General features: G+C 42.6%; 1 protein-coding gene and 1 pseudogene across 2 annotated transcripts; both read left to right on the top strand.

The window, feature by feature from the left end:
* Positions 1–24,645: 24,645 nt before the first annotated feature.
* On the top strand, positions 24,646–25,464 carry HAPSTR2 (HUWE1 associated protein modifying stress responses 2; the record flags this gene model as incomplete). The annotated part of the gene is made up of 1 exon (XM_079765459.1): positions 24,646–25,464. One exon carries the CDS (start codon positions 24,646–24,648, stop codon positions 25,462–25,464), a length of 819 nt encoding a protein of 272 aa, XP_079621585.1.
* An 8,113-nt stretch (positions 25,465–33,577) lies between these two features.
* LOC307095394 (small ribosomal subunit protein eS4-like) lies at positions 33,578–49,615 on the top strand (annotated as a pseudogene). Its single transcript has 2 exons — positions 33,578–33,791; positions 48,865–49,615. The product of its transcript is annotated as a small ribosomal subunit protein eS4-like (transcript).
* Positions 49,616–72,089: the final 22,474 nt, after the last annotated feature.

The following is a 72,089-nucleotide window of genomic DNA, read 5'->3' as shown; positions in this document are numbered from 1 at the left end:
GGAGATGAAGAACGACATAGCTGCAATAAAGAACACAATGGAAGGCTTAAAGAGTAGAGTAGAATAGGCTGAGGACCACATCAGCAAATTAGAAGACAAGGTAGGAAAAAACACACAAACACAGCAGCAACTGGAAAGAAGACTTAAAAAGCAAGAGGAGAGCCTAAGGGAGCTTGGGGACAACACAAAACGAAACAACCTTCGAATAATAGGGCTAAAAGAAGGAGAGGAAGAGAAGCAAGGAATAGAAAACCTGTTAGAAGAAATAATGACCGAAAACTTCCCTGATGTTGGCAAGAAAAAAACTACCCAAGTCCAAGAAGTACACAGAGTCCCAAACAAGTTGAACCCCAAAAGACCGACACCAAGACACATCATAATTAAATTGACGAACACCAACGACAAAGCAAGAATCTTAAGGGCTGCCAGAGAGAAACAGAAAGTTACCTACAAGGGATCTCCTATCAGAATATCAACTGATTTCTCAACAGAAACACACCAGGCCAGAAGGGAATGGAATGAAATATACAAAGTGATGCAAAACAAGGGACTGAATCCAAGAATACTATACCCAGCAAGGCTATCATTCAAAATTGAAGGTAGAATCAGAAGCTTCACAGACAAAAAATGGATAAGAGAGTTAATCACTACCAAACCAGCAATGCAAGAAATGCTAAAGGGGCTGTTGTAAAAAGAAGAAAGAAAAAGGCAAGAAGAAACACAAACACTAAGGAAAAATATGTCAACAAACAGGTACTTATCAATAATAACAGTAAACGTAAATGGATTAAATGCACCAATCAAAAGACATAGGATAGCTGAATGGATAAGAAAACATGACCCATATATTTGCTGTCTACAAGAGACCCACCTTAGAGCAAAAGACTCACACAGACTGAGAGTGAAGGGATGGAAAAACATTTTTCAGGTAAACGGAAATGAGAAAAAAGCTGGGTTTGCAATACTTATATCAGATAAAATAGACCTCAAAGTAAAGGCTATAATAAGAGATAAGGAAGGCCACTACATAATACTAAAGGGAGCAATCCAGCAAGAAGATATAACTCTGGTAAACGTATATGCACCCAACACAGGAGCGCCCAAATACATAAAAAATCTGCTGGAAGATATCAAGGGAGAGATCAACATCAATACAATCATAGTAGGGGACTTTAATACACCACTGACATCAATGGATAAATCCTCTGGACAAAAAATCAGCAAAGAAACAGCAATTCTAAATGACACACTAGATCAGATGGACCTAATTGACATCTTCAGAGTATTTCACCCCAAAGCCATGGAATATATGTTCTTCTCAAGTGCACATGGGACATTCTCAAAAATAGACCATATATTGGGTAACAAGCAAAGTCTCCCCAAATTCAAAAAGATTGAAATCATATCAAGCATTTTCTCAGACCACAATGGCATAATATTAGAAATAAACTACAATAAAAACATTCCAAAAAATTCAAACACTTGGAAACTGAATAGCATGCTACTAAACAATGATTGGGTTATCAATGAGATCAAAGAAGAAATTAAAAACATCCTGGAGACTAATGACAATAAAAACACAACATTGCAAATCCTATGGGACACAATGAAAGCAATCCTGAGAGGGAAATGTATGGCTCTACAGGCCTACCTCAAAAAACAAGAAAAAATGGTAATAGATCATCTAACTCAACAACTCAAAAAATTAGAAAGGGAGCAACAAGAAAAGCCCACAGTGAGCAGAAGAAAGGAAATAATAAAGATCAGAGCAGAAATGAATGACATAGAGATGAAAAAAAGAATACACAAGATCAACAAAACCAAGAGCTGGTTCTTTGAAAGGATAAACAAGATTGATGAACCTCTAGGCAGGCTCACCAAGAAGCAAAGAGAGAGTACCCAAAGAAACAAAATCAGAAATGAAAGAGGTGAAATAACAACAGACCCCACAGAAATACAAAGGATTGTCAAAAAATACTATGAACAACTCTACTCCAACAAACTAGACAACCTGGAGGAAATGGACACATTCTTAGAAAAACACAACCTTCTAAAACTTACTCAGGAAGAGACTAAAAATCTCAATAGGCTGATAACTATTGAAGAAATTGAAGCAGTTATCAAATAGCTTCCAGCAAACAAAAGCCCAGGGCCAGACGGCTTCATAGGGGAGTTTTCTAAAACATTCAAGGAAGAGCTAAAACCTATCCTCCTCAGACTATTCCAGAAAATTCAAGAGGAAGGAACACTTCCAAGCGCCTTCGATGAAGCCAGGATCACACTAATACCAAAACCAGATGAAGATAACACAATGAAAGAGAATTACAGGACAATATCCCTAATGAACATAGATGCCAAAATCCTCAACAAAATTCTAGCAAATCGAATCCAGCAGTACATCAGAAAGATCATACACCACGACGAAGTAGGATTTATCCCTGGGAAGCTAGGATGGTACAATATTCGCAAATCAATAAATGTGATACATCACATAAACAAATTGAGAGATAAAAACCATATAGTCATATCAATTGATGCAGAAAAAGCATTTGACAAAATCCAACACCCTTTCTTGATAAAAACTCTCAGCAAGCTGGGAATAGAAGGATCATACCTCAACATAATAAAAGCCATATATGACAAACCCACAGCCAACATCGTACTCAATGGGCAAAAACTAAAACCATTTCCCCTAAGAACAGGAACAAGACAGGGATGCCCACTCTCACCACTCCTGTTCAACATAGTGTTGGAAATACTAGCCATTGCAATCAGACAAGAAGAAGAAATAAAAGGCATCCAAATTGGAAAAGAAGAAGTAAAACTGTCCTTATTTGCAGATGACATGATAATGTACATAGAAAACCCTAAAGACTCCATAAAAAAATTACTAGACTTAATAAATGAATTCTGCAGAGTAGCAGGATACAAAATAAATGCTAAGAAATCTATGGTATTTCTATACACCAATAATGAACTTACAGAAAGAGAGACTAAAAAAGCAATCCCATTTACCATCACAACAAAAAATTAAGATACCTAGGAATAAACGTAACTAAGGAGGTACAAGACCTATACGTGGAAAACTACACAACATTGATAAAAGAGATAGAGGAAGACAAAAACAGATGGAAGAACATACCATGTTCATGGATTGGTAGAATCAACATCATCAAAATGTCCATACTACCCAAAGCAATCTATAATTTCAATGCACTTCCCATTAAAATACCAACGACATACTTCACAGACCTGGAAGAACTTTCCAAAAATTCATCTGGAATAAAAAAAGACCCCGAATAGCCACAGCAATCCTGAGAAAGAAGAATAAAGTAGGTGGGATCTCCATACTAGATTTCAAGCTGTATTACAAAGCCACTGTTCTCAAAACAGCCTGGTATTGGCACAAGAACAGACATATAGATCAATGGAATAGAATAGAGAACCCAAAAATCGATCCAAATTACTATGCTCAATTAATATTTGACAAAGGAGGCATGAACATACAATGGAGTCAAGACAATCTCTTCAACAAATGGTGTTGGGAAAATTGGACAGATACATGCAAAAAAAAAATGAAACTAGATCACCAACTTACACCATACACAAAAATAAACTCAAAATGGATCAAGGACTTAAACATAAGACAGGAAACCACAAAAATACTAGAGGAATTTACAGGCAGAAAATCTCTGACATATGCGAAAAGAACCTCTTCGCTGATACTGCTCCTAGGGTAATGGAAGCTAAAGAGAAAATAAACAAATGGGAATACATCAAAATAAAAAGCTTTTGCACAGCAAAGGAAACCATCAATAAAACAACAAGAAAGCCCACTACATGGGAGAATATATTTGCCAATGATGTCAACGATAAGGGTTTAATCTCCAACATTTACAGGGAACTCATGCAGCTTAACAAAAAGAAGATAAACAACCCAATCAAAAAATGGGCAACTGAACTAAATAGACACTTTTAGGAAGAAGACAGAAGGAAGGCCAAGAAACATATGAAAACCTGCTCTAAATCACTAATCATTAGAGAGATGCAAATCAAAACAACAATGAAGTACCATCTCACACCTGTCAGAATGGCCATTATCAACAAGTCAACAAATGACAAGTGCTGGCTAGGATGTGGAGAAAAAGGAACCCTCGTGCACTGCTGGTGGGAATGCAGACTGGTGCAGCCACTGTGGAGAACAGTATGGAGTTTCCTTAAAAAACTAAAAATAGAACTCCCATTTGACCCAGTGATACCACTTCTAGGAATATATCCCAAGAAACTGGAAACATCAATCAAAATGGATATATGCACCCCTATGTTCATAGCAGCACAATTCAACATAGCTAAGATTTGGAAACAGCCTAAGTGCCCATCAGCAGATGAGTGGATTAAAAAACTGTGGTACATCTACACAATGGAATACTACACCGCGGTATAAAAGAAGGAGCTCTTACCATTTGCAACAATATGGATGGAGATGGAGAACATTATGCTTAGTGAAATAAGCCAGGCAGAGAAAGATAAATATCACATGATCTCACTCATTTGTGGAATATAATGAACAACATAAACGGATGGGGGGAAAAATAGATCCAGAAACAGAGAAATATCAATCAGAACGTCAAACCTCAAGGAAGAAATTGTGAGGTAACCAGAAACCCAAGAATTCCTGAGAACGCCTTTCTAGCCACGCTAGCAATCATCAGATGTACGGTAATTTTACCTGGGACAAGAGGGTAAGTATTTTGGTCTTATGCTCCTGACCCTTCATGGGTAAGACCCCTTACGTGGGCTGATCCCCTGACTAATGTAGTTACCAATAATACCAAACACCATGGACATCCAGGAGGTCCCTGGTTGGGGCAAGAAAGTATCAATACACAGGGGTCTCCACCCAGCTTCCCTTTTGTATGACACGAAATCAAAACAATGCCCCTTTGTGTGTACAATTAAAGAGAGGTTTCTGGCTTGTGTGGACACCAAAGAAAGGGTGTCACTACTATCACTACGTGCCCCCGGTAGAGGTGCAGAAAATATAACTAAGACCTTGTCTATATAAAAAGAAATGGACAGCCAATTTGAAAGGGAATTGCCATGGACTAGAACAAAGAATATCCTTACATGTTATTATTCTACACTATCATTAAAATTTTTCCCAGTTTTGGATCACCCCCAGTACTTATAATAGTTTGTCGCACCCTTGGGGATTAAAAAAAAAAAAGTCATCTGTTTGGTGCTTGGAGACAAACTTAACACATCTCTTGATACTTTAGAATTACTACAGCATAATATACAATTATCCCAAGCAAACGTACAAACTAATTCTTTGAATGTCTGGCAGCAAATTCAAAAGGACATGTAAGGATTTAATCCTTTTCATTGTGTAGAGGGCCTCCTGGGAAGACACCTGAGCATTCTATATTGATCCCTCTTACTCTTTAGGCCAAGAGAGACCCTCTTCTCACAATTCAATTGCTCACAGCTGTTGCATGAGCTCTCTGTTTATGTCGAGGTTGAAGTCTCATGATGACTGGTGCCATGGATCTGTCTCTCACCCAGTGGGGCGAACTGAGCCCTCCCTGGAGAAGAAACCCAGGTTCAAAAAGATATGTGATCAGTGCTGGGTCCCCGCCAGCAGGCGAGGGGATCCCAAGGCAGGTGCTGGGCATGGAGGACACGGGGGCATAGGCTACCAAGGAGACAAAACTGAACCTCACGTCACCCTGCTTGGCCCCAGAGGATGGCTGGTTAGCCAGAGATGGGTAAGATTCCTCAAGGAAGGAACAACCTAAGACAGGCACAGTCGCAGAGGGGCCATCAGGAGAGAATTTGGGGATCAACAGAGGTGGGGCACAGACCCTCACCCCCCAACATTGCAGGGGCCTGAACCCTAGCCCCTTCTGAGGGACGTCTCCAGCCCCCATGGCTGCTTTGTGCTTCCCATGCCCAGCTCAGATCAGGACCCAGGTGACCGACAGAGACTTGGCCGACAGCAGCTGCCCTCTCACTCCAACAAGAATTGTTTGAGTTGTCTTGTACCCATGGTGTGGGGAAGTAGGTTTACGATATCTAAATCCAGCCTACCACCAGGAATGCTCAGGACCTACTCAAGAAGGCAAATAATCCCTTCCACCAATATTTACAGGGTAAAATAAGATTGTTGTTAGAGTAATAAATTTGACAGTAAAATAGTAGTCAAGTTTTCAGACAAATTTAAATTGGCTAGTTGAAACAAGCGAATATTCTAGAAAAATTAATTGTACTGGACAAAAAGGTGTTCCTAAAGTGTTAACTAAATTTTTTATTGGTACTTCATCTCATGATAAAATTGGGCACCATGTAATGAACCTAAAACAGTAATATTATAGTGCAAAAAATTAAAATTTAAAAGCCATCAAGACTACATTATAAAATTTTCAAAAGCCTCCTAACATTTAAATCAAAAAAGGAGGGGATAGTAGAGGAATATCATGTAAGGAAAAATATCCTGTAAGTAAATTACATCTAGAAAATTAATACCTTAGAAAATTAATTGTAAGGCTAAAAGCAAGACACCCATGAAAAACACACAAGGTGACAAAACAAGCCAGAAGAAAATCATTTGGGCAAAAAATGAAAAAGGATCCCCAGTCAAATTTATAGAAAATATTCCTTTCTTAACTTTTGGTCGAGAATACGTTTGTATATTTTCAGAAAACAACTCCGAGACCATGTGGATTCCAGCAACAGAGAGGAATCAACAGGACTACTCCAGCCATGAAGACAGAGAGAAGCAGTCCAGAGACAGAAGACGCTGATGTGGCCTTCCCATACTAGCAGTTAGCAGCTGTGCATCACTGCAGGTTGCCCAGGACCAAACCAGAGACAGTCGGACCTGCATTACCACCATTTGTCCACCATCCAGAACTGAAATGTCAGTGCTGACATGTACACATAAAGAACTGTTGGACATTGAAATTGGGTCTCAAAAGAACTGTTGGCCCAGAAAGAAATTCACTACAGACTGATTCATTTGCCTGTCACCATAACCATTATTGCTTGTCTCATTTTCGGTTCTTATAAGTGTATTTCTAATAGCACATGATCTCACTCATCTAGGGGAAATAATGAACAACATAGACTGATGAACAAGAACAGACCCAGAAACAAGGAGGCATGGATCAGACTGTCGGGCCTCAGGGGGAGGGTAGAGAAGGGTGGGGTAAAGGGAGAGATCAACCAAAGGACTTGTGTGCAAGCATATGAGTCTAACCAATGGGTTAGGACAACAGGAGGGTGGGGACATGTCTGGGGAGGGGTGTGGGATGGGAATGGGGGGATGAGGACAAATATGTGATACCTTAATCAATAAAGAAATTAAAAAAAAAATAAAAAAACCTGCACAACTAAGGAAACCATCAACAAAATGAAAAGAGAACCTACTGTATGGGAGAACATATTTACCAATGGTACATTTGATAAAAGGTTAATACCCAAAATATATAAGGAACTCATACAACTTAACAAAAAAGAAGACAAAAAATCCAATTTAAAAATGGGCAAAGAACCTAAATAGACATTTTAAAAAAAATTTCTTTATTGATTAAGGTATGACATATGTGTCCTTATCCCCCCATCCCCCCCCCTCATCCCCCCCACTCATGCCCTCACCCCCCCCTGTTGTCTGTGTCCATTGGTTAGGCCTGTATGCATGCATAAAAGTCCTTTGGTTGATCTCTCCCCCTGAACCCCCCTCCCCTACCTTCCCTCTGAGGTTTGATGGTCTGATCGATGTTTCTCTTTCTCTGGATCTATTTTTATTCATCAGTTCATTATATTTCATAAATAAGTGAGATCATGTGATATTTATTTTTATCTGACTGGCTTATTTCACTTAGCATAATGCTCTCCAGTTCCATGCATGCTGTTGCAAATGGTAAGAATTCCTTCTTTTTTACCGCAGTGTAGTATTCATTGTGTAGATGTACCACAGTTTTATTTATTTATTTATTTATTTATTATTTTTTTCCATTTTTTATTAAGGTATTATATGTGTACATATCTTACCATTGCCCCCCATCCCACTCCCATACATGCCCTCGCCGCCCCCCCCCAGTGTTTTGTGTCCATTACTTATGCTTATATGCATGCATACAAGTCCTTCGGTTGATCTCTTATCTCCCCCACCTCTCCTTAACATTCCCACTGTAATTTGACAGTCTATTTGATGCTTTACTGCCTCTGTATCTATCTTTTTGTTCACCAGTTTATAATATTCTTTATTATCCACAAATGAGTGAGACATTGTGGTATTTTTCTATCATTGGCTGGCTAATTTCACTTAGCGTAATGCTCTCCAGTTCTATCCAGGTTGCTGCAAATGGTAAGAATTCCTTTTTTATATGGCAGCATAGTATTCCATTGTGTAGATGTACCATAGTTTTCTGATCCAGACATCAGCTGACGGGCACCTAGGCTGTTTCCAAATCTTAGCTATTGTAAATTGTGCTGCTATGAACGTAGTGGTGCATATATCTTTTCTGATTGGTGTTTCTAGTTTCTTAGGATATATTCCCAGGAGTGGGATTACTGGGTCAAATGGGAGTTCCATTTTTAGTTTTTTGAGGATACTCCATACTGTTCTCAACAGGGGCTGCACTAGTCTGCATTCCCACCAGCAGTGCACGAGGGTTCTTTTTTCTGCGCATCCTTGCCAGCACTTGTCCTTTGTTGATTTGTTGATGATAGCCATTCTGACAGGTGTGAGATGGTACCGCATTGTCATTTTGATTTGCATCTCTTAAATAATTAGTGTCTTTGAGCATGTTTTCATATGTCTCTTGGCTTTCCTTCTGTCTTCTCTCAAAAACTATCTATTTAAGTCTATTGCCAATTTTTTGATTGGGAGTTTATCTTCCTTTTGGTAAGTTGTATGAGTTCCCTGTAAATGTTGGAAATTAAACCTTTATTGGTGATAACATTGGCAAATATGTTCTCTCATGGAATGGGTTTTCTTATTGTTTTGTTGATGGTTTATTTTGCTGTGCAAAAGCTTTTTATTTTGATGCAGTCCCATTTGTTTATTTTCTCTTTATTTTCCACTAGGGGCCCGGTGCACAAATTTCGTGCACTGGGGATCAGGGGACCCTCAGCCCAACCTGCCCCCTCTCACATACTGGGAGCCCTCAGGGGATGTCCTACTGATGGCTTAGGCCTGCGCACCACAGGGAGCGTACCTAAGCCACAGTCTGGCCTCCCTTTCTGGGAGGCAACCGGGCTGGTCAGGGGAAGGCACCAGCCCCATCACACCACTGCTGCAGCCACTGTCAGTCACCACAGCCACCAAGGTGTTTTCATCAACACGGACTCCAGTCCCCTCACCAAGAAAAAATGACAACTTTCTTTAGGCATTTTCAAGATGTGTCTTTCATAGGATATGGATTTCTTTATTTTTTATCCTCACCTGAGGGTATGTTTCCATTGACTTTTAGAGAATGTGGAAGAGAAAGGGAAAGACAGAGAGAAACACTTTGATTGGTTGCCTCCTGCATGAGCCCTGATCTGGGCCCTGGCCAGGGAGGAGCCTGCAACCTAGGTACATGCCTTTGATCAGAATCAAACCCAGACCCTGCTGTCTGCAGGCTGAGGCATTATCCACTGAGTCAAACTGGCTAGGGCAGGATATGACATTTCTTAGCCTTCCAGCAGTGGACCTTCATTTTTTTCTCCAAATGTGTGGTGGAAAAACCCTAGATCACCTTTTTGGATTCTTATTACCCAAGTTACTAAGAATATTACCAGTGGCACACAAGAAGCTTAGCCAATGTGAAGTCAGAAAAGGTGTTTCCTCTATAGTTCACACCAATGGAGGGCTGGGCCCTGCCCAGGCCTAAAGCCTCTGGCCAAAGCTTTAGGCCTGGGCAGGCCTCTCCAGCTCCCTCTGATCACCGGCTCAGCCCCTGCCCAGGCCTGCCCAAACCGAAAGCCTCTTGGGCAGGAGCAGACCCCCAGCTCCCTGCAATAAATGGCAGGGGGTCCGCTTGCCACACCCACCATCCAATCAGAGTGAGGAGCTGGGTGTCTGCCATGCCCACCATCCATCTAAAGCGGGGAGCTGGGTGTCTGCTCCAGCTCCAGGTGCCAGAGCGGACCCCAGGTCCCTGTAATCCTACACAGGGAGTCAGCTCAGGGTGCCTCTGTATGCAAATTAACTGCCATCTTGGTCGGGATTATTTGCATACTCACTCTGATTGGATGGTGGGTGTGGCTTGGCTGGTGGGCGTGGCGAAGGTACGGTCAATTTGCATATTACTGTTTTATTAGGTAGGATTGCCCGAGGAGTGGTAACAGTGAAGAAATTGCTTAGGCATATGTCTGAGATTTTGCTGCCTGTGGATTCCTCTAGTATTTTTATGGTTTCCCATCTAATATTTAAGTCCTTTATCCATTTTGAGTTTATTTTTGTGTATGGTGTAAGTTGGTGGTCTAGTCTCATTTTTTTGCATGTGTCTGTCCAATTTTCCCAACACCATTTACTGAAGAGGCTGTCTTGACTCCATTGTATGTTCATGTCTGCTTTATTGAATATTAATTGAACATAGTGTTTTGGGATGATTTCTGGGTTCTCTGTTCTATTCCACTGATCTCTATGTCTGTTCTTTTGTCAGTACCAAGCTGTTTTGAGAACAGTGGCTTTGTAATACAGCTTGATATCTGGTATTGAGATCCCACCTACTTTGTTCTTCTTTCTCAGGATTGTTGCAGCTATTTGGGGTCTTGTTTTATTCCCGGTGAATTTTTGGAAAGTTCATTCTCGGTCTGTGAAATATGCCATTGGTATTTTAATGGGGAGTGCATTGAATCTATAGATTGCTTTGGGAAGTATCGACATTTTTGATGATGTTGATTCTACCAATCCATGAACATGGTATGTTCTTCCATCTATTTATGTCTTCCTCTGTCTCTTTATTCAATGTCATGTAGTTTTCTGTGTATAGGTCTTTTACCTCGTTAGTTAAGTTTATTCCTAGGTATCTTAATTTTTTTTTGGTGCAATGGTAAATGGGATTGCTTTTTTAGTCTCTCTGTCTCTAAGTTCACTATTGGTGTATAGAAATGCCATAGATTTTTTGGCATTAATTTTGTATCCTGCTACATTGCCGAATTCATTTATTAAGTCTAATAGTTTTTGATGGAGTCTTTAGGGTTTTCTATGTACAGTATCATGTCGTCTGCGAATAAGGACAGTTTTATTTATTCTTTTCCAATTTGGATGCCTTTTATTTTTTCTTCTTGTCTGATAGCAATGGCTAGTACTTCAAGTACTGTGTTGAACAGGAGTGGTGAGAGTGGGCATCCCTGTCTTGTTCCTGTTCTTAGAGGAAATGGTTTTAGTTTTTTCCCATTGAGTATGATGTTGGCTGTGGGTTTGTCATATATGGCTGTTATTAAGTTAAGGTATGATCCTTCTATTCCCACCTTGCTGTGAGTTTTTATCAAGAAAGGGTGTTGGATTTTGTCAAATGCTTTTTCTGCATCAATTGATATGACTATGTGATTTTTATCTCTCAATTTGTTTATGTGATGTATCACGTTTATTGATTTGCAGATATTGTACCATCCTTGCATCCCTGGGATAAATCCTACTTGGTCATGGTGTATGATCTTTCTGATGTACTGTTGGATTCGATTTGCTAGAATTTTGTTGAGGATTTTGGTGTCTATGTTCATGAGGGATATTGTCCTGTAATTCTCTTTCATTGTGTTGTCTTAATCTGGTTTTGATATTAGGGTGATGCTGGCTTCATAGAAGGAGCTTGGAAGTGTTCCTTCCTCTTGATTTTTTTGGAATACTCTGAGGAGGATAGGTTTTATTTCTTCCTTGAATGTTTGGTAAAACTGCACTCTGAAGCTGTTTGGCACTGGGCTTTTGTTTTCAGGAAGCTTTTTGATGACTGCTTCAATTTCTCCCATAGTTAACGGTTTATTGAGATTTTTAGAATCTTCCTGATTGCGTTTTGGAAGGTTGTATTTTTCTAGGAATACGTCCATTTCCTCTACGTTGTCTAGTTTGTTAGAATAGAGTTGTCCATAGTATTTTTTAATAATCCTTTGTATTTCTATGGGGTCTGTTGTTATTTCTTCTCTTTCATTTCTGATTTTGTCTATTTGGGTCCTCTCTCTTTGCTTCTTGGTGAGGCTGGCTAGAGGTTCATCAATCATGCTTATCCTTTCAAGAACCAGCTCTTGGTTTCATTGATCTTTTGTATTATTTATTTGGTCTCCATGTCATTTATTTCTGCTCTGATATTTATTATCTCCTTCCTTCTGCTCACTCTTGGCTTTTCTTATTGCTCTCTTTCTAATTCTTTGAGTTGTAAAGTTATATGATTTATTACCTTTTTTTTTTAGGTAGGCTTGTAGATCTATATACTTACCTCTCAAGACTGCTTTCATTGTGTCCCATAGATTTTGCATTGTTGTGTTTTCATTTTCATTAGTTTCCAGGTTTTTGTAAATTTCTTCTTTGATCTCTTTGATCCAATCATGGTTTAATAGCATGTTTTTCAGCTTCCAAGTGTTTGGATTTTTTTGGATTGTTTTTATTGTAGTTTATTTCTAATATTATGCCATTGTGGTCTGAGAAAATGCTTGATATCATTTCAATCTTCTTCAATTTGGGGAGACTTGGCTTTTGACCAAATATGTGGTCCATTTTTGAAAATGTCCCATGTGCACTTGAGAAGAACGCATATTCTGTGAAACATTCTGAAGATGTCAATTAAGTCCATCTGATCTAATGAGTCATTTAGGATTGCTGTTTCTTTGCTGATTTTTTGTCTAGAGTATTTATTTAGTGATATCAGAGGTGTATTAAAGTCCCCTACTATAATTGTATTGTTGCCGATCTCTCCCTTGATATCTTCCAGGAGGTTTTCTATGTATCTGTGTACTCTTGCATTGGGTCCATACATGTTTATCAGGGTTATATCCTCTTGTCATATCTATCCTTTAGTAATATGAAGTGGCCTTCCTTATCTCTTGTTATGGCTTTCACTTTGAGGTATATTTTGTCAGATATAAGTATTTCTACCCCAGCTTTTTTTTCATTTCCATTTGCCTGAAATATATTTTTCCATCTCTTCACTTTCAGTCTGTGTGAGTCCCTTGTTCTGAGGTGGGTCTCTTGTGGACCATGTATATATGGGTCGTGCTTTTTTTTATCCATTCAGCCACTGATTGTCTTTTGATTGGAGCATTTAGTCCATTTACATTTAAAGTTATTATTGAAAGTTACTTGTTTGTAGCTATTTTTATTTTTTGTGCCTGTTTTCTTTCTTACGTTTTTATTTCTTCTTTTTACACCAGTCCCTTTAGCATTTATTGCATTGCTGGCTTGGTAGTTATAAACTCTCTTAGCCTTTTTTTGTCTGTGAAGTTCCTTATTTCCCCTTAAATTTGGAATGATAGCCTTGCTGGATAGAGTATTCTTGGATTCAGTCCCTTGCTTTGCATCACTTTGTAAATTTCCTTCCATTCTTTTCTGGCCTGTTGTGTTTCTGTTGAGAAATCATTTGATAATCTAATGGGAGATCCCTTGTATATAACTTTGTCTCTCTCTTACAGCCTTTAAGATTCTCTCTTTGTCCTTAACATTTGCCATTTTAATTATTTCATGTCTTTTTGTGGGTCTTTTCTGGTTCATTTTGTTTGGGACTCTCTATGGTTGTGTGACTCTTTTCTTCCCCACCTCAGGGAAGTTTTCTGACATTATTTCTTCAAATAGGTTTTCTAACCCTTGTTCCTCCTCCTGTTGTTCTGGCACCTCTATTATTCGTATATTGCTTTGTTTCATGTTGTCCCATAGCTCCCTTAGGCTCTCCTCCTGTCTTTTTATTTTTTTCTCCAATTGCAGTTCAGTTTGGGTGTGTTTTGCTTCCCTGTCTTCTAATTCGCTAATTCAGTCCTCTGCTTCTCCTAATCTACTGTTGAAATTTTCCATGGTGTTTTTTATTGCAGCTATATCATTCTTCATTTCTTCTTGATTCTTATATAAGTTTTTGATTTTTTTCTTCCATCTGTTTTATGAACTGTATGACCCTTATTCTGAATTCTTTTTTCTGACATAGTGCATGTCTCAGTTTCACTTAGCTGCTTTTCTGGCGATTCCTCCTTTTCTTTCCTTTGGGGGTTTCTTTGTCTACCCATTTTTGGTCTCACTGACTGATCTAGATGTCGAGTCATGCAGGGGCTGCTCCTTAGGTGGCAGTGACTCCTTTGGCTGCAGTTGCTCCTCTGGCGGTCACGGCAGCAGCTGTTCCTCTGTTGGCAGCGGCTCCTCTGATTGGTGATGTTCGCAAAAGTGGTGTCTCCTCTGGCTGGTGGGGGAGGCTTCTCACACAGCTGCTGTTCCTTGGTGGGCTGATGACGAGGCTGCTGCTCCTCAGATGGGGGTGGGATGTGCATGGCTGCTGCTCCTTGGATGGGGGCAGGCTGTTCACGTGGATGCTTCTCCTTGGATGGGGGAGGACTGCTCATGTGGCTGCTGCTCCTTGGATCAGGACTGGCTGAATGCTGCTGCTGTTCCTCAGATGGTGCAGGCTGCTTGTGAGGCTGCCGCTTCTTGGACAGGGGCATATTGCTTCCAGGGCTGCTGCTCCTCATACGGGTGTGGGTTGCTCGTGCAGCTTCTCTTGCTCGGATGGGGGATGGGCTGCTTGTGCAGCTGCTGCTTCTTGGGCAGGAGTGAGCTACATGTGCTTCTGCTGTTCCTTGTATGGGGGTGTTCTGCTCGCGTGGCTGCTGCTCTTCAGATGGGGGCGGGCTGCTTGCGCCACTGCTGCTCTTTGGGTGTGAGTGAGCTGCATATGCAGCTGCTGCTCCTCGGACGGGGATAGACTGCTCACCCAGCTGCTGCTCCTCAGACAGGTTCAGGCTGCATGTGGCTGTGGCTGCATGTGGCTGCTGCTCCTCGGACCAGTGCGGACTGTGTAAGGCTGCTGCTCCTCAGATGTTGGTGGTCTGTTCATGTGGCTGCTGCTCCTCAAATAGGGGAGGGCTGCTCGCGGCGCTGCTGTTACTTGTACGGGGGCGTGCTGCTCACACTGCTGCTGCTCCTCGGATGGGGGCAGGCTGCTTGTGCAGGTGCTGCTCCTTGAATGGGGGCAGGTTGCTCATAAGGCTGCTGTTCCTCAAATGGGGCGGGCTGCTTGCATGGTTGCTGCTCCTTGGACAGGGGAGCGGGCCGCTCACACAGCTGCTGCTCCTTGGACAGGGGCAGGCCACGTGAAGCTGCCGCTCTTAGGCCTAGGGCGGGTTACTTGTGGGTATGCTGCTCCTTGGACAGGAGCAGGCTGCTCATGTGTCTGCTGCTTGTGTGGTTGTAGTGCCCTGGGCTAAAGCATTGGCCGGTTAGAGGGGATTGCACTTCAGAACTCACAGGAGCCTGCGCCCAGGGTGGCTGGAGACTCGTTGACTGTGGGACCACAGCTGAGGTAGCAGGTCCCTAGCAGGGGTGGCTGTAGGGTCCCAGGTGTTATCTGAGGGCTCCCTGGGTGGAGGTGAGGCTCAGCTCCCAGTTACAGCAGCTCTCCCCTTCAAAAAGGCTAGGCCTCTGAGGAAGAGCCATCCTCCTGGTACTGTTTACAATGGTATCAGAGGCTGCCTAGTTAGGCGAGCCTGGTTAGCCTGCCCCTGAACGTCCTGTGGGATCTAACTGTGCCTCACTCACATACACACACACGCACACACACACACACACACACACACACACACACACCACATGAACACTCACTCCTCTTTTGCTCCCTCACTCACTCATGCTCTCTCCATCACTGCCGCATTCTTCCCCTCTGTAGCTGGGTCTGGGGTGTTATTGACCCATTTGTGGATAGAGTTTCCTCTCCAGGTGTCTGGTTATGTGGCTTTCTCTTTAGCACCTTGGCCAGACAGGATAAAATTCACCTCAACAAGACACAACACAAAGGGAACAAAGCATGAATGTACTCACGACACCAATAACCCCACTATAAGTGACCACCTGAGAAGAGAGAATTAGGGGAAAGAAAAGAGAGTACAAATGATATTGAAGAGAGAGAAAAAGATAAGAGAGGGAAGAAAAAGGAGAATATATATATAGGAAAATACCACAGAACCAATAGATAAACCCAAAAAAATTACAAACACCAAACACCCAGCAAAGAGGGTGGGGGCAGAATCTGTAGAGGCTGAGCTTATATACAGAAAATAAGGTTAAGAATTTGATGAATATGGGGAGGATCTAAGTTCAGTATAGAGGAAGTAGAAAGGGGATGGGTGGATAAGAAGAGAGAACAAGAATAAAATAATAATAAATTTACAAAAAATTGATTTCAAAAATGGTATAAAAATAAAAAATAGCAAATAAAAATAAAATAAAATAGAGTGATGGAAAAATAATGTGAAATGAAATAGAAAATAAAGCAACAAACAAAAACAGGAAAACAAAAAAAAAAGAAAAAAAGAAATAACATAATAATAAAAAAATAAAAATAAAAATGAAAACGTGAAGTGTCATTCCTTTGGCTGGCTTAAGATCCCAGTCTTCTGTACTGTATTGGTTCTCAGGTTCCTGTTTCTGGGACTGAAGGTCTCTCTTTAGGCCAGTCCCTTTGGACTCTCAGGGGCTATTTAGATTTTTTTTTCATCCTTTGTACCATTCAGGGTGGAATATGGGTATGGCTGTATTGGTTGCCTGGAGACTGGAGGAAGGGGCTATCTCTTCAGGACAAAGTGGCTGCCCAGGTCCCAGTCTCAGGTATGACTCAGCGCCAGACTTGCTGCCACTTCTCCTGGACCCCCTCCTCTCTCCAGATTCCACAAGTCTGCACCTTCTTTTGCACCTCAGCCATGGGTAAGTGTCTGTATCTGAAAGGTCCTATGAACTAGGTTCAGTGAAGAAAGGCATAGGCCTCAGAGAGGGGAAAGACTGAGCCTCTGTGAGCTCCTCTCCTGTCACACTGCATGGTCTGGTCAGCCCTTCAGGCTGCACCCTCTGGGTTCAGCCTTTTGTGACTGTGGACCCATATCTAAAATCCCCTGCTATCCAGCAGTCCTGTGGACCTTCTTTCCACAGTCAGATGCTGTACTTGTCCCCAGGGATGCGACTTGGTGCTTTGCGGATTCCCTCTGACCCTCTGGGCTCAGAGGTCTGGCAGACTCTCCTGCCCAGATCCTTGATTTTACCTTTCTCCAGGGGTCCTCTGCCCTTCCTGGCTGCAAACTGTCTCACCAGCTGAGTCTCCTTTGCCAATTCGGGTTGGATGTTATTTGTTTCAGCTGCTCATTCTATTTGCTCTGGGACAGTGGTCAGCAAACTCATTAATCAACAGAGCCAAATATCAACAGTACAACGATTGAAATTTCTTTTGAGAGCCAAATTTTTTAAACTTAAACTTCTTCTAACACCACTTCTTCAAAATAGACTCGCCCAGGATGTGGTATTTTGTGGAAGAGCCACACTCAAGGGGCCAAAGAGCCGCATGTGGCTCGCGAGTTTGCCAACCACAGCTGGGACAAGGCTCCGGACAAATCCATCTATTCTGCTGCCATGTTGTGTCTCCTAAATAGACACTTTTGCAAAGTGGACATACAGGTGGCCAAAAGACATGTGAAAAAATGCTCAAAGTCACTAATCATCAGAGATATGCAAATTAAAATGACAGAATGGCTACTATCAACAAATCAACAATTGATAAATGCTGGAGAGAATGTGGAGAAAAGGGAACCCTCGTACACTGCTGGTAGGAATGCAGACTGGTGCAGCCACTATGGAAAACAATATGGTTTCCCCCAAAATTAAATATGGAACTGCCATTTGACTCAGTGATTCCACTTCTAGGAATATATCCTAACAAACCTGAAACACCAATCAGAAAGAATGTATGCACTCCTATGTTCATAGCAGCACGATTTACAATAGCTAAGATCTGGAAACAGCCCAAGTGCCCATCTGTAGATGAGTGGATACAAAAGCTGTGATACATTCACACCATGGAATACTATACAGCAGTTAAAAAGAAGAATCTCTTACCCTTTGAGACAGCATGGAGGGACCTGGAGAATATTATGCTAAGTGAAATAAGCCAGTCAGAGAAAGACAAGTATCACATGATCTCACTCATATGTGGAATCTAAAGAATAAAATAAACTGATGAACAAAATAAATCCAGAGACATAGAAACATGGAACAGACTGATGAATCTCAGAGGGAAGTGGGGGTGGGTGGGAAGTAATTAGCCAAAGAACTTATATGCATATATTCCTAACTCATGGACACAGACAATAGTGTGGTGAAGGCCTGGGGTGGAGGAGGTGGGGTCAGGTGTGGGGTAGAAGGAATCAATGAGGGGAAAAAGGGTATATCTGTAAACAATAAAGACAAATAAAAAATATCTGGTCTTTTGCTGATCAATTAGATTTGAGAACCCATCTAGCTAATCCTTATAGTCGTATAATTGATATTATTATTGTTAATTATAATACTAGGTACTCTTTTTTGAGGATTTACTATGTTCCAGGCATTGTTTTAGGAGTGAATGCATGGTCTCATTTAACCCTTATAACAAACCTATAAGATTGGTTCTATTATTATGCCCATTTTAGAGAAACCTCAAATATCAGAGAAATTACATCACAGCATTTTCCAATTCTAGAGTCAGGATTAGAACCCAGGCTTGTCTGACAATAAAATCTTAGATTTTAACTGGAAAACTATGTTAATTTAAAAATGGATATATTCAAGTGCTCCATGGAAAAGATCTAGAGGTGAAATAAGTTGTTGTGGGGAAAAAGGCAAAAAGATGGTATTGTCAACCATTTTAGAGCTAAAACCTGACTTCTTTTAATCAGTTAAGTCAATTAAGCAAGGTCATTTTTGTTAAATACCAGAAGTCTGAATAATGGACTGTGGGTCAACTGGGAAGCCTTAGTAATGTCTGTTGAACTCTGATTATTTTGGATACTAAAAAACAATTCACAAGCCTACCAATAAATACCTTAAAAGTTTTCACATGTCAGTATCTTTAACAAAGGTTGTGTCTATGGATTATCTGTGACTTTCTCTTCCACATTTTCTCTGGCTCCCATTTAGGTGGACAATTGTAGTTAGCTGTACTAGTTTATGAGTATTAGAAATGGAATGTCTAATTCAATCATAGTTAAGAGAAATAAGAATAGCCTCCAAATGGCTTGATCACTTTGGTAGCCAAATATTGGAACTATATATTTTCCCATTTTTGAACTAGAGCCTTAACTTTTAAAAATACTAAATGATACAAAATTATTCACATTTAAGAAGCATGCCCTCCTTAGTTGCTTTTAATATCCTGATATGTACTGATCTCCAAAATCTCTCAGGTAAAAAATACATTGAATGTAGTATGCTACTATTTATATAAAAAGGGGGCATACATTAAAAACTTTGAAACCAAAGAAACATGCTCTAGTAATGAGCATAAAATGTTTAAAATCTAAATTTATGTTGTTAATGAAATTTTCAAACTCACTGCACACATACATAACAGAAAAGTGAATTTTGTGCTATATTACACTACTGTATGCTTTCATACTGTATTGGTTGTTTTTCTTGTGTAATTAAAAAACCCAAACCAACTATGCTAATTAAGTTCCCGGGCCTGAAGCTCACTTGGATTCTTGACATTCCCTAGTTAAAGCCTAGTTTGTAGTTTTTGACAACAAACCAAGACCTTCTTGTTTGCTTTAGGAAAACTGGCTGGTTTTATTCCCTGACATTATTTTGAGGGTATCCTCTGCATAACATGTCACCAGCCCTCTTGACCATGACTTACATATACTTGTGCCAGACTTGCCTTGGTCATTTTTTGTTTGAGATAGGTAGTATTACTAGTGATTAAGTTACAGTTAGCTTGGTTTTAATTTATGACAAATTATCTTGGAAACAGGAAGAAGATGGTATATTGAGATGATAAAGCATATGTCTACTTTTGGCCTATGTCTAATTCTTCCATTTATTGCTTCTTAATTATTCTATAACTCAGAATATTAAAAACACCATAGACAAATGACATTTTATGAAATGTTCAAAATGTATTTGTTTTGATAATGGTAATTGATGTGAATAGTATTTAGTAATGATTTTTTTACAGTTTTACTTATTTTGTTGACATGTTTGGAAATAGGGAAAGAGGCTGAGCCAGAAACCTTCATTACATTTATTTTTAAATTCATAGTCTCCCTTAATGTGACACCTTACCAGAAAAGAATTTCTACCTGCCTGATTTAACATTTGTACAAAATCTTATAGTACATTGATTTCACAAATATGTTATTTAAAGTAACTAGTTTTTATAACTCTTGCCCTTTAAGAAGCCCCAAATTAAGCTCAAAGGGAAATCACAAACCTTGCAAAAAAATTAGAAATATTATTTCTTTCTCCTATATGGTCTACTAGTGTTACTTAACTAAAATTCCTCAGTTTCTGACCTTGAGAAACCTAGAGGAGTAAAGTAATGAAGGTCATCCATTCCACCACCACCCAAAAGGGGACCAAATATTCATCGTAACAGGTAAGTGTTTTTATGATAATGGCAGATGGTGATTGAAGCAAGGGCAATTCAAAAGGGGAGACACATGAAAGCAATAATTTTGAATGTTTGACATTTGTTTTGAAACTACCTTACTACCCTATACCCTTTACCATCTGTCTGCTATCCCTCCCAACACCAACCTCTGTCTTCCCACAGGGCTCCATTGTCTGCAGTTCCTGTTTCTCAGGGGCGGAGCTGTGGGAGGCAGCCATGGGTGCCATAATAGGCACCTGCGGTCAGCACAATGGGCTGTGGGTGCTTGTGGGAGAGACAGATTGATGTATTGTGCATGGGGGAGGAGGGCTGTCACTTGAATCCATGTGAACTCAGGCTTTAGGGGCAAGGGAGATTGACAGCTTTTGTAGGTTGCATTTCTTTTTCAAAGCTTGGCTTTAATAGACAGTAAGTTTGGGGCCCCAGGCTTTCACTCCCATAATTCTAACAGGGCAATCACAAGCATTCAGCATTTCTTTTTACCCCCCTTGTTACGCATTAAATGATTTCAGTAAAGGAATGTGCAGCATTAATTAGAATTTGTTAGCAGATACCAAGGGGAAAAGTTTCTTCACAACAACTATAGGAGGTGTCATTTGTACAAAGACGTTTTTGTTTTCTTTCCCCATTACATTATCACTGCAATATGTAAGGTAGTGATTCTTTTCATTTAAATTAAGTGGAAAGCTACTAAATCTTGTTTTATTCTCCAAAATGAATAAGGTCCTTAACACTTATCATTTAACTTCTTTCATTTCCTAAGGTTGATGTTTACTTTGCTTTCAATCCTACCCATTTACTGATCTGTGTGGTTGTGTATCCAGTTTTGTGTACCATTTAGCTTTTACAATTGCAGGGAAACCAGTGCTGGCATATAAGGATTGTTTCAGGTGAAAGTAACTATCAATAATATTGAAAATCATTGACATACTGGAGTCCTCTTTGGTAATGGTATATTGAGAAATGCTAAAAATTAGACACCTCTAGATTTGTGTAATAACTTATTTTCTAAAACTATTTTCCCTAGTTGATACATATTTAACCTTAACCATGACATATATTTATAGAAGAATGGTGCAGAGGCCAAGGAATATTTTTTCCCCACAGAAAATTTATTCCTAAACCATGTATGTATTTTTAAACATCAAAAGTCCTCTACTCAAAACACACACAGTATCATTTCCTTACAGCTAGTTAAAATTATCTTTTTTGTTTGTTTGTTTGTTTGTTTTTTGGGGGAGGGGGGAGTATTTTCTTTTTTTTTTCTATTTTTTTATTCCCAACATTTTTTTTTTAATTCTAGACTTACATAGGGACAATACTACTCTCAGATAGGATATCATGTAAACACACATTTTACCATCTCAGGAACTGAGAAAACATTAAACATTTTTTGTTTAATGTTTTCTACTCTCTCCCATATAAAATAGTTTTCTCTATGGAAGAATTTGGAGGCTAATTGAGTTAGAATTTCCCCCTTTCAATTATTTTATTTAAATGTGTTAAGGGCAACAGTGAAAAACATTGATTAAGTCCACCATTATTTCTCAGAACATATTCCCACACAGTTGTCTGGCTCTGTCTATTATAATAATTTGGTGCAATGGTTTTAAAAGTAGTGGGGTGATAATAATTAGGGTGTACGACAGAAATTTCAGTGCTAGATTCAACATTTCACCATGCAGGGCATGAAATTGCCGACCAGGGCTAGTCAGCTCTAAGTACTAATTAACTAATTAATCAGGTGCTGAATCCAGCTGAATGGAGGATACCAGCCAGACAACTCAAGCCCAAGCAGAAGGTTGTGCTCTTTCAAAAACAGTGCCGTCTTTCTTCTTGTTTTTTAACCCAATCAAAACTAAAGGGGAGAAAATAGGATATGGTGTCCTATTCAGTCATTTCAGTTCAAGTTTTTACTTAGAGAAGATAAAATAAAAACATGATTTTCTGATAATAATTGTGAGGTACTTTGTGCAGGACAATCAATTCTCATGGCTCTGGCAAACTTGTTAACCCCTTGACCATGAACTATTTCAGGGCTGGTATATGTATGTGTGGGGGGCGTGTGTGTGTGGGGGAAATTCTGCCTTCTTGTAGTTTTCCTCTACAGTGTTTTTAATATAGGAGAATGAGAAATGTATTTCTCCTTTTGGGCTGATCTTAGGTCTTTTGCCTCATCCCTCCTTTATGTAAATGAGAAGAGTCCAATTAAACATATAGAAAAAGGGTTTAATGAATCATGAAAAAGCCCAGTTTGCAGAGAAAGGGTACAATCCCTACTCCTCCTCCTCCTCCTCCTCCTCTTCCTCCTCCTCCTTCTCCACCACCTTTTCCTTTCCTATTTAACTTAGAAATATGTACTTCCTTTAAGGAAGATGATAAAGGTTAATTATTAGATAATTTCATTTTAGATACTAATTTTCATACTTGGAAATTATTAAACAAACATAATTTTCTAGAAGATTTAGCTTCCTTCATCTAAATCATAAGGCTTTCTGGAGACAGCAAATATTTTACAACAAAAATTGTGAAATTCTAATTTTTTCCTAATTTAAAAAATAATTTCATCTTACTTCCTCTCATTTTTGATGTTATTCTTTGCTCAGTGATATTTTTTCTTCTCTTAACACAGTTTGCTCTGGAATTGTCAGTACTAAAATGGGTTTGCATCATTACAAGGAGGTTGTTATTGAATCTAAGGAAAAATATTTTAGTATCACATACCGTTGTAGCTTAATTTTTGTATTATTATGATGTTTTAACTAGCTAGAATTTTAAGGGTCTTGGAAGGAAATGAGATAAGCTTTCTTTTTTTCTTTCCTAAAAGTACTGAATTTTACACTAGAGCAGAAAATTCTGTCTTGGGGATATCATTTTCCTATTTTCTTTCCCCCCTTTCTTCATCTTGGAATTTTCAATAGTTGAAAGTAGACCACACAGAAAACTCCTAACCCATTATTTTAATGACAAAAATAACCCTCACAAAAATATTGTAGGAAAAAAAGCAATACCATTTCTGAGCGCAACTCTTAGAATTTGGTAAGTGTGAAACTTATCCTGCAGAGGTGCTTTGCTGGTACAGCAGGAAAGTTCTAAATCACGACTGGAAGTGCTTTTCAGAGATCTTATCCAACAACCTCATTGGGCACCTGGGGAAACTGAGGTCCAAGGAGCGGGAATGGTGTGGGGAGTGGGTTGGGGGACTGGAGGGAGGGGGTTTATGGGTTGATCTTTTTCTTTTCCTCTACAAAATGCCGGTTCGATCCACAGAAAACACTTTTTTTTATGGGTGCCTACTGTGTGGAGGGCATTGCTGGGATTCAGATGCCTGCCCATCCGCTCTGTCCCGGTCCCCACCCGCCTCGGCCTTCCCAAATAAGCTCCCCGGATGTGAATCAACACCATGAAGTTGCCCCATAAATCCTCTCTGGCTACATAGGCTGTAAAATTTGATCAGCTCATTGGATGAAGCCTACAAGTCTCAAAAATGTGTCAAAAGTGGGCTAAGCGGCAGGCAAGCGCAGCGTTGAGGCCAGCGCTCCAGCCGACATCCCTCAGAGTTTTCGGTACGGCAGCCCTAGCTGAGAGGAGTTTGGGGGCTGAGCTGCGGGGGGGTGGGGGGATGGGGCTTGCGGCAGTGGCTACCAAGCGTGCAATGGTGGCGGCTTCAGCGAGGCCTCTGCTCATCGTGGGTTGTTGGGGGTGGAGGGTGAGGGGAGTGCCTTAGGAGCGGTATGCGGGGCGGGCCGGAAGGGGGCAACCTGGCAGCGCGGACTGCGGCAGAGTTCTCTCCTTTGCGTAGCCTGGGGCCGTACCAGGCGGGGCGGGGCGGGGCGGGGCTGGGCGTGCACGCCTACAGTAGGCTGCGCGCCAGAACTGTTGGTCTCTGGGCCCTTCCGCCTGCTCCTCTGTCGTCGCGGGCGCCTGAGGAGAGGTGGCTGAGGGAGGGGAGCTCCCAGCAGGAGATGGGGACCTCTGCCTTCTGCGAAGGCGCTGAAAGTGAGTGAAAGTGAAGGTATAAGAGCAAAAGTAGGCAGAGTGAGCGGCCGAAAGGAGGAGAATGGAAAAACAGCCGGAGGACGAAGCCAAGGTAGGGGAGCACTGGTTCTGTAAGTGGGGGCGTCAGTGCGAGGACGAAGCCGAGGACATCGAAGACATTGAGCAGCTGTCTCCCGAGCTGCAAGACGGCAAGGACGACAAAGACGACAAGGGGGATGAGGAGACGGTGGGGCTCAAGAGCGAGCAGCAAAAGCTGTGGCACCTCTTCCAGATCTCCGCCACATCCGTGGCCCAGCTCTACAAGGGTTCGGAGTGCCCGCAGTCAGAACTTTCCATGTGGGACCCCTTCCAGAGTGCAGCCATGGCTTTGACGAGCCTCTACAAAGAGAGCAGGGATGCCCAGCAACGAAGTTTCAACCTGGGCGTCAAGGTTGGCTACCAGCGCCGCATCAAAGATGTGCTGGATTGGGCGAAGAAGGGTCAAAGCACTATTCTCCGCGAAGACTTGATTAGTTTCCTCTGTGGCAAAGTGCCCCCTGATCCTCCTCCAGTGGCCCCCCATCTTCCACCACCGTCTCTGGACTTTGACTTACAACCCTTCCAAGAGGCCATCGACCTGCACGACCTCAGTGGCGCCATGTCTAGCATCAGCGTGCAGTCTGGTCCACCCAGCTCCCCGCCTCAAGCTGGTGGCTTTTCGAGCAATGTCACTAGCGATGATCTCCAAAACAGTAGCACCCTCAAGGACGACTTGAGCTCCTGCAATTCAGAAGATCTGGCCCGCCACTTGGCCAGTGGGGGGAACCGTAAACGCACCTCGGCCCAGTGCAATGATGTCATCACAAATACTCCAACCCACAAGCGCAACCGAATGGTCTAACAATCATTTGGTCACCAGCCGCCATATTGCTTGAAAGCTAACTCGACCTTCAACATTGAAAGGATACTCAAGACTATCATTTCTTTCTCGAAGTTAAAAAAAAAAATGTTTCTATTAAATTTCCTTAAAGAAACTTTAAAACTATTCCAGAAGAAGCCTCATATGACTTTCACAAAAACATAATCCTTTCAGAAAACAACTAGTTAGCAACATTGTTTAAAGTAGCCATGTCCAGTCAGGATTGGAGCCAGGTTTATCTTGTTCTCTGTTATGTTACTTAGCACCTAGGACATTGTTGGTGCTTAATAAATGTTTGTTGAATGAATAAATGTGACCTTATTTAAAAGCTTTAAAGGGGAAGGAGTAACAGGTGTTTACTTAGTTATAGGATATTTTTATCCTTTATTGTTTATTTGGTTGTTTGCTGTAACCATTTTGGCCACTTCAAGTGCATTTTATCAAAATGCAAAATTGGACATCTTTGTGAAATATGGAGTCTTCCATTTTTGCTCCACTGTACCATACACCTAATTTCGAGAAAGAATGTGCAAGTAATACCTATTACACTGTTAGGTGTTTTATTTGTTTTTAGGTACCTCAGGTAGGAAACAAAATTGTTTTTAATAGCACATGGCATGGTGCTATGATAGTTGGGAAGGTAATACTTGATAGTGAGTCATTTCCATCCTCTTTTCAGAAAACTTAAGCCAACAATTGAGATCCTGAAGTCAATGATGGTGGCATTCTTGGTGGCTCACTGGTGCTTGTTCCTTTTTCTTAGAAATGTAAAAATTTCCTTTTACTGAGGTTACATCTTTTTTGTGATCTCTATTTTAAAATGGAAGATTAAGTCAGAATGAACTGGGTTTTATTTGAGGATGCAGCATTATATAATTAAAAGAACACAAGCTTTTATTAAAAGGACCCACAGTAGAACACTAGCCCCACAAGTTCACTGCATAATTTTGGACATATCATTTAATATCTATTTTAAAAAGATTTTTATTGATTTTTTTTTAGAGAGAGAGAAACATTGATGAGAGAAACAAACATTGATTGGCTGCCTCCTGCATGCCCCCTACCAGGGATTGAGCTCCCAACCCAAGGCATGTGCCCCAACCAGATGCCCAACAACCCTCTGTGCACTGGATGATGCCAAAACAACTGACCCACACTGGCCAGGGCCACTTAATATCCATGACCATTACTCTGAACTCCTTTTCGGTCATGTTGCAAGCTTCAGTTTCACTAATTTCCTTTCTTGGCGACTCCACATTTTCTTTCCTCTGTGAGTTATTTCGTTTCCCCATTCTGGCTATTACCAGAAAGCTCAAGCTTCCGTTTGCGTGGACCTGGGCCGTGTGCTGTGGGGACTTCGCTCCACCCTAGTTTCACTGAAGTGCTCTGACACTAGGACGTGTGGCTGCCTTTGGTTGGTGGGAACCAGACTTGCCCAGGATCAGTGTCCCCAGTGTTCCGTGTGGTCTTGTGTGCACATTTAGAATCAGAGGCCCTGTCTGCACCACACTGTTGGTATGTGCCGAGAATGAGATCCTTAGCATGTGCCAGGAGTCAGAGTTTCCCTGTGTCTGCACCAAGACTTGAGTGTCAAAGTCTCTGTTGCCTTGTGCGGTTTCTCGTTGAGAATCAGGGTCCCTGTGTGTGCACGCACCAACAATTGGGGTCGCTGGCTCTTAGTGTGAATGCGCTGTGAGTCAGGGATCCCAGGCAGCTGTGTCCGGCGTGCCAAATTCCCTGAAGTCCTGTGTGTGCTCTCTCTACTGAGCCAAACCGGCTAGAGCGCACATTCTTAAAATCCTGAAGGTGAGCTGGCTCAGTGCACCCTCCCAGGGTCCCGGAAGGGGGGCGGAGTCCGTCCTGTGCGCCAAATTCCCCAAAGGGAAGCCCCTCTGTGCACGCTCTAAGAATCCCCGAAGGGGGAGCTGTGACCCGCGAGCCAAATTCCCCCAAATTCCCCGAAGGGGAGCCCTCTGTGCGCACTGACAGATTTCCCGGACTGGGAGCTGCTTATGTCCTGCGCGCGCCAAATTCCCTACGGGGGATCGCGTCCCTGGTCCCTGCGCAAAGCTAGGCAGCTTGGGCGAGGGGCGGGTCTATCAGTTACTATGGCGTTTTCCGCGCCTGTGGGCGCTCAGCAGCTTGGGGGAGGGGCGGGTCTATCAGTTACTATGGCGCTATGCGCGCCTGCAGGGAGGGGGATAGGCTCTTGGACTCACGGAAATCTGCGGGGAAGTCTGGATTCTTGTTGTGTGTTGGTCTGAAGCTGTGATAGCAGTTCTCTGTCCCCAGTGGCTGCAGGGTCCTGGTTTGTGTCAGAAGCCAGGATCCGAGTCTCAGGCAGCTCTGTTTCTCAAGATGGCGAGGTCTCCGCGTCCGCACCAGCTGCCGAGAAGTGTCCGCTTTGTGCGCGGGGCTCCGCCGTCTAGGGCTGCCCTGTTAGGGAGCCCCTTGGAAGACCTGCAGAATCTAACTGACCCTATCTCATACACACACACACACCACACACATCTACACTCTCCTCTATGGGTTCCTCACTCACACTCTCTCTCTCCCTACCTTCCTGCCGGTCGCCATCTTTTTTTTCAGGGCCACTTAATATCAATTGACGTTAACCTTTCATCTATAAAATGCAACTGTGGGTGTCCAAATGACATTGTGAAGACAAGGTGAAATTCATATTTCAAGTATTCAGCACAATGCTTGGCAAATAAAGGTTCTTAACAAATGTTCTCCCTCCTCTAAAAATAACAATCAGTAAAACATTAAAATCCATTATATTTTTTTAAAAAAGAGGAAAATAGATCAACTTAAAAAGCAGAATGAAGGATCTGTGTTTGAGCATGAAACTACTTGCCTAAATAGTTGAAACTTGCCTAAATATCCCAGATCTTGTATTAATTGTGTGTGTAGCTCATAGGAAAACAGGATCATCACACTGGATATTAGGGTAGCCTTGGAGTTCCCATAATTGCCCGAGGGATGCACCTTGCAACCGGAGTAATGAAAGATCTATCTCCTCTTGTATGAAAGAAAATTGGAAGTGAAAGTCCTAGGGACACATAAAAGACTAAAGTGGTTCTGAATAGGGGTAAGGTGGAGTGGAGGTGATGAAAAAGGTAGAAAGTATGGGGTGGAGATGGAGGAGGTGGGAGTTAGGTTATAGAAGGGGTGGAGGTAGCTAAAACCTCCAAATTTCTCTAGGCTCTCAGAAAACCCAGCACATAACACAGATAGATGAGTAATACCTTACCTTTTGGTTCATATCAGAGACTTGTATCAGCTTCATTAGCATGGCCTTTGGAGTAGATTTATAGTTGACCAGTGCATTACGATAATACAGCAAAAAGAAAAAAGGTGAATTCCCTGGTGGAATAAAAACTTGCTATTGAGTAATTCTACAAGTAGTTATTGAGGCACTGTGCTATGCACTGAGAAGGGATATAAAAAAGTAAAAGCAATCCTTACACTCAAAGAGCACATCCTGGCTTGGAAGATAAATTAATGTAGTCAAGAAAGCACTTTTGATTGTATGAAAAGCACTTAAGTGCTGTGCAAAGGAATTCAGAGGATAGAGGCCCTCGTTACTAAGAAGATCACAGCTTTTGAAGGAGGTGGCATGTTAACTGTGCCTAGAAAAATGGGTAGGAAGGGAGAGCACATGGCATGTCAGCAGAAAAAGTAAAGTGAGTTCAGAGGATCACAGGAGCTGGGTAGGGGAGATAGGGAAAGCATGGAAAAGACTATAGAGGGTTCAAATGCCTGGCCCAGTATTTTCGATTCTATCCTGGGACTGGGGTGATACCACCCAATCTGTACTTTAGGAAGATTGGTCTGGCAGGCTGCCTCACTGTCCCACAGTGAGACACTGGAGCAGAGATAACATGGATATCCCTGCAGGATGCTTTTTTTTGGGGGGGGGCATTGATACTTGGTTAGCCAGTGTCGTGGAGATGTTTACCTCAACAGGATTTTCTCTGGAAAACCTTTGCTCATTCACACCCTCCCACACCTCTAAACACACCAGGTAGAAAGCACAGCCAGTTGTGTGTTCTGCACTGCTTATTGAAGGCAGAGAAAGCCTTCAATTCCAGCTGCAGAATATCTTAGTGTTTGTTTTTTTTACATTTGACATTATTTTGTATTTTAGTTTCAGTTGTACAGCATAGTGGGATTACACAAACACTTCACAGTGTTCTTCCTGATATTTCCAGTATCCACCAGGCACCATACATAGTTAGTATGCTATCATTAACTATATTTCCTATGCTGTACTTTACATCCACATGAATATTTTGTAACTACCAATCTGTACTTCTCAATTCCTTCACCTTTTTTGCCCTCCCATCTGGCATTCATCAGTCTGCTCTCTGGGTCTACAAGTCTATTTCTGTTTTGTTTGTTCATTTATATTGTCCTTTAGATTCCACATGTAAGTGAAAGCATATGATATTTGTCTTTTTCTGACTGACTTGTTTTGTATCTCCCCTTTTATATCCATTTTTCTATTGCTGAGCACTTGTGTTGCTTCCATAGCTTGGCTATCCTATCTAATAAAAGAGTAATATGTAAATTGAACATTACTCCAACACACAAGATGGCTTCCCCCATGTGGTCAAAGATGGCTGCCCCCATGTGGTCAAAGATGGCTGCCCCCATGTGGACACAAGATGGCTGCCACAAGATGGCCAGCAGGGGAGGGCAGTTGGGGGCAACCAAGCCTGCAGGGGAGGGCAGTTAGGGGTGACCAGGCCGGCAGAGGAGGGAAGTTGGGGGCAACTGGGCCTGCAGGGAAGGGCAGTTGGGGGGGGGGGACCAGGCCTGCAGGGGATGGCAGTTGGGGGGGACCAGGCCTGCAGGGGAGGGCAGTTAGAGGGTACCAGACCTTCAGGGGAGGGCAGTTAGGGGTTACCAGGCCTTCAGGGGAGGGCAGTTAGGGGTGACCAGGCCTGCAGGGGAGGGCAATTAGGGGCAAGCACACTGGCAGGGGAGCAGTTAGGCATCAATCAGGCTGTCAGGGGAGTGGTTAGGGGTGATCAGGCTGGCAGGCAGAAGCGGTTAGTGGCAATCAGAAAGATCAGGCAGGCGAGCAGTTGGGAGCCAGCAGTCTGGATTATGAGAGGGATGTCCAACTACCTGTTTAGGCCCAATCACACTGGTGGGATTGGGCCTAAACGGGCAGTTGGAGATCCCTTGAGGGGTCCCAGATTGGAGAGGGTGCAGGCTCGGCTGAGGGACACCCCCCATGTACAAATTTCATGCACCAGGCCTCTAGTCCTATATAATAAAAGTGTAATATCGACCAAATCGACTGAACAGTGGAACAACTGGTTGTTATGATGTGCACTGACCACCAAGGGGCAGATGCTCAACGCAGGAGCTGCCCCCTGGTGGTCAGTGCACTCCCACAGGGGGAGCGCTGCTCAGTCAGAAGCCGGGCTCATGGCTGGTGAGCCCAGCGGCAGTGGCAGGAGCCTCTCCCGCCTCCGAGGCAGCACTAAGGAGCAGCAAGCTGGGCTCACAGCTGGCGAGCACAGTGGCAGTGGCAGGAGCCTGTCCTGCCTCCACGGTAGTGCTAAGGAGCAGTGAGCTGAGAGGTAAGGAGCAGCGAGAAGGTGGGTGGTAAGGAGCGAGGGGTCCCAGACTGCGACAGGGCACAGGCCGGGCTGAGGGACTCACCCCCCCCCCCCCCCAGTGCAAGAATTTCCTTCACTGGGTCTCTAGTTGTAAATAATGCTACAATAACTAGAGGGGTGCATATGTTCTTTTGTTTTAGTGTTTGGGTTTCCTTGGATATATACCCAGAAGTAGAAATGCTGGGTTATATGGTAGTTCTATTTTTAATTATTTTATCCTCACCTGAGGATATATATATATATATATATATATATATATATATATATATATATATAGAGAGAGAGAGAGAGAGAGAGAGAGAGGTGAGAGAGAGGTATGAGAGAGAAATCTCGATTGGTTGCCTCCCATACACACCCAAACCAACGACTGGGGACTGAAACCAAAACCTAGGTATATGTCCTGACTGGGAATTGAACCTACAACCTTTTATTTTATTTTTATTTATTTATCTTTATTGTTGAAAGTGTTACAGATGTCCCTTTTGTTTTTATCCCATTGACATCCTCCACCCTGCACCTGCCCATCCCAGGCCTTCACCACACTATTGTCTGTGTCTATGGGCTATGCTTATACACATTTAAGTTCCCAGGTTAATCTCTTTCCCCCAACTCCCACCCTCATCTTCCCTGTGAAATTAGTCATTCTGTTCCATGTTTCTATGTCTCTGGATCTATTTTGTTCAACAGTTTATTTTGTTCACTAGATTCCACATATGAGTGAGATCATGTGATACTTATCTTTCTCTGCCTGGCTTATTTCGTTTAGCATAATAGTCTCCAGGTCCATCCATGCTGTTGCAAATGGTAAGAATTCCTTCTTTTATACAGCCACATAGTATTTCATTGTGTAAATGTATCACAGCTTTTTTATCCACTCATCTGCTGATGGGCACTTGGGCTGTTTCCAGATCTTAGCTATCTCTATAATAAAGAGATAGTGTGTAACACCATTACCACGGAAGCTCGACCAACCCAGCGCTGACTGCTTCCGCTGCAGGCGCTGTGCCCCAGCACTGACTGCTGAGGGGGCTGCGAATCAGGGCCAGAGAGAGGCCTGAAGAGAGAAGCAGGGACTGAGCTGTTGCCTCTGTGGCAGCTTTTGATCAGTACTTGCCTCTCTCTTTCTCTCCCAGTCTGGCCAGCAGCCAGGCCTCCATTTCTCTCCAGGACTCCACCAGGGCGCTGATCAGCCCCGCCTTTCTGATCAGGCCCCGTTGATAGGCTCAGAGACACTGACTGACATAGAAACTGACCAATCAGAACCAAACCTGGGTGAAGTGTGAGGAACCAATGGCTGCCTTGGAGGTGGAGCTTTTGATGCTGACTGGCATAGAAACTGACCAATCAGAACCAAATCTGGGGGCTTAAGAGATGTTTTGGTCCAGGGAGAGCAGTAGATCTGGAGGCTGGCTCCAGCAATTGCCTTTGCAAATCTACAGAAAGTGCTCAGTGACAGCCTAGACCCTTGCTGCTGGTATATCCTGCAACATGGAGGGCTGCAGGTGGTGGAGAAGCAGAACCTGAGCAAAGAAGAGCTGATAGCTGAGCTGTAGGACTGCAAAGGTGACCGCGGATGTCATTAATGCAGCAGAGAAGCTCCAGGTGGTGGGCAGGGCCGGCACTGGCGTGGACAACGTGGATCTGGAGGCCGCCATGAGGAAGGGCATCCTGGTCATAAACAGTCCCAATGGGAACAGGCTTAGTGCTGAGGAGCTCACCTGTGGGATGATCATGTGTCTGGCCAGGCAGATTCCCCAGGCGATGGCTTCAATGAAGGATGGCAAATGGGACCGAAAGAAGTTCATGGGAACCGAGTTGAATGGAAAGACCCTGGGAATTCTTGGCCTGGGGAGGATCAGGAGAGAGGTGCCTGTCTGGATGCAGTCCTTCGGGATGAACACTGTACAGTACGACCCCATCATCTCACCAGAGGTCTCGGCCTCCTTCAGGGTTCAGCAGCTGCCCCTGGAGGAGATCTGGCCCCTCTGTGACTTCATCACTGTGCACACCCCTCTCCTGCCCTCCATGACAGGCCTGCTGAACGACAGCACCTTCGCCCTGTGCAAGAAGGGCGTGCGCTGGTGAACTGCGCCCACGGAGGGATCGTGGACGAGGGTGCCCTGTTCCAGGCCCTGCAGTCGGGGCAGTGCGTGGGTGCAGCACTGGACATGTTCACAGAGGAGCCGCCTCGGGACCATGCCTTGGTGGACCACGAGAATGTCATCAGCTGTCCCCACCTGGGCGCCAGCACCAAGGAGGCCCAGAGCCACTGGGGAGAGTAGGTCGCTGTCCAGATCATGGAGATGGTGAAGGGGAGAGCCCTTACGGGGATCGTGAATGCCCAGGCCCTTACCAGCACCTTCTCTCCACACACCAAACCTTGGATTGGTCTGGCAGAAGCTCTGGGGACTCTGATGCGAGCCTAGGCAGGGTCCCCCAAAGGGACGATCTAGGTGGTAATGCAGGGTTTATCCCTGAAGAATGCCAGGAACTGCCTGAGCCCCGCAGTCATTGTTGGCCTCCTCAAAGATGCTTCTAATCATGCAGATGTGACCTTGGTGAACGCCAAGCTGTTAGTGAAGGAGGCCGGCCTCAATGTAACCATCTTCCATAACCCCACTGTGCCAGGAGTGCAAGGATGTGGGGAAGGCCTACTGAGCGTGGCCCCGGCAGGTGCCCCCTACCAGCCTGATCTCACCACCAACTGCCCTCTCCTGCCGATCAGGCAGGCAGGGGAGGGCAGTTGGGGGCAACCAGGCATGCAGGGGAGGGCAGTTGGGGGCGAGATCAGGTTGGCAGGGGAGGGCAGTTGGGGGCAAGATCAGGCTGGCAGGAGAGGGCAGTTGGGGGCAACCAGGCATGCAGGGGAGGGCAGTTGAGGGTGAGATCAGGCCAGCAGGGGAGGGCAGTTGGGGGCAAGATTAGGCCAGCAGGGGAGGGCAGTTGGGGGTGAGATCAGGCTGGAAAGGTGGGTAGTTGGGGACAACCAGACATGCAGGGGAGGGCAGTTGGGGGTGAGATCAGGCTGGCAGGGGAGGGCAGTTGAGGGCAACCAGGCCAGCAGGGGAGGTCAGTTGGGGGTGAGACCAGGCTGGCAGGGGAGGGCAGTTTGGGGCAATATTAGGCCAGCAGGGGAGGGCAGTTGGGGGTGAGATCAGGCTGGAGGGGTGGGTAGTTGGGGGCAACCAGACATGCAGGGGAGGGCAGTTGGGGGTGAGATCAGGCTGGAGGGGTGGGTAGTTGGGGGCAACCAGACATGCAGGGGAGTGCAGTTGGGGGTGAGATCAGGTTGGCAGGGGAGGGCAGTGGTGGGCAAGATCAGGCCGGCAGAGGAGGGCTGTTGGGGGCGAGATCCTGCCGGCAGGGGAGGGCAGTTGGGGGCAACCAGGCCGGTAAGGGTAGGGCAGTTAGGGACGAGATCAGGCCCACAGGGGAGGGCAGTTGGGGGCGAGATCAGGCTGGCAGGGGAGGGCAGTTGGGGACGAGATCAGGCTGGCAGGGGAGGGCAATTAGGGGTGATCAGGCAGGCAGGCAGGTGAGCAGTTAGGAGCCAGCGGTCCCAGATTGCGAGAGGGATGTCCCTGATTGGAGAGGGTTCAGGCTGTGCTGAGGGAACCCGCCCGCACCGTGTACAAATTTTGTGCACCAGGCTACCAGTCTATATAATAAAAGCTTAAGCGACCATTACGGTGGAACGACCAGACTGACCTGTCTCTAGGATGCACACTGACCACCAGGGGGCAGACGCTCAATGCAGAGGCTGCCCCCTGGTGGTCTGTGTGCTCCCACAGGGGGGTGCCGCTCAGCCAGAAGGTGGGCTCACAGATGGCAAGCACAGTGGTGGTGGAGGGAACCTGTCCCGCCTCCATGGCAGCACTAAGGAGCAGCTAGCTGAACGGTAAGGAGCAGCGATAACGCAGGCAGTAAGGAGCTAGAAGTCTCAGACTGGAGAGGGTGCATTCCAGGCTGAGGAACCCCTCCCCCCACCCCCAGTGCATGAATTTCATGTACTGGGCCTCTAGTTGTAAATAACACTGCTATGAACACTTTTGGATGTACAGGATGACACTCCAGCTAACTGAGCCACCCGGCCAGGGCTCCATTTAAAACATTTTGAGGAACCTCCATACTGTTTTCCACAGTGGCTATACCAATCTGTGTTCCCACTAACAGTGCAAGAGGGTTCCTCTATCTCCATATCCTCACCAATACCTATTGCTTGTTGATTTATTGATGATAGCCATTTGGACAGGTGTAAGGTGATATCTTACTGTGTTTTTTTCATTTTTATTGAATTTATTAAGGTGTCACTGGTTAACAAAATTATACAAATTTCAGGTGCATTCATTGTGGTTTTAATTTGCATTTCTCTGATGATTAGTGATGTTGAGCATCATTTCATGTCTATTGGCAATCTGTATGTACTCTTTAAAAAAATAAATTTATTTTTTCCTTTGTTTTCCCTTGCCTCGGGAGATATATCAGAAAAAATATTGCTAAGAGAAATGTCTGAGATTTTACTGCTTATGTTTTCTTCTTTTCTTCTAAGATTTTTATGTTTTGAGTTTTACATTTAAATCTTTAATCATTTTGAGTTTATTCTTGTATATGCTGAAAGAAGATGGTGTAATTTCATTTTTTTTGCATGAATCTGTCCACCTTTCTCAACACCATTTATCGAAGAGACTGTCTTTAGCTCATTGTATGATCTTGCCTCTTTTGTCAAATATTAATGGATCATATAGGCATGGGTATATTTCTGGCCTCTATATTCTATTCCATTGATCTATATGTTTGTTTTTATGATAGAACCATGCATGTTTCCTTACTATGGCATTGTAGTATTGTTTGTTATCAGGTAGCAAGATTTTTCCAACGTTCTTTTTACTCAAGATTGCTGTGGTTAATCAGGGTCTTTTGTGGTCCCATATAAATTTTTATTTTTTTATTTTTATTTTTATTTTTTTTAAATTTCTTTATTGATTAAGGTGTCACATATTTGTCCTCATCCCCCCATTCCCATCCCACACCCCTCCCCATGGATGCCCCAACCCTCTGTTGAACTTAAGCATTGGTTAGGCTCATATGCATGCACACAAGACCTTTGGTTGATCTCTCCCCCCTTCCCCCACCCTCCGCTATCCTCCCTCTGAGGCCCGATAGTCCGATAGATGCCTCCTTGTTTCTGGTTCTGTTCTTGTTCATCAGTCTATGTTGTTCATCATTTCCCCTAGATGAGCGAAACCATGTGTCACTAGAGATATACTTATAAGAATTGAATGTGCGACGAGCAATAATAGTTATGCTGACAGGCAAATGAATCAGTCTGTAGTGAGTTTCTTTCTGGACCAACAGTTCTTTTGAGACCCAATATCAATGTCCACCAGTTCCTTATGAGTACATATCGGCACTGACCCCTCAGCTCTGGATGGTGGACAAATGGTGATAATGCAGGTCCGACTCCCTCTGGTTTGGTCTCGGCCGGACCCAGGGGCACGGCTTCACCCGGATCCAGGGGCCCACGGCCTCACCCGGACCTGGGACCCAGCCTCACCTGGATCCAGGGGCACACGGCCTCGCCCAGACCCAGGATTCAGCTTCACCCGGACCCAGGGGCACGTGGCCTCTCCCGGGCCCGAGATCCAGCCTCACCCGGATCCAGGGGCACACAGCCTCACCCGGACCCGGGCTCCAGCTTCCCCCGGACCCAGGGTCGCGTGGCCTCACCCGGATCCAGGGGCCCACGGCCTCACCCGGACCCGGGACCCAGGCTCACCCGGATCCAGGGGCCCACGGCCTCACCCGGACCCGGGACCCAGGCTCACCCGGATCCAGGGGCCCACGGCCTCACCCGGACCCGGGACCCAGGCTCACCCGGATCCAGGGGCCCACGGCCTCACCCGGACCCGGGACCCAGGCTCACCCGGATCCAGGGGCCCACGGCCTCACCCGGACCCGGGACCCAGGCTCACCCGGATCCAGGGGCCCACGGCCTCACCCGGACCCGGGACCCAGGCTCACCCGGATCCAGGGGCCCACGGCCTCACCCGGACCCGGGACCCAGGCTCACCCGGATCCAGGGGCCCACGGCCTCACCCGGACCCAGGATTCAGCTTCACCCGGACCCAGGGGCGCGTGGCCTCTCCCGGGCCCGAGATCCAGCCTCACCCGGATCCAGGGGCACACAGCCTCACCCGGACCCGGGCTCCAGCTTCCCCCGGACCCAGGGTCGCGTGGCCTCACCCAGATCCAGGGGCCCACGGCCTCACCCGGACCCGGGACCCAGGCTCACCCGGATCCAGGGGCCCACGGCCTCACCCGGACCCGGGGGCCAGGCTCACCCGGATCCAGGGGCCCACGGCCTCACCCGGACCCGGGACCCAGACTCACCCGGATCCAGGGGCCCACGGCCTCGCCCGGACCCGGGACCCAGGCTCACCCGGATCCAGGGGCACACGGCCTCGCCCAGACCCAGGATTCAGCTTCACCCGGACCCAGGGGCGCGTGGCCTCTCCCGGGCCTGAGATCCAGCCTCACCCGGATCCAGGGGCACACAGCCTCACCCGGACCCGGCCTCCAGCTTCCCCCGGACCCAGGGTCGCGTGGCCTCACCCAGATCCAGGGGCCCACGGCCTCACCCGGACCTGGGACCCAGGCTCACCCGGATCCAGGGGCCCACGGCCTCACCCGGACCCGGGACCCAGGCTCACCCGGATCCAGGGGCCCACGGCCTCACCCGGACCCGGGACCCAGGCTCACCCGGATCCAGGGGCCCACGGCCTCACCCGGACCCGGGACCCAGGCTCACCCGGATCCAGGGGCCCACGGCCTCACCCGGACCCGGGACCCAGGCTCACCCGGATCCAGGGGCCCACGGCCTCACCCGGACCCGGGACTCAGGCTCACCCGGATCCAGGGGCCCACGGCCTCACCCGGACCCGGGGGCCAGGCTCACCCGGATCCAGGGGCCCACGGCCTCACCCGGACCCGGGGGCCAGGCTCACCCGGATCCAGGGGCCCACGGCCTCACCCGGACCCGGGACCCACTCTCACCCGGATCCAGGGGCCCACGGCCTCACCCGGACCCGGGGCCAGGCTCACCCGGATCCAGGGTCACGTGGCCTCACCCGGACCTGGGACCCAGGCTCACCCGGATCCAGGGGGACACGGCCTCATCCGGACCCGGGACCCAGCCTCACCCGGATCCAGGGGGACACGGCCTCGCCCGGAACCAGGATCTAGCTTCCCCCGGACCCAGGGGCACGTGGCCTCACCCGGACCCAGGGGCACGTGGCCTCTCCCAGACCCAGGGTCGCGTGGCCTCACCCGGATCCAGGGGCCCACGGTCTCACCCAGACCCGGGGCCCAGGCTCACCCAGATCCAGGGGCCCACGGCCTCACCTGGACCCGGGACCCAGCCTCACCCGGATCCAGGGGCACACGGCCTCGCCCAGACCCAGGATTCAGCCTCACCCGGACCCAGGGGCGCATGGCCTCGCCCGGACCCAGGGGCACGTGGCCTCACCCGGACCCGGGGCCCAGCCTCACCCTGACCCAGTTCCCAGCCTCACCCGGACCCAGGGGCACGCGGCTTCACCCGGATCCGGGACCCAGCGGGGTTTCGTCTTCTTGATCCCAATTCCTGTTGGTCAATTCCCTCTCAGCAATTCCTTCGGCCATTTTCTCAGAGTTCCAGGGCAGCCACCACAGAACTCGTTGGGCGGCGGGCTCGGCGAAGCTCCGGTGTGCCCGGTGCGCGGCGGCGGGCTGGTCCGGGGTGGCTGCGTCGGCCCTTGGGTCTGCAGCGGTGGCCGGTCGCCGAGTGTGCGCACCTGGCCGCTTCCGGGGCGTTGAAATTCTTGAAGGACTCGGAGGTCAGCAAGCGCGTAGTCTCCCACCCCATGTCTCCCAGGGGCTCGTCTGTCCGTGCTCGGCAGCGAGTGAAGTTTTCCCCTCAGCCGGAGACCGCTGGGGGAACTGCGCCGAGCACGATCCAGGCCGCCATTGTGTCGCCTGAGCCGTAGTTTTTAAAGTGTGGTCTTTGGGTCACCGGCATCAGCTTCATCCCGCGTACCCCTCTCTTTTATTCTAGTTGTAGAGCATCTGCTCAGTCAGCCCTCTGGTGGTTCTGGATGGTGTCTGCTCTGCTCTCCCGTCGTAGTCTCAAAATTGTTGTGGTAGGCAGCAATCAGGCTTCTGCCCTATGCCTCCATCTTGGTCCTTGTTTGTATAGTTAAGTCTTGATTGTTGTTGGTGTCACTGGGAGGAATTGTCCTCCAGGCCAATTGGCCGTGCGGACCCTCTGTGTCTATAAAGGAAGAGTTGCTGTGCGGGAGACACGTTTATGTGCCGGGTCTTGGTGCAGCAAGGCTTTGGCGCTCACTGCGCCAAATATAAGGGATGCTGTAATTCCTGCTGCGTCTGCCTCTTGAATGTGTCCCTTATGGGAGTGGTTGAAATCTGGTGTCATCTCACACCGACCACTAGATGCCCTCGTTTCTGGGTCTCCAATGGAGTGTAGGTCAGCTACTGCCTGTGGCCCCGCAGCAGGAATTACAGCATCCCTTATATTCGTGACCTGTTTCGGTGTCTTCCCCTTTTGGCTGCCTCCCTATCGCTCAGCTTCCCCAATCTCCCTAGGTGGTCGCTCTTGATACCCCCCTTTGTGGGCTGAGTGCAAAGTCTTGGTGTTGTTATGCCTTGATTGCTGTTGGTACACTGGGAGGATGTGACCTCCAGTCCAATTGGCTGTGAGGATCAGCCGTGTCTATGCCGGGAAACAGCCCCATTCAACTAGACTTGCAAAATTGTAAAAGCCTCTGTGTTCAGCTTGGATGGGGCGGAGTTACAGGGCGGAGCCTACCGCCTTGGCTTCCCATCAGCCCCGCCCTATGAGGTTCCTTTTTCCCTCTGTACTCCCAGCAAACACCTCTGAGAGAAAAGCGCCCTGGAGTTTCGCCGGCTGCCAAACAGTCTAGTCTCTCCCCCAATGAATCTGGATTCCCAGATTCTCGCCCGGAACTGGGTTTCTGTGTAGTCAGAATTGGGGCTCACCGCAGTCTGGTGCTTTTGTCTCCTTCCCTCCAGGGCGACTCAGCGGCACAGTCAACAGCCCATCCTCCACGCACAATCCGGTGCGCGCCTCCGGTGCTCTGCTCTTCGCCGCCTCTCTGCACCTCTGCCCCACAGCCCAGCTTTCCCCAGTATGAGCCTGGCTTCCCCGGGTCTTTCCCGGAACTGGGATTCAGTGCAGTTGGAACTGGGGGTTCAGCACAATCCGGAGCTTTTGTCTCCTTCCCGCTAGGGCAATCCAGCGGCACAGGCAACAGACCCTCCTCTGCGCACATTCCTGTGCGCGGCTCCGGTGCAACTCCTCTGTGTCTCCGCCCCACAGCCCAGACTCCCCCAGCATGAGCCCGGCTTCCCAGGGTTTCACCCGGAACTGGGGTTCAGTGCAGTCGGAGCTGGGGTTCAGCACAATCTGGTGCTTTTATCTCCTTCCCGCCAGAGAACGCCAGCCAGGCCATCAGCCGCCCCTTCCTCTCCGGCTCCGTCTTCCCCGCAGGCGCGCGGGCTCGTGTCTCCGCCCGTGTCTCCATACCTCAGGCTTTTACGGCTTCTCTGATTTTCCTTGTGGTTTTCTCTTTCCTTCTAATTGTTGGCATTTCAGTCAGCCAGCTTTCCTGTGGTTCTGGATGATGTCCGTTTTGACTTTTAGTTGTGTTTTTGAAATTGTTGTGCCCGGCTGTAGGTTAGGTGTTTAACCTATGCCGCCATCTTGGTTTCTCCGCAGGCGGGCAGGCGGCGGCAGCAGCAGAGACAGCGGCGACGGGGACGGCGCCCGCCATGTTGAGGCGAGTCCCATATAAATTTTTAAATTATTTTTTTCTACTTCTGTGAAATATGCCATTGGTATTTTGATACGAACTGAGTTGGGTTGTATGGGCATTTTAACTATATTAATTCTTCCTATTCATGAACACAGTCTGTGCTTCCATTTATTTGTATCTTCTTCAATTTCTTTCTTCAGCATCTTATAATTTTCCAAGTACAGTTCTTTTACCTCCTTGATTAAATGTACTTTTACATATTTTTGGATGCAATTGTAAATGGGATTGTCTTCTTAGTTTCTCTTTCTGATAGTTCATTATTGGTGTATAAAAATGCAACTGATTTCTGAATATTAATTTTGTGTCCTACTACTTTACAGAATTCACTTATCAGTCCTAGTGATTTTTCTATTTTTTTTTAAAAAAATCTTTATTGTTGAGAGTATTATAGATGTTCCTTTTTTTCCCTTCATTGCTCCCTCCAACAAGTTCCTGCCCCACCCCAGGCCTTCACCATCCTATTGCCTGTGTCCACAGGTAATGCATACAATCGGTTAATCTCTTCCCGCACCCTCCCCCCTGAGATTCATCATCTGTTCCATGTTTCCATGCCTATGCTTCTATTTTATTCAGCAGATTATTTTGTTCATTAGATTCCTTGTTTATTTTGATTTTTAGATTCAATTGTTGATAGATATGTATTTATTGCCATTTTTTGTTCCTATTTTTGACTTCTTGTTCTTGTTCTTCCTCCTCCTATTCCTCTTCTTAAAGAATATCCTTCAACATTTCATATATACTGGTTTGGTGGTGAAGAACTCCTTTAGCTTTTACTTGTCTTTGAAGCTCTTTATCTGACCTTCAATTCTAAATGATAGCTTTGCTGGGTAGAGTAATCTTGATTGTAGGTCCTTGCTATTCATCACTTTGAATATTTCTTGTCCCTCCTTTCTGGCCTGCACAGTTTCTGCTAAGAAATCAGCTGAGAGTCATATGGGTGCTACCTTGTAGATAACTGCTTTTCTATTGCTGCTTAGTTTTTCAATGGAATCTTTATGGATATATATATACAGTATCATGTCATCTGCAAATAATGACAGTCCTTCTTTTCCTATTTGGATACCTGTTATTTCTTCTTCTTGTCTGATTGCTGTGGCTAGGACTTCCAAAACTAGTTTGAATAAGAGTAGTGAAACTGGACATTTCTATCTTTTTCTTGATCTTACAGGAAACAGTTTTTCCCCATTGAATATGACATTAGCTGTGAGTTTGTTATATATGGCCTTTATTATGTTCAGGTATGTTCCCTATATTCTCACTTTGCTGAGAGTTTTTTTCATAAATGGCTGTGGATTTTGTTAAATGTGTTCTATATAGCTATTGATATGATCATATGATTTTTGTCCTTTATTTTGTTTATGTGCTGTTTTATTAATTGATTTGCAGAAAGTGTAACTACCTAGCATCCCAGGAGTAGATCCCACCTGATCATGGTGTATGATCTTTTTAATGTATTGCTGATTTGGTTTGCTAATATTTTGTGGAGGATTTTTGTATCTATGTTCATCAGTGATATTGCCTTATAATTTTCTTTCTTTGTAGTGTCTCTATCTGGTTTTGGAATTAGGATAACACTGGCCTTTTAAAATAAACTTGAGAATATTTACTCCTCTTGAATTTTTGGAATAGTTTGAGAAGGATAGGTGTTAGTTCTTTTTTGAATGTTTGGTAAAATTCACCTGTGAAGCCATCTGGTCCAGGACTTTTGTTTGTTGGGAAATTTTTGATTACTGCTTTGATTTCATTAGTTGTAATTGGTCTGTTCAAATTTTCTGTTCCTTCTTGATTCAGTTTTGGAAGATTGTATGTTTCTAGGAATTTATCCATTTCTTCTAGATTGTCCCATTTGTGGCATATAGTTGTTTGGAATATTTTCTTATAATTATTTGTATTTCTGTGGTGTCAGTTGTTATTTCTTTTTCATTTCTAATTTTATTTATTTTTATCCTCTCTTCTTTTCTTGATGAGTATGGTTAGAGGTTTATCAATTTTGTTTATCTTTTTTTAAAAAAAATCACAGTTCTTACAGTCAGCAGAGTGGTGGTTGCCAGAGGGAAGGAGATTGGAGGAGAAGGGTTTCCTAATATGAGGTGACAGGAGAAGATTTGACTTTGGGTGGTGGTCACACGGTGCAATGTACAGTTCTTATAAAATAGAAATCCACCCATGAAACCTCTATGTTCATGTTGACCAATATCACCCCAATCTATTTAATAAGTAGAATAAAACAGTTCTTGGTTTCATCAATCTTTTTTATTGTTTTAAAAACTCTAATTTATTTTCTCTCTGGTCTTTATAATTTTTTCCTTCTAGTCACTTTGGGCTTCGACTGTAGCTCTATTTTGAGTTTCTTTAAGTGTAATGTTACATTGCTTATTTGAGATTTTTATTTCTAGCGCTATGTCTACAATACTATGAATTTTTCTCTGAGGACTGCTTTCACTGTGTTCCACACATTTTGGGTTGTCATGTTTCCATTTCCTTTTGTCTCAAGGTACTTTTGTTTTTTTCCCTCTTGATCTCATTGTTATCCCATTTATTGTTTAACCACATGTTATTTAGCCTCAATGTGTTTGTGTGTTTTTCAGTCATATATCTGTAATTGCTTCCTAGTTTTATACCATTGATTGCAGTTTGCCCCTCTGTGTGTGGGCAATACCTTTAGGCTGGCTGATTGTGAGGACTGACCCCGACCACATTGTATGAGCTGCTGTGCGGGTACTGACCACCTGAAATGGAATTTGCCTTATCAGGTCTGGTGCCTGCCAAAATTTCTTTTTGGGTATGCTGCTTGTTGAGCTAATCGGTCCTGCTCTGGTATGTTATGAAGTCCGCTGCCAGATGTGTGGCTTATGGGAGTAGTCCACAGTTAGTGTGCATGGGAAGGCCAAGGTGTGCACCAAGGTTGGCTTCCAACAGCACCAAACCCAGGAGCAGGTTAGCAAAACACCCAAGGCACCCCAAGATCTGCTTTGCCTGCCTCCACTTGCCAGCTGTCTGTTAGGCTTAGTCATTGAAAAAGCCTCTCTTGGTATGTGAGTTGTTTGAGGTAGGTTCTCAGTGATTCACTGTGTAGGGGCAAATGGTGTTCACCAGATTGATATAGATTCAAACTTGTTGCCAGTGCTAGTTATGAGGCTATTCAGCAAAAGTCCCAGGGTATACCAATGGAAACTGGGTGCCCTCATATTTTTGTGGTGGGGTAAAGTCTCAGGAAATCATCAGGATGAGGCAAGTAGAGTTCATCAGGCCCACACAGACAAAAATTTCATGTGAAGGGAGAGTTCTGCACCAGTCTAGCTTTTGAGGGAAAATGGATTTCTGTCCTAGAGGCACACAACACAGCTTTTTCTTATTCTGGGTGGATTTCAAGTGCTCTGCCAGGTGTTGGGAACATGGGACTAGTGGATCCATTGTGGGGCACTGTACCAGCCAGGCTTGCAAGAAGGGCAGAGTCATACAACTTAGTTACTAACTCCCCCTGAGTCTGCCTGGACCTCTACACCAGGAGTTCAGGCAGCTGACTACTTTACAGTGCTTGAATTCAGCAGGGTGGGGTGACTAGGAGTCTGGTGGGTAGACTATTGCATTCCCCCAGGCTGATATCATATGGAGGATATCATATGTGTGCTGGTACTTAAGAAATATGGTGTCTGTGCACACTGTGGGAAATGGACTCAGCACAGGGACCCTGGTGATTGTCCTTCAGCTCTCTACCTGGAACCACACTACCCAGTCTGTCCTCATATGAGTTTATTCCACTTAGAGCTGCCCTCCCTTCATTGGATCCCAGGGTAATGGCTGTGAATGAGATTTTGTGCACTGGCCCTTTAACAGGGTGCTTGGGTTTCTAGCAGAGTCCAATCTCTCCTTGGCAGACAGAATCCCTGTTGTTTTTCACAGCCAGATATTATGTAGGCTCCTCTTCTCAGCTCTGATGTTCTGGGCTGGAGATCCCTGCATGGGGTTGAGACCCCATGCTCCTCAGGGGGAGATTTTGAAGCTGAGATGCCTCTGAGTTCTCAGCCACAGCACGTGAGTGTGGGGCCAGTCCCTTTTATGTCTCTACCCTTCCTACCATTCTTGATGTGGCTTCTTCTGTAAATCATTGGTTATAAGACTTGTGTTCAGTTGGTCTTCAGTGGTTATTCAGGTTCATTGTTCTATATTTTAGTTGTAATTCCAGTTTGGTACTAGAATGAGGTAAGTGTAAATTCTACCTAACCCACCACCATCTTGGATTTCTTAAGACATTTAATAGAAATCTACTTCCTTTAACTTTTCTCACTTTTTTTGTTGTCTTTTTTTCTTCCATCCCCCTACCGCCACACCTCTTTTTTTTTGCTACTCTGGCCTCTTGGTTACATATAATACTTTGTGTGTCTATGATTCCTAATATGTTGCCAAAAACCACATATGTATTATGTGCCATATTTATTTTATAGTATGTCTTGCACTTACTCTCCTACCCTTAATACAAACCCTGCCTGCAAGTCTCTCAGACTTTACTTCTTGAAATTCCAGCCTTTCTTGACATAGGTACCTGACTTTGTGTTTAAGTGTGAATATGTTAAATTGGAAGCTAATGGGAAAGTTTGGGGAAATCTTAGCTCATTATGAAAATCATGTGCCAAACCATGTGGGAGCCTCTTAAATACAACTTTGGTGGTCATGACCCTGTCCAGAGGGGGAATCCTGTAATGTCACCCCTTTGCTGAGTCCCAGTTTCATGGATAGTATCTTTGAATGAAATTGTCTGAGGGAGATTGTTCCTTGTGTAAAGTTCACATGATGGAGTTTGAAGAGCTTGTTTCATTTGGAGCCCAGCAGGACAGAATGGTTTGAAATGCAGCATTCAGTGTGGTCTGTTTGGCTGAAAGCTGTCACAGGGAACAAGTACTTAGCAAATAGCATGAACAAGGATTTGAACTAGAAAATGATCAGGATCTTGACAACATTGTAATAATGGCTTGCCTCCTCAAAAACTGCTCAATGGTGCACAAGGAGATAAAGAAAACTAGGAAAATACATAAATAGATGTGGGTCTCATTCAAAATAACCCAGTGTAAGAGTGTCCCAATATGGATAAAGTTTGAACAGAGGTTGCTGGGTCACAGTGACCATCTCAACTTTATTTGATCAGATTTTTGTCTCTTTTAAGGCAATAGCCACAGACTAAGTGTGCATACAGGATATCCACACATTTGTTGAAAATAGATTGATCAGTCAACTGCTTAGTCTGTTTCCAAAATGCCAAATGGCTTGGTTTTATGTTTTTCTTTTTATATTTCACTGAATTAACTGAATAGACTTGTTTATATCAGTTTTGGCTTTTCATGTTTTAAGTGGAGTTATATGCAACTAGAGGACCAGTGTACAAATTCTTTCAAAAGTTTACATTCCCTTTGCTTAAAAATTGCTTCTACTTAATTTCTTTTTAAATTGAAGTACAACTGACAAGTACAATTGTAAAATATTTAAAGTATACAACATGACAATTTTATGTATTGCATATATTATGAAAGGATTCCTCCCTTATCTAGTTAATTAATGAGATATTCCTATTCCTTAAAGTCTTTTTATAATACTCCAATTTCAGATGGTATATGTGCCTTATACATAGAACCCACATCTTCATGAACGATCAAATTTAACTATTGCAGGTGTATGTGATAGTCAGAGGCTCTGTTATGATACCATCCTCAGGGGCCATGCTACAGGAGCCCTCCTGCTTTAGGTGAAACATGGATATAACAAGGTATTTTATTACAAACAAGTTCAAGTTTATACCTCATTCTGCCCTGTAGCCACTAGAGCTTTAGCAAAGATCCAGTAGTCACTATAAAATGGCCAAGACAGCATGGTATCCACCCTCAATGCATGTTAATAGACTCAGTGGAGAGCTTTAGTGTTGTGTATGGACATACCCTGGTTCATTGACTTCAGTTTGAAAAGAGTTCAAATCCAATTAGACAACCTCTGCGAAATTCAATTCAATTCAGCAAACATTGTTAGGATGGAAGGCACTGTGTTACCTCATGCAAAGCATTTGGAGTTTATTTTGGTTTCTTGTGGCATTGTGTCAGCACAAGTCAAGTTGGTCAATACTGAGGTTTTATTTTTCAGGAACTTCAAGAATGCCTTTTTTTAAATTTACTTGTAACTCTTGAAATTTTTATAATTCTATTCTCTGCTTGGAAGTCCTTTATCCAGAACTCCTATTTTTAGCTTGGATAGTGACTCAGATATTTCAGAGATGAAGTCATGGTCTTAACAGTGCTTTGTGTCATAGCCCTTTGGTTTTAGGGGTCCCATTTGACTCAAGAGGAGATGCTATATATACTAATTATTAGAGTTTAGATTGTTTTAAGGGTAGATCCTTTTCTATTTTTATTTTTAAAATTAAATTATTATTTATTTTTATTGATTTCAGAGAGGAAGCGAGAGGGAGAAAGAGAAACATCAATGATGAGAGAGAATCATTGATTGGCTGCCTCCTGCATGCTCCCTACTGGGGATTGAGCCTGCAACCTGGGCATGTGCCCTGACCAGGAATCAAACCATGACCTCCTGGCTCATAGGCAGGCACTCAATCACTGAGCCATTCCAGCAGAGCTCTTTTCTATTTTTTTTTTAAAAGGCGGTTCCAATTTTAGTACTATCCAATGAAAATATAACACAAGCTTCATCTGTAATTATAAATTTTTAAGTAGCCACATCAGAAAAAGAAAAAGGTGAATTAATTTCAATAACATATATATTATTGATTTCAAAGAGGAAGGGAGAGGGAGAGAGAGATGGAAACATCAACAATGAGAGAGAATCATCAATCGGCTGCCTCCTGCACGCTCCCCACTGGGGATCGAGCCTGCAACCTGGGCATGTGTCCTGACCGGTAATCGAACCGTGACCTCCTGGTTCATAGGTCAACGCTCAATCACTGAGCCAAACAAGTCAGGGCTTAATAATATATTTTAATTAACCCAATATATCAAAAATATTTTCATTTTAATATGCAATTAATATAAAATTTACTATCTTATATTATTTTTTAAATCTTATATTAAGTCTTTTAAATTTGGTGTATGTTTTATATTTACATTATATCTCAATTCGGTCTTGGCCCATTTCATGTGCTTAATAGGCACATGTGGCCAGTGACTCCTGTATTGGACAACATTGTCTTAGATGGACCTAGCTTCCAATTGGGATGGAAGCTTATGATAACTCAAGTACACCGACTTCTTTTAAGGGATTTAACAACATAGGTCTGTCTAAAATGGGAATCCCTGTTGCAATATCTAAGATCATCAACCACTTTGCTTCAAGAAAAAAGATTATGGCTTCAGCATCCCACATGCAAATGGGGGAGGGTAACTTGGATCTGTCACATTGTTTGCAACATTTTGGTGTCGCCAGTGATTAAATAACCAGGTGTTAAGTTCAGTCAGTGTCACAAGGACAAAGCCCTATCTCAGGGCTGTGTGTCAGTCACTGGAGCCTTTTCCTCACTGGGCTTCCCTTGAGAGCCCTAGAAAAAAGATGCAAAGTGCTTGAAAATTCTTTGACTATTCAGTTTAATTTTAATCCTTAGTATTAGCATGGAGCTATTCTTAGTCATTTTTGCCTTGCTCATATTTTATCCCATGACATGTCAAATATGTCAAATGGAACTAAATCTGGATCCAACTAGTGGCATCAGCTTTTTTTCCCCTTTTTAATGGTTTGTTGTTTTGTTTTGTTTTTAAAGCACTTACCAGGAAATAAAACATCTCTTTGCTTGTTTTTTTTTTTTTTTTAAAAAAAGGATTATGGCTCTTTCCATGCATAGTGCAGCAATGTTTCATGGTCTTAAGAAGCACAAAAGCATTGGATTCTGGATAAACTGACCAGTGTGTTGCTCCTCGTCCAACTACCAGTCCCCACAAACTGAGCGAATGTCTCCCTCTCATAGTTTTCCTAAGGAGCAGACATAAGTATGCCCTAACAGGAGATTAGGTAAAGAAGATCTACATGTAGCAGTTTATTAAGATTGATGGCAAGGTCAAAACTGATATAACCTATACTGTTGGTTTTATGGATGTCATCAGTATTGACAAGATAGGAGAGAATTTTCATCAGATCTATGACACCAAGACTCACTTTGCTGTTCATCAGATTACACCTGAGGAGGCTAAGTGCAAGTTGTGCAAAGTGAGACAGATTTTTGTGGGTGTAAAAGGAATCCTTCAACCCATGATGCTTGCACCATCCTCTACTTTGATCCACTCATCAAGGTGAATGACACCATTCAGATTTGGAGATTGGCAAAATTACTGATTTCATCAAATTTGACATTGGTAACCTAAGAATGGTGACCAAAGGTGATGACCTAGGAAGAACTGGTGTAATCACCAATAGAGAGATACTCTTTCTTTTGATGTGGTTCATGGGAAAGATGCCAATGGTAACAGCTTTGCTTCATGATTCTCTAACATTTTCATTTCTGGCAAAAGCAACAAACCATGGATTTTTCTTCCCTGTAGAAAGGGTATCCACCTCACCATTGCTGAAGAAAAATACAAGAGACTGGTGGCCAAAGAAGTGGGTGAAATGATCTATAGGTGATATCATTGGAAGAGTCTTTGTACTTAAAGATAATACAAGAGAAAACAAAAAACAGTGATTGTGATTCTTATGCTATGTACTGATTTCTCCAAAAATATGCTTACAGTAAGCTGTTGTTCCATGTACTTGTTCCCTAAATTACAGGATTCAATAAGGAGGGGAACATCTTAAAGCTTGAAGTGGGTAGAACACAGAAAAAAATGAAATATTTCTTTTAACAGTAAATATATGATTCTCTTTCCCTTTAATGGTCAGGAGTTCTTGTTGAGCAACTACTATGTATAAGGCAACATGCTAGATGCTGTGGAAGATATGTAATGATGATCAAGACATGGATCCTGACCTCAGTAGACTAAATTATACTCTGTGACTGAGACAGTACGCAAGCATATATGCACACATACATGTACATGTACTCACACTCACAAATACATTCACACACAAACTCTAAAATAAACTAAATTAGAATGAGTGACATATAGAGGCATACCACTTCTATTTAGGGCACAGACTAGGAACAGATTAATTCCAATTGAAGAGATTCAGGGGCTGGTTATGGAAAAAAGTAACTGAAGTGGGTCTTAACGGATCAGCATTTTCAAGTCAGTTAATCTAATGAGTTACTCCCAACATATTGTACTGGGTCAAACTTAAAGTAGATCCTAAAAGAGTTGAAGTTCACTGATCACCTGGATTTTCTGCACATATTTTTCTCACACAGTCAATCTGGAGTGAAACTATTTTTCATTCCCACAATGTGCAGTGTCAGAGACTCCACACAGGCTAATCAGCTCCAACTAAATGTGACTTTTCTGATGTTACCTGACTGCATTCTTCTCCTTTCCAAGCAAAGGCTGCAATCAGGCTATTTGATTAAAATTATGTTATTTAATGTGGGACTTTCTGGTTATGGAACTACTGATTATCATTTCCACAGTCAGCTTTAGAACGGGGAGTAGGGGAATTTAATTATTATTATACTAGAGGCTTGGTGCACGAAATTTGTGCACAGGTAGGGTCCCTAGGCCTGGCTGGCAATTAGGGCTGATATAGGGGGCGACCGGCGGGGCAATCGGGGGGGGGGCCCGCTGGCACCCACATTGGCTGGCTCTGGGGCCTGCGGGCTGTGGGCAGCTCCTGCGTTGAGCATCTGCTCCCTGGTGGTCAGTGCACATCATAGCGACCGGTCGTTCTAACGGTCGGTCTGCCGTTTGGTCGATTTGCATATTAGGCTTTTATTATATAGGATATCAACTTTATTTGTCAAGCATTTTACAGTTCAAGTGTTTTTGCACAGATGATTACATTTTATTGTAATACTAGAGGCCCGGTGCATGAATTCATGCATGGGGGGGGGGGTCCCTCAGCTGGCCGGGAGGAGGGTCCACGGGAGCTTGGCTGGCTGGGGGGAGGAACTGAGGGAGTTAGCCGGCCATGGGAAATTGGCTGTGGGAGCGCACTGACCACCAGGGGGCAGCTCCTGCATTGAGCATCTTCCCCCTGGTGGTCAGTGTGTGTCATAGCTACCAGCCAGTGGTCAGGTTGTCTGGTTGTCTGGTCATAAAGGTCGCTTAGGCTTTTATATATATAGATTTTCTTTATCTGATATTATTACAGGTAAGAAAACTGAGGCCCAGAAAGATATGCTAACTTGGCCACTGTCCTTTGGCTAGTAAGTGGTAGAGCTGGATTCAACCAAGGTCTTTTGACTTCCTGGCCAGTGTCCATACTTTGCTCCTGCTCCTTTTCTGCACTTCCCAAGTCCTATCCTTCAAATGCTGAGAGATAAGGACATGATGGCTAGCTTTCTATTAAGAAATTTAATGAACAAAAATCCAACCTAACAATAAATTGGAAGGGGATTATTCACATCAGAAAACAATTATTCCATTGGTTTAAAAAGTGAGCACCACTGGAGAGATTAACATATTTCATTTCCAAAATAATACCTTACAACCAACAGCTGAGGTATACATTTATTAGGTGAAGTCAAGTATACATAGCTCCATGAGGCAGTTCATTATTTGACATAAGCTAGAATAATTTTTTTTTCATATTAGTTTTCTATTTCCAGAATTGTGTTCTAAACTGAAACCTCTGAAATCAGTGCAGAATTACAAATTGAGTAGTTGTTTTTTTTCCTGGTAAAAGAATATTTTTCATACTCAAAGGGTTTCACAGGATAGAATGCACTTTTATTTTCCAAACCATAAAAGCAAAAACGATTGTTATGCCTTTAGGAAATTTCACTTCTAGCCTGGTTTTGGTGAAACTCCTTCAAGTTCTCTTTACAATGATGTTCTGAAGGACCACCAGCCTTAAAATAATGGCATGGAAGAATCTGATCTGACATGCAATGCAACCAATTAACAAGAAAACCCTAGAAACAGCAAAACCTACTGGCATGGGTCACAACCTTATATATTCTGTATCTTATTACTATTTGATACACATCAAGATGAGGCAAATAAGTAATTTTAATGGGAGAGAAATGAAACTTTGGCTGTAACTATTGACCTATAACAGAGCAAGAAATATTATTCATTTTCTTCCAAACTACAATGTTAATGTATGATTTTCATTGGCAAATAAATATCAGCAGATAACTAAGAAAATTAGGGGGAGAAATGTACTATTAAAATGCTACATGACTGGATTCCTCAAAATGCAGTATGGTTATCTAAAAACAGCTCCCCTTTCAATTGAATATTATCAAGCATTTTCAAATAATAAAAGGTAGAGTGCTAAGTAAATATTTCTAGGGAGTTTTTGTTATGACATATAGAGGATTTGCATGCTATCTTGACCTATTATTACCATTTCCTAACAACAACCATCTCCCATACTCAGAACTCCTAAAAAGGCTTTACTGAAATTATAGTATTTTTCTGTCCACAAAAAGAAAGCAACATGTTTAACACAGAGGGGACTGTAAATTGAAGTTAGACTAAATCCCAATAATATGTCCTGTGGTAATATGATTCACCTCACTTCAAGTCCTATATTTATTGCTGAAGGACTTACACATAAACTGAAATTTGTGCACAACATTGTGCAGGGCAAGAAGTCAGGAGACTGGATTCTCAACCTTGTTCTGGTCCTAACTAGCTTTGTGACTTGCCTTCCTAGACTAGAGTTTCTTCATATATAAAATGAAGGGAAGGCTAGATTCATCAGTATCTTTCTCCCACACCCCGGCTTCATTGAGGTATAATTGACAAATAAAAGTATAAGATATTTAAAGTGTACAACTGGATGATTTAAGATACTATACATTGTGAAAGAATTCCTCCTTCATCGAGTTATTTAACACATCATAACCAAACATTTTTACCTTTTCATGTGTGGGAGAACACTTAAGTTCTGCTATCTGAACAAATTTCAATTATACAATTATCAACTATAGTCACCATGTACAATCTGTTTTTTAATCTCTAAATTCTACCTGTCCTTTGCTTCCATGCTACTACACATCATCCACAGCACTTATTTATTGGTTATGTGATTAACAATTCTTCAGGTTCACAATTGGGATAAAAAAAATCTTACTTTGGGGAAATTTGCCATAGTAAACCGAATTTCCTTTGAGAAAACAGAACTGTGAAAGGGCAATGTTTCTTATGTAGTTTTACCCCTCAGATGTCCTTGGACTATATAGCACTTGCATATATTAGTGAGAAGAACAAGATCAAGATGTTTTGATCAAGACACTTGATTTGCATTGGAATGCCCCATGCAAACAGCACATCAGAACTCATGAAGTGGCATTTGGCTTGAACTCTTAGAAGGCATGCCAAACTACAAAGAATCCAAATGGCAAATGTTCCAATGAGAGTGGTTCATTGTTCTTTTCTAAATGCAACTTGATGCAAAATCTGAAGAGATTGGAAATATATATGAATTTGATCATTTCACTAAAGTCACTTCCCTTATATGGGCATCAATGACCTCATCTATAATATGAGGGCATAAAAGTTGGACATGGACCTTCCAAGTCTAACATTCTGTATTTCTATTTGTATTTTTTTTTAACCAAATGGGTTTAACATTAGCTTGTTGGAGGGAATGGAGAAAGCAACTTCTGAGATGAGGGGGAACTCTCAGAAAATTAAGGTTCAAAGATAGACTTCACTGCCTTTCCAATTTTGGGGAAGACCTGCTAGATCTGCTCCCTGTCTTTTTCCTCTCAGTTTAAAGGACTAATAAAGGTGATGGATACTATATGTTACTGTGTGTCAGTGGGGTATGAAATCAGAAAATGAGAAAAGTGAGAACTGGCTTTTGGACTCTTGGCTCCATAACTGACTTCCCTTTCTGGCCTCTGGTCATCTGATTTCTACCTTGAAAAGCTGGTACAAAGATCAAATACATCACCACGTCTCCTAAACATTTGCCAGTTGGAGGCCAGGATGCCAGTGACATGAGGGCAAAGTGCATTATAGTACATTAACTCATTTTTTGTCTGGCACTCTTTTAAGATTTTTAAAAATATTAACACAATTCTTATAACATGGATTTTAAATTAGAACCTAATACTATCCCATATTTTACAGAGGAGGAAATTGAAGCAAAGAGAGACACAACTACATTGTCTAAATTAGTCAAACATCTAGTAACAGCAGAGATTAAAATCCAAGCAGTTTGGCTTCATAGTCCATGCTTCTAACCTGTATGGCCATAGGATACTGAGTTTTCTGGTGTGATTCTCCATGTGCCTCACTCCAAAGGTGTAGCAAGTTCTATGAATAACTGGAAGACTTCAGCAGTTGGACAGGCCCCTGGCCTCCCCAGTCCTATCAACCTAACTTAGACCTAGGAGTGTTACATTGTTAGGAATATTACATTTTCCCAACCCCGGGTTTTCAATGATCAAACTCTTTCTATCCTTCACTCACTTAGATTATTTTCTTCTTTGATTTCTGTCCTATAGGTTTTCCTGTGTTCTTAGAATTTATCTACAGAAGAGCAAACATTCCCTTAACCTTTTGCACTCGGATGTCGAGTGTGACTCGACACGGTTAGCATTAAAATAAAGGAATCGAGCCGAAACCGGTTTGGTTCAGTGGATAGAGCGTCGGTCTGCGGACTGGAAGGTCCCGGGTTCGATTCCGGTCAGGGGCATGTGCATTGGTTGCGGGCACATCCCCCGGTGGGGGGTGTGCAGGAGGCAGCTGGTCGATGTCTCTCTCTCATCGATGTTTCTGGCTCTCTATCACTCTCCCTTCCTCTCTGTGAAAAATCAATAAAATATATTTTTAAAAAAATTAAAAATAAAAATAAAGGAATCGAGAAAAAAGCAAGCGAGTGCAAAGGGTTTTAAGCCTCTTGGTTTACTCAACCAGCCAGTAAATGGAAAGAGGAAAGACAGTTATGCCAATAATAGCCATTATTTATTGAATACTTACTATGTGTCATGTGTTATCTCTTAATTCTCTCAAACCGATATGGCTTTTGTTATTATCCTCATTTTACAGATGAAAAGACCAAGGTTCACACAGGCTAAGTTACTAACCCAAGGTCACACGTGTAAGTACCTGGTCAGAATTTTGACTTGGGCTTTATCTGATTTAAGACGATTAGGTTTAACTATTACTTTATACTGACTCTTGGATTTTTCTAGGACTGCCCTCCCAATACCATATATACATTCTGCAGCTGTTTGTCCATGTTATTATTGTTATGCCCAATTCTGTCTCACTGGGTTATAATTTTAATGCAAATATCCCATTTTTTAATAACACAAACTGGTTTTGGATTGCAAGGGAGCATTTGCCTTGCCCATAAATGGAAAGAGAATGTGAGAGAATTTAACTAGGCCAGGAGGATTAAAGCATGACATATAGCATACTCCTGTGGGCTTTTTGAATGGGGAGCTTGGGTCTTCTATTGGAATGGGCCTGGATAGAAAGAAAATAAGAGTGTTGTGAATAAAATACAAGAATTGCTGTAATCGCAGATGGAAACACCTTTGGGGTTTGTACATAAAAAATATTGCCAGGTGTACTTTTTTTCTTATTTGGAGACGGAATGATTGCTGCTCTCAAATGAATGCAGTTTGATTTGAAAGCAACTGAGATGATATTAAAGCTATGGATGATTCTAAAATACCTATAAAAGAAGGCTAAATGATCCAAACCAGAATTTAAACCAACTTGACTTTATTAATCTTTGTAACTCAAGTGACACTCCCAATCAGAAAGGATCCTATATGCCTTGGGTCTGATTCTAATTGCTAGTTAATAAAAATTCTAGAGTATTCTTAATCAGCCAATTAACTGACCTAACAATTATAATAGAGAAAGAAGGTGGGAGGGGTTGAGACTGGGAATAACAAATCCATCAAGGTGGAGTACAATTTTCCAGAGGTTAATGGTGGACACCCTATAAAGGAAAAGGATTTTCTTTTACCTTGACTAGATTCCTGTTTTTCTTTTTTTCTCCCTTCCTTGACATTTGTAATTGTTGGAACCCCTAACTGGCTGATTAGCTAATTATGAGAGAGGGTAGAGAAAGAGAAAGAAAGAGAGAATTAAAGATGTGTAGAATACGTATTTTAAAAAACATGGTCCTTTATTTTCTGAAACAATATTTATGTAAAAATAGTTCACTGTAGTTAAGGGTTTATTATTTTTTAAAATCTAGAGCATCTTTTTTTTTTACTGGAACAATTAGTTACCTGCTAATTTACCTTAACATGTAAATTGAGATTGAAATATAATGTGAAATGTCTAACATTAAGTAATCCAGTTATTTTTGGCTTGAACATATCTTTATAAAAATATTTTGAATAAAAGTAAAACAGAAGTTGTCTTTATTGAAAAAGTATATTATTGGTATGAAATTATATTTTATATGTATGCAAAAAAGTATAATACATTAAGAATACTGAAAAAGTGTGCATGTAGGTAAAATTCTCAATTATCATTTACCATTTTATAAATATTCTCAGAAGTTGGTAATAAGAAAAAGAGTTTAGAATAAAAAGAACTGTTTTTGCTATAAAAAATCCCCACCTCAGTTACTGTGGTTTTCTTTGCAGGTGCAAGCACATTGTTTATATATTCAGAAACAGTAAATTATGGAAGCTGCCACAGGAAGCTCAAGGTGGATCCACTGAACCTGCTCAAGCCCCACTCACAGAGTTGCAAGTGATTTTTAAGATATAGGAATTATATGTCATTCTCTAGTACTTTTGTCACTACTTATCTAGACTTATGTAATCAGGCTATGGATATAGAGATTACCTATTTCTACCTTCTCATTGAACAGAGAGGAATCAGAGGTGCAGAGAGGGGAAGGACTTGTCTAAGGTCACAGGAAATTTTCTGTCTGAGCTGCAAGCAAGTCTCTAGATTCCCAGTCCTATGTTCTTTCCTTATTTCCCCCATCTCCCCATTACATAAATGATACCAATGGCCAAAGGGCAAATGCCAACCATCATATTCTGTTAGATACTGTTTTAATGCACAATCTGTTGCACAACAAGCCTGGTTGCCTTCATTTTTAAATCATTCTTCAATGGTCAACTCCAAGACATATGTCCCAGTTTTATTCTTATGACTCTGATCCCTTTCACTAATGCATTATTAACATGTTTTCTTTATGTTCTGAAATGTTCTCAGGGGAATAAATGTGTCCTGAATTTGGAAGTGGAAATGATTGTAGAATCTATTCCATTACTCTGATGGCTAGGAAGTGCTGCCGTTTCAATTTTCTAAGGTTCTGATTAAAAAGATTGTTCAAAATAGTTCCTCTCTAATGCTGTTATAAACTCCATTCGGCCCTACAGGATATAAGTACCTTGATTTTTATTTGTCTTTCTTTGGTGGGGGGGAGCAGAAGAGGGTGCTTGTTTTTTGTTTTCTCAGCTTTTTGTTGTGTTTTGTTTTCAATTTCCAGGCTTTACAATTTATTTGTGTAAAGACTTCTCTTATTTTTCTTACCGAGGGCTAGTTTCTCTTAAGCTTGGAGGGTTCATCACAAATTGCTTGTAAAACAAGATCTGATTAAGAAGTAATATATTCATCTGTAACTCCTGCATAAAAGTTATTCAAGTATTGTGACAAAATAAGTGTTGTTTACTTTATACATTTTCTGCAAATTCTAAAGATTTCGTCTAACTTAAAGGCTCTCATGGAATCTCTGGGATTGTGGCTTGCCTACTGAGAGTATAAAGGCTTGCTAAATTAAGTTGATTTGCCTGTGAAAGAAATGCTTCCATTATTCATGTCAGAAGCCTGTCACATCAAATTGAGGGAGTGGAGAAAACCCTTTTTTATCAACATTTAGAACCAAGAAAAACCAACCATTGAGGGCCTGAATTTCAATTGGGGAAAAAGTCAGGCTGAAAGCAGGGTTCAAAAAAAGGGGGGCTGGGTATTTGTCTAATGTTGAAAATCAGTGGAGGAGATTGATTTAACTTTGGCCGAAACTTTTTATATACACAGACAGAATGAAACTTCTTATGCAGCAAGTAGTACATACAATCTTGGTGTCTTTCATGTGTAAACTTGTCAAAAGTAGTTAAGCTAATTCAAATTTAAATCTCCTTGGATTCCTATTCTTGGACTCTTAATTTGTTTATTTTAAAGGATTTAGAAATGCATTTCTTGGGTGTTACTTTTCAAACATTGATGAATGTATTTTGTTTTTCAAAGTTCAAGATTAAAGGCTCTGGTATGTGATTAGAAATTTTATTAATAAAAGAAGAAAGACAGGCCAGTCAAGGACCAGCCCCCTTGTCTGTATCAGGTATGTGGACATTTGTCTCTGTGTGGATGTATTGTATACATGTATGCACACACACACATGCACAACTTCAAATTAAAAATGGATCATTATGAGAAAAACTCAACTTGGAGCAGTAAAGGGAGGACCATTTCCTGAGACAAAATATCCTCATACAATATTAGTTTGGGATTATTCTCTTGTATTTGGCAGGATAGTAGATTTTGTTAAATTTAAGTATTTGAAAACAAATTCTAGGATAAAATATTTGATTACTTACATAATGGAATCTGATGTTCACTTTTAGTTTGCAATATTTGATTTATATAGCACATACATTTCAAATAATTGTGTGCTGCAGTAAAATCAGTCACAAGGACAAAGTTTCTTATATTTGCAGATTTAATCCTTACCAATCCTCATTTACCTTGAAAGGGTTTCTGCCATTATTATCCAAGTAGTCTTCAAATGGTAATTTTAATCTGCTTCTTAAAAGACATCTTTTGGGCTACTGAAAAATATGCGGCATCATTTTCTATAATTTCATATATATATATATTTGCAAATTGTTATCTTATTTTGCACCAAAAAATGTTCCAAAAATGAAAAGTAGGACAATTTAAACTGAAGTGATTCCTGCTTTTTCTCCCTTTTTTTCTTAAAAAAAAAATGAGGCCTGAAATCCTGTTAAAGAATAGGACTGAATACCCTCACTTTTTTGGTGGGAGGTTCTGCAGCACTTCAATCTTAAATGGAATTTTATGCTTAATTGATATTTGTGTCTAGTGGAAATAAGAGTTGGTTTGTGGTGTTCAAAGTACAAAAGTAATTACTTCTCCGATTGACTGCAAATATGTGCAGGTTGTGGATAGGGGAGCAATGAATGAAATAGAGAAGCAATTGTACTGTGGAGCACTGGAGAAGACAAGGATTAATGGTAATCAGAATTGTATTTCGGTGTTCTTTCAGTAATGTTACAATCTCTCTGAAAGTGAATGTTGCTAACAAGGAACCAATGGGGCAGGGAGTTGGAATAGGGGTGGAGGCAGGGCATGTGGGAGGTGTTGTGAACTGGTAAAAACAGAGAACCGTGTCAAAGTAGGAACTGAATATCTAACTTAGGTGTATTTACAAAAGTAAAAAACAAACAATAAAAAAAAAAAACTTTCTAATTTGACTTGTGTTATTTTTAGATCATGAAACCACCAGAGGCCATTCCTATTGTGGAAAACCCAGTCTTTCTATTTGCTGGCAGTTTCCAACTATCTTACAGTTCCATGTGATTCTGTAGATTTTCCAATATACACTAATTCTAATCAATATTATTATTAAATTTAGAGATTTGACTTGGGGTGATAAACACACAATACAATATACAGATAATGTATTATAGATTGTACCGCTGAAACATAATTTTATTAACCAATGTCAACTCAATAAAGTAAATAAAAAGGACAAAAATAATAATTACAAAATTATACATGAACTATTAAAGCATGTGCACATTGCAAAAAAAAACAACAACCTACAAAATCACATGCAACAGAAAATGAAACTTTATATTCCCCTACGTTATAATCCCCACTCCTCTAAATTTCCACTATTAACAGTTTAGTGTATACCCTTTCAAACTCTAAGCACAATGTGACATTTAAAATTTATTATAGAGATGGGAGAAAAAAATGGCGGAGGAATAGACAGACGTGTCCTGAGCCTTGTCCGGGAGCAGATAGAAAAAAACAGCTGAGGGTTGCACGGGGAGTGTTTGTTGGCGAGTTAAGGGACAGCTATACTCCAGGAGAAGGTGTGGGACTGCTGGATAGGACTCCCCTGAACGGGCAGCCCCCACTGCTGCTGGGTTCCCTCCCGGAGCCACCGGCTCGGACGTGGAGAACACGCCATCTTGAAGGGGAAAGTGGATGTTATCAGAAGCCTGAAAATCTACAACTGCAGCACCCACCAAACAGCTGCAAACCCCAGAACACCGGACCCCAATTGGCACAAACACGTGGATTCAGAAGAACTCTACACTCCACCACGGAAAGGTCAGGTTTCGCCTGGGATAAGGTGAGGTCTCTGCTCCCTGCAGGAGAGAGAAGCATGCTCACTGTGGGAGCTGGAGGACTGGGGGAAGTCTGCGCCTAGAAAAATCCGTGGCTGATGGGGATGGTGTGATCCATGAATGTGGAAGGGGGTCCTCAGAGCTGCTAACAGAAAAGATCTCTAAAAAGCAACCCATTTTGATCTGATGCAAAAGGACAACCTAAAAATATTTTAAAAGTGTGATGGCTCCTTAGACCCAAGGGGGAAAAAGGGAGTTCACACACTTGCTCTTTTCCCTCTTCAGATCCATGATTCTGATTACTAAGCCCAATACATAGGATCACCCAGTTGGGGACACCCTAGGAGACTGCAGGGGAAAGTTGTTTTTCAGGAACCTGGGTATCAGAGTGGGGAGTGACCGTCGGAGAACCAGCTCTGGGGCAGCCCACTCCCACAAACAGGTATTGAGTGCCACAGAGAAAGCAGGATCTAAGCACAGGCTAGAGAGGCCATATAGACCCGGAGGTCAATCCAGAAACACTGCCACCCAGGGGCTGAATCACAAATTGACTCTTATGTAATCACAAATAAAGGAATACAAGAAATTAAAACACAATGCCTGCTTAAAAATCAGGACTGGCTTACAACACTGAGGAGCAGTGGAATGCAGGGAACTGCAATACTGTCCTGACTGGGAAACAGGCGTGCCAAACAGAACAATAGAGGAAGTGAATGACCTTCACTACTGCACATTTTATTTTTTATTATTTTATTTTTCATTTTTTTATTTTTTTCATCTTTTACTTAAGAAACTATTTTTTCTCTTTTTTCCTCACTTGATTTTACCTTTTTAATTATTACATTTTAATTTTCAATCAGTATTATTACTACTACTATTTACTTTTTTTTAAAAAAAGTGTCATTTTCTTTTTATTTTACTTTGGGATTAGTGTTCTACATTCTATTTTCATCTTTCCTTTAGCATCTTTTTACTCTATCTCAGTGATGGCGAACCTATGACACGCGTGTCAGCACTGACACGCGTAGCCATTCCTGATGACACGCGGCCTCATGCCGAGGATGAAACATTTGCTGCTCCTGAGGATGAAACATTTGTGACTAGAGTCTTGGAGTTAGTTTTTTCTTCAAAGTGACACACTACCCAAGTTATGCTCAGTTTTTTGGCGAAGTTTGACACACCAAGCTCAAAAGGTTGCCCATCACTGCTCTATCTCAACTCTACCTTTATGCCATCACTGTCTTCCTAACTTTTCCACTTTTGGTGTCCTGTTTCTTTTACCCTTTTCCTGCTTTAGATTTTCCCTATTCTTTCTTTTTACCCCCTGTTAAAATTTCACCCTACTTATATATCTAATTTCCAAGTCCATTCACACCTCTCTTTTCTCTGTCTTCACTATCTAAAAAATTGTTTTCCTCCCTGTCCTTTTTTTTTTTGTTTGCCTGAATGTTGATTATATCGATTTTTTATGCTTTTGTGTGAGATTGTTTTGCTTATTCTTTATTTTGTTTTGTTTTCTTGTTTGCTTTGTTTCTGTTTGTTTTTTGCTTCTGTTTTCCCTCGCCTCACTTGATATTAGTTGTTGTTTGTAGTTTGTATTCATCTCTAGGTACTTGTTGCTGGCATTTGCTGGGATTAGTGGCTGTTCTATTGAAGTTTTCTCCCCATATATATAGTTTGTTCCATTCTTCTTTGGTATTCTCTTTCTTTTCTCTCTTACTTTTTTTTTCTTTTCCCAATTTCATTTTTGCACTCCTTTCTTTTTTTTTCCTCTTCTTCTTTCTCTCTTATGTTCTAATTTGCCTTTCTCTGGTGGTCACCTTTATTTGGGGTTATGAATATCATGAATACATTTCTGTTCAGTGCATTGTGCATTGTACTTGGTTGTGTTGTATTTTGTGCCTTTAAATCAACGCAGCAGAGAGAGAACTACATAACCAGACACCCGGAGAAGAGAGACCATGGGGAGACAAAGAAACAGCCCGCATATGAAAGAAAAGCAGGAATCACCTGAAAAGGAAGTAAACTAAATAGAGGCAAGCAACCTGTCAGAGAAAGAATTCAGAGAAATGGTCATAAGGTGGCTGAAAAGAATGAAAGACAAATTCAACAATATGAGTAAGAACCAAGAGGAAATGAAGAACAACCCAGAAGAAATGAAAAATGACATCGCTGCTGTAAAGAACTCAATAGACAGCATCAAGAGTAGACTAGAAGAAGCAGAGGACCACATCAGTGAGCTAGAAGACACCAGCCAGGGCACAGCAGTATTTGTTGAAAGGCTATTCTTTTTACATTGAATTATCTTGTCACCCTTGTCAACAATCAAGCGCTGGCCATGCTGCTCAGTTGGTTGAGCATCGTCCCATGCATTGGAGTGTTGTTGGTTTGATTCCTGGCAGGGCACGTGCCCAGGTTGCAGGCTTGATCCATTCCCAGGAGGCAACTGATGGATGTATTGCTCTCACATCAATGTTTCTCTCTCTCTTTCCCTCTCCCTTCCTCTCTCTAAAAAAATCAATAAAAAATGAGAAAAAAAATCAATTGACCACAGATGTAAGGGTTTATTTCTGGACTCTCAATTCCATCCCATTGATCCATTGGGCTATCCTCTGCCAGTACTACACAGTGGAAACTACTCTCACTTGCTGAAATGAGGAAGTGTGAATTCTCCAACTTTGTTCCTTTTCAAGATTGTTGTGGTCATTTTGATTTCCTTCTATTTCCATATGAATTTTAACATTCGCTTTAGAGCTTTTGCAAAAAAATAAAAGCCAGCAGGGATTTTGATGGAGATTGTTTTGAATCTGTAGATCAATAAAGGGGAATATTGACATTTTAACAATATTAAATCATCCAATCTTTGAACACGAGTATCTTCTTTATTTATTTAGGTCTCTCTTCAGTTTGTTCTATGATGCTTTGTAGTTTTTAGTGTGGTCTTGCACTTTTTTTGTTAAATATATTCCTAACTATTTTATTTTATTTTTTGATGCTATTATAAATGGGATTGTTTTCGCAATTTTATTTTTCAATTTTTTTGCAAGTGTATAGAAATTCAATTGATGTTTGTATATTAATATTTATCTTGCAAGATTTCTAAACTAATTTATTAGCTCTCAAATTTTTTGGTGGATTTCTCAGGGATTTTTCTATATAAGATCATGTTATCTGCTAATAAATATAGTTTTTCTCTTCCTTCAAATTTGGATGCCTTTTAGTGTCATTTTTTTTTCAATAATAACCTCATCTAGAATTACAATACAACTTAGCATAGATCTGGTGAGAGCAGACCATCTTGTCTTATTTCTGATCTTAAGGGGAAAGAATTCAAACCTTTACCATTAAGTATGATTTTAGCTGAGACTATTTTCCATTCATTTAAAAATTATTTTAGTTAAGTGTAGAAAATTCTCTCTTTTGCACTCTACATATGCAAAAACAGACCACTGAGTTTGGGAAATACTTTCAACTATGTGACTCTCTGCTTGTTCCTGGTAATATTAAGATCGCAAACAGTGCAGTGACAGACAAAGCACAAGGCTCTCTAGATGCTAAGCATCTCTGTGATGTCTTCCCCACATCATTCACTTGTATAGAGATGGGTCCAGAAACCATCTTTTCTCAGCATTCACTTTCAGGCAATACAAGCATCACTCTTTTCCCTAACCCTGGCTTAGGGAAAGAATTCCATAAATTTTATGGTCACCTTACAGAGAAACAATTTCCAAATTTGAGAAAAAGGAGGAAAAAATAATTGTTTGTTACATGCTTTCTTCATCTCTGTAAAGTGTTCCAAAATGGCTTTTAAAAAATGACCCACTCCTTTTGAAAGTGATAGTACCCACCTTCACAAAAACAGCAAACGTTTAACCAGTGAACTTGTACCACCATTTATTTAAAAATATTTAAACTGTTATCTCTCGTAAACACAAATAAACAGTCAACTACTAGAAAAAAGCAAGAAACTTGTTTTCCCTAAAGGGCTTGTGCCATCAGAAACCATGTTGCTTTTCAAGCTTGGTGTCTTAGCAGAGTAGCTATGAACTTGTTGGTGAAACAGTTTTTGGTGCCACCCTTTGGTCTTTCTTTTCTTGTACTTCTAAAGCCTATTTTCCTTTATCTGATTTTTCCTTAAATATAAAATTGTCATTCTCTTTGTTTTGAGAAGGCAAATACCAGTTTCATTATGCTGCAGTTTTCCCCTTTATGGAAAAGAGATTAAGGCTAGCATCCATCACTCAACTCAAGACAATGATTCTGGGAGGAAATATAAGGACCAGACTTTCCAGAGCTTCCAATTTCTAGAGAAACAAGACTACATATTTTTATTGGTAATCACTGGTTTATAATTGTTGACAGATTTTAATTTTACAATATGCCAGAGGCCGCATTTAAGCTCCAGTCTGAGTCCAAGTAGAAAAGACTCAGTTATCTTTTAAAGTTATTTTTTTAAATGTTGAAAATTCTATATTTAATCATACACTTTCCATTTCAGGTATCCTTCATTCCCTTTTTTATATCCAGATTTTCATCTGCTAACATTTTCATTCTGCCTAAAATATTTCCTTTCACATTTCCTGTATTACAGTTCTGCTAGTTATAAAGTCCCTCAGCTTTTGTATGAAAAAAGTCTTTATTTTAAAACATTTTTATTTTGGAAAATTTCAAATATACAGGGACATAGAATAAATAGTTCAATCAACACTCATATACCATTATCTAAATTTAGCAGTTATAATACTTTTGCTATATTTGTGTTATCTGTTTTAAAAATATTTTAAAATAAATTACAGACATCATAGTTTTTACTCATATCATTAACACAATGACATTGTCCCACATTACAGTAAAATGATCACATCTAACAAAGTTGACAATAATTCCCTAATATTATTTAATATTCAGTCTGCATCTAAATTTCCTTGATTATAGCAAAAAATGTCTTTTTATATCTAGCTTATTCAAACTAGATATCAATCAATGGTCATTTGGTAGTTATAGCTCTTAAATCTCTTCTAATACAGAACAGTCCTGCTATCTCACCACCTTTTATGCCCCCATGTGTGAAATTGTAATTTGTAATAAGAAATATATATTCGGTCTTTTTCCCCATTACCTTGTATTTCTTTGTCCCCATTTCTGACACAAAGCTGCCAAAAACTTTGGAATTTCCTAAATGATGAGACCATAAAAGTGTCATGGTGTCTTTCATTATATTAATAAGGTGACTTTTGGAAAGCACCTAAAGATAGGGGCTGGTTGTCAGGGGAACCAACCAGGTTATTAGAGGGTTGTAACTTTCAGTCCCTCTCTCAGGGAGGGGAGACTGGCTGGATGTTGGATCTAGTGCCGCTGGCTAATGATTTAATCAACCATACCTATGTAATGAAGCCTCTATAAAAGACCAAAGTACAGTGTTATGAGAGCTTCCAGGTCAGTGAACACATGGCTGTGCTGTGAGAGTGTCACACTTGGAGAGGGCATGGAAGCTTTGTGCCCTTTCCCCATACCTTGCCCTATGCATATCTTCTGTCTGGCTCTTCCTGAGTTATGTCCTTTTATAATAACTCAGTGATCCAGTAAGTAAAATGTTTCTTTGAATTCTGAAAGCCATTCTAGAAAATTAATCAAACCCAAGATGGGTGATGCGTACCTCTGATTTATAGCTGGTGTGTCAGAAGTACAGGTAATGGTGGGGTGAGGGGTCTTGTAGGACTGAATCCTTAACTTATGGAATCTAATGCTATAGTATCAGAATTGAGTTGAATTGTAGGACACCCAGTTGGTGTCTGGAGAGTTGCTTGTCGGATGTGTGGTGGGAGCCCCCGGTCCGCCACATTGGAATTTGGTGGGCAGAACAAAAAATAACATGCCATTGACTTATTTCAGATACCAGATCAGCTGTCCTGTGGAATACCCCACTTTTTAAGTTTTTTTTCATGGTTTCCTCCTGGTGTTATTGAACTTCTTTTAACTTGTTCCTCTGTATTTCATAAAAGCTGTATATTAGATCTAAAGGCTTAATCTGGTTTTCATTAAATATTTTTTTGCACAGATAATTTACAAGTGATGCTGTACACATCAGGAGGCACATAATAGCTCACATGAAAGTCTCACTATTAGTGATGACAAAAATGAACAGTGGGTTTGGGTGGTAACAAACTAATTCCTCCATTGTAATGTTTCCTCCCTAGTGATTAACACATAATCAGTGGAGTGTGGCATCATGGGAATATCCAGTTTCCCATCAGCTTTCACCCAATGGTTTATAAATCTATTGATGATTTTGACTTGAATAAGTTATTTCATTATGGTCAGGAAAATTGTGATATTCTGTTTCTATCACTCTTTCTTTAGTTATTTGCTGGCATTTTTCTGAAAGAACTTCTCATTAGCCTCATCTGTTCGCTTTTTATAAAAATGCTTATTTTATTAATTTGGGTCTAGATTGCTCAGTATTGTTGGCCTGAGGAGTCTCAGGTGGGAGTAAGCTGGCAGGTGGACAAAAGTGGGTTTTTCTCTTTGGTAGTCCAATTATAACTAGACTAGAAGCCCGATGCACGAAATTCGTGCACGGCAGGGGGTTGTCCCTCAGCCCAGCCTGTACCCTCTCCAATCTGGGACTCCTGGAGGGATGTCCGACTGCCCGTTTAGGCCCGATCCTGGTGGGATCGGGCCAAAACGGGCAGTCGGACATCCCTCTCACAATCCAGGACTGCTGGCTCCCAACTGCTTGCCTGCCTGCCTTCCTGATTGCCCCTAATCGCTTCTGCCTGCCAGCCTGATCACCCCCTAACCACTCCGCTGCCAGCCTGGTTGATGCTTAACTGCTTCCCTGCCAGCCTGTTTGCCCCCAACATCCCTCCTCTGCCAGCCTGGTCACTCCTAACTGCCCTCTCCTGCAGGGTTGATCACCTCCAATTGCCCTCCTCTGCCGGCCTGGTCACCCCTAACTGCCCTCTCCTGCAGGGTTGATCACCTCCAACTGCCCTCCCTTGCAAGCCTGGTCCCTCCCAACTGCCCTCCCCTGCTGGCCATCTTGTAGTGGCCATCTTGTGTCCACATGGGGCAGGATCTTTGACTACATGGGGGCAGCTATATTGTGTGTTGCAGTGATGATCAATCTGTATATTACTCTTTTTTTAGATAAGATAGAGGCCTGGTGCATGGGTGGGGGCCAGCTGGTTTGCCCTGAAGGGTGTCCCGGATCAGGGTGGGGTTCCTTTGGGGCGTGGGGCGGCCTGAGCGAGGGGCCTGTGGTGATTTGCAGGCCGGCCACACCCCCTGGCAACCCAAGCAGAGGCCCTGGTATCTGGGATTTATTTTCCTTCTACAATTGAAACTTTGTAGCCTTAAGCGGGTGAGCCCAGCCAGGGTGTGCGGAAAGCTTTGCTTCCCCTGTTACCACCGGCAACCCTGGCCTGCTCTCTCAAGCTCCATTCTGCCGCCATTTATTTGAATTTGTTTACCTTCTATAATTGAAACTTTGTAGCTTGAGTGGAGGCTTAGGCCTGCAACGGCTATGGAAATCTTGGCTTGCTCTGTTACCTGGGAAACCTTGCTCTCTGTGGCTGTAGCCATCTTGGTTTGGGTTAATTTGCATACTCGCCCTGATTGGCTGGTGGGCGTGGCTTGGCTGGTGGGCGTGGCTTATGTAGCAGAGTGATGGTTAATTTGCATATTACCATTTTATTAGAGAGGATTACTTCTAGTACACAAGGGTATGTTGAGGGCCTAGTGGACCTCAACCTTGATCTGCCTCTTTCCCATTGGAGGTTTCCTGTCAGAAGGGTAGATGCCAACTCTGAAGCTGCCTACCTTGCTTAAAGGTGACCAGCTGATGTTTTATTTCTTCCCACACAAATGGAAGGACATTTGCCCACTGTGGCTCACTTTGTTGTAGGCACTATGTAAAGTGCTTTCTGTGCACTAACTCAAGGAATATTCACAAGAGCACTTTGAGGTACATATTATTTCCATTTTTAGATGAGGTAATTAGGGTTCTGATTGTTTAATTAACTTGCTTAGGGTTATATAGCCAATAAATAAAAGAATAAAACCCAAGTCTATTAGACTTCAAAGTCCATGCTCTTTTTTAATTATTTGAAATATAGAGATATTAATAGTAATTCAACAAGTATACACAGCATATATATATATATATATATATATATATATATATATATGTATGTGTGTGTGTGTATATATATATATATATATATATATATATACATACTAGAAGCCCAGTGCATGATTGAATCATGCACGTGTAGGGTACCCTACACGCTTTCGCTTTTCGCGGTGGACCTGGGTGCCTGTCCACTGGTGCACCAGGCCTTTCAGAAGCCTCCGGCTTGGCAGAGGCTTCTGAAAGGCCTGGTGCCGGAGCAGATAGGCACCCAGCTCCCACGCTTTTGATGGTCCGCGGCCGCTGAGGGGGTTACCCTGCTGTTGAGAGGCGCAGGGGGCGGGACTCCCGCCCCCTGTGCCTGTCAACGGCCGCTGAGGGGGGCTGCTGCGGACACCTGGCTATCCTGCCATTCAGAGGCGCAGCTGGGTGTCCACGGCAGGCCCCCTCAGCGGCCACGGATCTGGCGGTTGAGAGGCACAGGGGGCGGGAGTCCCGCCCCCTGCGCCTCTCAACAGCAGGGTAGCCCCCCTCAGTGGCAGCGGATCCGTGCCTCTCAATGGCCGGATAGGCCACCCCGAGTCCCTCCCCCCAGCCTCCCGCCGCCCAATCATGGGCATAGCGGAGTGATGGTAATTTACATGTTACTCTATTATTAGATAGGATATATGCAATACCTAGAAAATTTATGTAAACATTTTTGTGTATTGTTTTAAAATTTATTTTCAATTACATTTTAGGTTTAAATTGTTTATAATATTTTATAGAATACATTTTGACAGTATTCATTTTTCCATTAAATTTCTACATGTAATTTAATTGTGCTAACGTAGTCAAAGAATTTGTTTCATGCAAGATTTTCTTTTTTAAAAATGTTTTTATTGATTTTAGAGAGGAAGGGAAATAGAAACATCAATGAGACAGAAACATCAACATCGATAGACTGCCTTCTGCACACCCCCTACTGGGGATTGACCTGGGCATGTGCCCTCACCAGGAATTGAACAGAGCACCTCTTGGTGTCTGGGTCCAAACTGAGCCACACAAGTGGGGCAGTGTTTCATTTCTTTATGAACTCTTGTCTATACCTTGGCAAATTATCATACTCTTTTCTAAATTTGGATTAGATTCTGAAATTTTATCCTTTGTGCTTTCAATGGCAGAAAAATCTGAGAGTTCCTTTAATGTGAAGTTTTTCATCTGCATCACTTCCTCTGAGATACATTCAACCTTTACGACACAACCATGTTTTACTTTACTAAGTTCCTCTGACTGCATAGCCAGAACTACTACTTGAATGGAGGCAGTGCCAACTTCCCATGGTCATCTATCTCTATATATAAAAGCCTAAGCAACCATCACAACAAAAACAACCGAATGGATGACTGAACAGGCTGCGTGGGGTGACCAGGTTGGCAGGGGGTTAGTGAGGGCCAACCAAATGACTGATCAGCAGGCTGTGTGGGGCAACCAGGCCAGCAGGGGGGGGGGCAGTGAGGGGTGACCAGGCTGGCAGAGGGGGGCAGTTAGGGGCAACCAGGCTGGCAGAGGGGGACAGTTAGGGGTGACCAGGCTGGCAGAGGGGGGCAGTTAGGGGTGACCAGGCTGGCGGGGGGCAGTTGGGGGTGATCAGGCCGGTGAGCAGAGGCAGTTAGAGGTAATCAGGTCAGCAGGCAGAGGTGGTTAGGGGTGATCAGGCTGGAAGGGGGGGCAGTTATGGGCAATCAGGCAGGCAGGCAGGTGAGCAGTTAGGAGCCAGTGGTCCAGGATTGTGAGAAAGATGTCTGACTGCCGGTTTAGGCCTGATCCCCAGGATTAGGCCTAAACCGGCAGTCAGACATCCCCCGAGGTGTCCTGGATTGGAGAGGCTGCAGGCTGGGCTGAGGGGACCCTCCCCCTCCCATGCACGAATTTCATGTACCAGGCCTCTAGTATCTTCTATAATTCCATTTACATTCCATCCAAATCCTACAGGTATTTTTTTGTTTTGTTTTTGTTTTTTGCACAGTAGTATTGCACTACTGTGCAAAGACAGGACTACCTGTAATTCTTGGAATTTGGGTTAAAATTTCATAATAGCATCCTTCCCTGAGCTTGAAGTTTCAACAGATAATTTAAGGCTAATGAATTCATGCAGATTTCTGAAGCGATAAAACCGGACTTTACTGGCAGTAAAATGTTCTTATTTTCTCCTTATAGTTATCATTTCTTTCAATGTAGCACTTTGACATTTTGGGCTGAATGCTAGTGAAACTGAGTGGGATTTGTTGATTACAGTACTCAATCTAAAGTAGAAATGCTCCATTTCAACCATAAGTGGCTTTCTGTTCCTAGTAAAACTTAAACTTAAAAAAATGTTGAAGCAACTTTACCTTGTTTTTTATATTCATCAGCTTTAAAAATATGAACTGTAGCTTCATGTAGGCCTAGATCGCATCTTGTCTGCTATCACCATTTTCAAATCTAACCACATCTAATTTCACTTCCAGTGTTATCACTTTTTGTTTCTTTATTGCTGTCATCTTTGTTGACCAATTCCCTCTTTTGATTTTTCATTTTTATAAAATGTCACATAGGTTTATGTGAAGGCAACAAAATTATTCTTTACTGTCTGTGTGTGAACTAATAGATGTTCAGTGACCAATCACCAAGAGATTTTGGAAGAAGTGATGCAACTGGCTACTGATCATGATACACATCTTTTATTTGCATAATTATTTATGGAATAAGAGCTAGCAGCAAAGTTAATGCAACAATTCACAGTTAATGAATGTTGTGATAACTGAAACTTCAACCATGTTGTTAGGGGACTGGTGTTATTTATTTAAAGTATGAAAAATCATACAATATTTTCAATGAAAAATCTTGTCCTTACACTATGCAGCATTAAAAAAGAAGTATCTCTTACCTTTTGAGACAGCCTGGAGGGACCTGGAGAGTATTATGCTAAGCGAAATAAACCAGTCAGAGAAAGACAAGTATCACATTATCTCACTCATATGTGGAATCTACTGAACAAAATAAACTGATGAACGAAATAGATCCAGAGGCATAGAAGCATGGAAAAGACTGTCAAATCTCAGAGGGCAGGTGGAAGTGGGTGTGTGGATGGGAAGAGATCAACCAAAGAATTTGTATGCATATATGCATAACCCATGGGCACAGACAATAAGGTGATGAAGGTCTGGGGCTAGGTTTGGGGGCTGGCTAGAAGAAGGTCAGTGGGGAAAAAAGGGGAACATATGTAATACTTTCAACAATAAATATTTTTTAAAAGAAAATCTTGTTGATACTATGAATGCCACATCAGAAATACCAATAAATGTGGGCAATTCCCCAAGCTCAATATAAAAACCTTGACTGGGATGATAATGCTAATATATGAGAGCCTTGTTATCCTTTGGAAATTGCAATGAAAATATGAAAGGTTGATAATTGTCCATACCACTTAAATTGAATATTTTATAGGCTTAATTTTAAATATTTTTTATTTATGGTAAAAGAACATATAATAAAATTTACCAGCTTAACCATTTTTAAGTGTCCATTTCAGT

This window comes from Cnephaeus nilssonii, assembly GCF_951640355.1.
Source record: "Cnephaeus nilssonii genome assembly, chromosome: X".
NCBI lineage: Eukaryota > Metazoa > Chordata > Mammalia > Chiroptera > Vespertilionidae > Cnephaeus > Cnephaeus nilssonii.
Note: the sequence above shows the minus strand (reverse complement) of the source record. Positions and strands in the feature narration are given on the sequence as shown.